General features: G+C 47.6%; 2 protein-coding genes across 2 annotated transcripts; one reads left to right on the top strand and one right to left on the bottom strand.

Annotated features, from left to right (window-relative positions):
* Nucleotides 1-13,818: 13,818 nt before the first annotated feature.
* On the bottom strand, nucleotides 13,819-34,809 carry LOC135822844 (uncharacterized). Its single transcript, XM_065335679.1, has 8 exons — nucleotides 34,604-34,809; nucleotides 29,955-30,238; nucleotides 29,147-29,276; nucleotides 28,546-28,663; nucleotides 25,591-25,603; nucleotides 24,130-24,177; nucleotides 18,658-19,047; nucleotides 13,819-14,636 (listed from the first exon to the last, which is right to left on the bottom strand). Exons 1-8 carry the CDS (start codon nucleotides 34,675-34,677, stop codon nucleotides 14,269-14,271), a joined length of 1,425 nt encoding a protein of 474 aa, XP_065191751.1. The 5' UTR covers nucleotides 34,678-34,809; the 3' UTR covers nucleotides 13,819-14,268.
* A 7,648-nt stretch (nucleotides 34,810-42,457) lies between these two features.
* Nucleotides 42,458-59,350, top strand: LOC135822845 (uncharacterized). Its single transcript, XM_065335680.1, has 8 exons — nucleotides 42,458-43,090; nucleotides 45,667-45,935; nucleotides 46,719-46,863; nucleotides 48,646-48,763; nucleotides 49,567-49,579; nucleotides 52,551-52,598; nucleotides 56,881-57,270; nucleotides 58,776-59,350. The coding sequence occupies exons 1-8, from the start codon at nucleotides 43,020-43,022 to the stop codon at nucleotides 59,135-59,137; spliced, it is 1,416 nt and encodes a 471-aa protein (XP_065191752.1). The 5' UTR covers nucleotides 42,458-43,019; the 3' UTR covers nucleotides 59,138-59,350.
* The last annotated feature ends 1,598 nt before the right edge of the window (nucleotides 59,351-60,948 follow it).

The raw sequence follows: 60,948 nt of genomic DNA on the forward strand, positions 1-60,948 counted from the left end.
TGTCCGCAGATTGTGTACATGTACATGTATCCGCCATTGTTTGTTTGCTTGTAATTTGTTTGGCACTCTAACAGCCTCTTTTGGCTATTGTACAGACATGTAACATTGCAGTCACACGTACACGCGGAGGGACTTGTGCCTAATACTTCTGGCGGCTCGTGACAGTGCTCAATGTCAACGCATCACGGAATAACATGTAGCCTTTGTACATGTACATGTAGGTGCAGAGCCTAACCCTGTAACACTGTAACACTGTAACACTGTAATACTGTAACACTGTAACACTGTAACACTGTAATACTGTAATACTGTAACACTGTAATACTGTAATACTGTAACACTGTAATACTGTAACACTGTAATACTGTAATACTGTAACACTGTAACACTGTAATACTGTAACACTGTAATACTGTAATACTGTAACACTGTAATACTGTAATACTGTAATACTGTAATACTGTAACACTGTAACACTGTAACACTGTAACACTGTAACACTGTAACACTGTAATACTGTAATACTGTAACACTGTAACACTGTAATACTGTAACACTGTAACACTGTAACACTGTAATACTGTAATGATTTATTTTTTGAAAAACGTAAAAATGTTTGGCACCTATGAAATCAGGGGATGGCCCACGCCTGGTAAAAAAAAAGAAAGAACAACAATACGGAGCATCAGCAAATCGAATTTTCGATTTGATTATTCGAATGGCAAAAAGAAAATCAGAGAGAAAATTCGAATGAAAAAGAGGTTCAGCATGTAGCGCAGTCCAGTATTTTCGAATCGAGTTTTTTTTAGCTTGAGGACTGGGATTTTGAGATGTGCAATGAACGGAGTTGCTGTTGTTTCTCATTGCCTTTGGGGATGACGCGAAGCGGCGGATGCTTCATCCGATTCAGGCTATTGGCGATAGGATCTCTCTTGGAGACCCCTTGAAAAGGCGGATCTCGGCCGAGCTCCTCCGCTATCCCTTGCATATCAGGAGACCCGCGGACGAATAGGTGAGGGTGGGCCCTACACTGCCTCAGCAGAATGAGATCCATGGTAAGGTCGACCCTCAAATATTTGGCACACTTTGATTGCCCTCTCCCTGCGGGGAACTCACCATAGACGCAGATGCCGAGACAACGCCAGCAGGGCTACTGCAGTACTGGGAGCAGGAGGCATACCGGGGCTGGTAGTTGGTGACAAAGCCATGATTCCAGGATACTTGAAATGAAACAAAATGCACACTTGATAAAACTTTTCACAGTTCGAGAGAGAGGAAAGCGTCAAGATTGACAAGAAGTCCGGACTAGTACTTTAGTAAGAACTAGTAGCTACATGCGCAAGAATGAGTACTCGTAGTGCGCCGTGTACTAGAGCACGCGCGGAGCATTCGAAAAGTATTCGAAAAGTATTTTCTGTTTGCGGGCATTTTTCAGTCGAACAAAGCCTAGTTTCGACTGATTGAGTGCTTTTCGTGACGATTCTCGAATTTCATTCGAATATTCGATTTGCTGATGCTCCGTATTGAGGAGCTTCAGTGAGAAAAAGACAGTGATAAAGGACCATCACTGGCATCAGTACAGTGAAAAGGTTAGACCAATCCCGAAAAGATTGTCTGGGTTCGTGAAAGGGGGCACGCGTGCAAGCCAGCACGTGTGAAGTGCATCGTTTTGTATTCAGTTTGTGTGTGTCAGCTCATGGCGGAGGAGAGAGAGACTTTTGCTCGCCGAGCTGAAGCAAAAGGATTTGATGGAGTCCTGCCAGCAGCTAGTCAAAGGACCTTCGGTACCTTAGGCAGACCCTGACGGAGTTTGGAGGCCAGCTAGCTCTCGGTGAGGAGAGAAACATTCGCGTGGCGATCGACTCTCCGTAAAAAATGCAAGCTACATAGCGCCGACATACTGCAACAGCTACTATTTCAGCTAACTTCTCGATCTGCTGCTTCACAAAGTTCAACTATTTACAAGTCCTGACTGTTGTAGTCTGACGCTGGAGTCTCATCGCCCACCTACAGGTAGCTTTTGGAGCTGATGGATTTCCCGACTTGGACTCTTTCCGCAAACTCTCGCAACATTACTACAGTGTATGCTGTGTTTCCGCACGCTCGTGTCGACATGTCACCTATACTGTACATGTACCGGGTCGCGGAGGAGCTTGACGACCTCCGCTGACTCCAGGTTTCCGAAATACTGCCGTCGTCGTCTTTGATGTCGCTGGTGACATTCTCCCCTTGCAGGACGTGCGCATAGTTGTCGTCCCGGGGGTAAAGACTATGACTGTTGTCTTCCGAAATAGTTCTTCATCACGCTCGCGCGAATGATGTTTCTCATCATGAACTCGTTCCGACGGTGTAACACAGCGATGGTCTTTGGCGGGGCACTGGCTTGGCGAAAACGATATCTTCTTGTGCAATATAACATTGATCGGCTGCAGATGAGTACAGTCACTTCGTGGTTGGTCCTATAGGAGGGCAGCTGCCAGGAAAGAGGCAGGACTCATCGAAGACGAAGCGCTCGCAACAAACAATAGTGCTCGAAATATCTCGTAAGATTTAGGGCCTATCGCTTTGAGCCACAGCGCTCACAGCCTTGCCTACTTCATCAAAGTGAGCTCTACATGTTCGTTGACCTTTTCATACTACACAGAAGCGCGAAACAAGGATTATGTCTTAGCATTTCAACTCCGACAGCAGACCATTACCAGTGCGAGAGAGAAAACTACAAAGGGCTTTGCTTTCTGTCGCATCGTCTCTCTTGCATGCAACTAACGAGAAAACCGTGTACTTACCCTCGCATTCACACGCGAACTATCAAACACGTCCTGTGCCGCATGCTGATCAGGTAGCGCCATGTATGTGTTGTACAGTGTACTCCCAGTTGACATGCCCCCTTTCAAACCCAGACAATCTTTTCGGGATTGGTCTTATAGTTAGAAAAACAGAACGAGAACATGACTCAGTGGCCGATTCCAACGCCGGCACCGTCATGTACGGAGAGTCCCATAAGACGGCGACGGGAGCCTCGCAGACGCATGTCCACGGCGCTGAAAATGGCGAACTGAGTGCGCACGCGTACCCAAGCCATCATGGCAGAGAATTAGAAGGGCTTCTCCCATTTCGCTGCTAAGCGGCTGGCGAGACGCTTCTGGTACGCACTGTACTCGCGGTGGAGGACAGCATCAGTAGTAGGGTGTTCGGACGATTTTGAAAGTTGCTGCGATCTCCTCGATTTTAGTCTCATTGGAAAGAGTAGGATAAACTAGCCGGGAAATATATAAGGTTTGTCTAAATCCGACCAGACGTTCAAGAGTTATGATCGTTTGAAGTGCGCTTGTTGGCACTTTTGCTGGAACAGTTTTGATGCAGGCCAGTGGCACAAAACCGGGAAATTCAAAACCAACTAGAACAAGGTGAAAATCAATTTCGTTCAGGGCCTTTCAAATTTTCACAGATAATAGCCAATAGAGAGCTTCCATCACTTGACCATTTTTTTGGTATTCCATCTAGCCAAATTCAAATCACGCCCATAGCAACCACCATAGCAACGCATACAAATTCGTGGAAATAGATGCGAAAGATGTAACCCTTCACAGGCTGAAGCTAATTGGAATACGGGTACTACAAAGACGCATCACCAGGAGGAGATTTCAGTTATCTACCCCATGTAGATGAAGCATCCAAGAAAATAACATACGCACTCCCTGCCACTCAGCCGAGACGGCACCCGCACCCGGGCATGTTGCGCCGCGGGACCGGATGCATGCAGCCAATTAACAGGTATGCTGCACCATTGCAACACGATGTAAGCTTCAGCCAGGCCAAGGCAGCAGCAGTCCTGCTAATCATCAGCTTTAGAAGGACAACTTGTTCCCAGTCATATACGGCGCGTGCAGCACTTCGGGGCAATTGGTGTCGCACGTCACATGTAATTCATTCGTACGATTTGCACAATCAACAGACAGTTCATTTATCGGATGATTGTGCAAGCGTAATTTGGATGTAGATTATAAAGTCGACAAATACACTGGCCCTACATTGCCCATGCTATGTGGATGACAATGTACTCCAGACACGGTGCATACGGCATTGCGTAGCTTCACTGCGTTAGCGCGCTGCAATTATGCAAATCCTCAGAGTGTCAATTCTGTGCAGATTTTCAGCTGCATATTGAACGCAGTATTGGCAGGAAATCTGTTCTTGACCAATTTGTCTGCACAATGGCTTTCTCCACTCTCCAGATACAGCGAACAGAGGTTTATCTGATGTGGTAGCTCAGCGGAACTACAAATAAACAGCACTACAGCCAAGTTCATCAACTCCATGTACATGTACATGTACATGTACATTGTACATGTACTCCGTACATTTGGTATCCTGGCGCAAATCGATCGCTCATAGAACAAGAAGACAGCATCGTACAGCCTCCAAATTTCACACACTGCGTAGTTTTTCGACGCTGAAGACGATGGAATGGTCGCCGGCGTTGCGACCGGCCCAGAACAGGCCGAAATCGATACCATGAAGTTGCGCAGGGCGTAACATTGCTAAAATTCGTCGTGTGGAAACGGGACTTACGGTCTCAACAGCAGAGACATCTCCTCTTTACAACAAAGAAACAAACTCGTCCTGAGCTGCTAAAATTTTACCTTGCCAAGGCAAGAAGCACAGTGATGTACGATTGTGCCACGGACCCCGTACAAAACTGTTTCCACTCAAAATGCGCCTGGGTTCGAGGCACCGAACACCCTATCAGTAGGGAGGTTCTGCTCTACGTTTTGGGAACGCGACGCAAAGAATCACGCGAACTTTCTTCGCGTTCCCGTAACGTAAAGAAATGCTGTTCTGCTCTACGTTTCACCTAGAGAAGTCACGTGGAATGTGTACTGGGAATTTCCCCTTCCATATTTGGCAGTTTTCTGCATCCAGTTGATCGATACCCAGCAAATCCGTACGCATTTTCTCTGCGTGTGCCACAACGTAGAGAACCTCATCTCCGCGTAGAAATCTGGAGCCAAAACACGCGAAGCCGTAGACTCTAACCCAGACACCTGCTCTCTACGTGATTTCTCTACGTTTCACGTATAGCAGAACCTCTCTAGTGGAACACACCAGAGGAGTGAAAGAGCCTCGTAGCTCTTCAGCGGCATGCTTGTACTTCCTCTTCTTCGCTGCAGCTGCTTTGTTGGCGGTGGCATTCCAGGACAGGTTGGCCTTGGCATAACTGGGTGCGTCAGCATCTACGATGCGGTTATCGAAAAACGCCACCCGGTTGCCTTCCCATACTCCGCGAGCGAGCCAGTCCGCTTGGAGCATAGGCCGACCATTCCTGTCCTGTTCCGGGATGAGGATCGGCTCGATGGTGACGCCGCCGAAGGCAATGTCGGCAAGCTTGGCATCACTGTCACGGAGGTCGTTGTGGCCTCTAATACTGTAATACTGTAACACTGTAACACTGTAACACTGTAACACTGTAATACTGTAATACTGTAATACTGTAATACTGTAACACTGTAACACTGTAATACTGTAACACTGTAATACTGTAACACTGTAATACTGTAACACTGTAATACTGTAATACTGTAATACTGTAACACTGTAACACTGTAATACTGTAACACTGTAATACTGTAACACTGTAATACTGTAATACTGTAACACTGTAACACTGTAATACTGTAACACTGTAATACTGTAACACTGTAACACTGTAACACTGTAATACTGTAACACTGTAATACTGTAACACTGTAATACTGTAACACTGTAATACTGTAATACTGTAACACTGTAACACTGTAACACTGTAATACTGTAACACTGTAACTTTTTTTCTTTTTTTTTACTTGAAAAATCCTCTTGTACGGGCAAAATAACACATTTCGTGAAGAATTTGAATTTTTTTTTTTGCTGGAAATCTTCCTTTTATTAAACTCTCAAAATAGAAATGAAAAACGTAAAATGTTTGGCACCTATGAAGTCAGGGGATGGCCCACGCCTGGTAAAAAAACAATGAGGAGTTAAATACAAAGAAAACGAACTGAAATTACAAAAGTAAATGAACCACCATTACCAAAGAAACTGTACTGTATCATGTACACCGTTTATGGCACCAGGGCACATTCAGCAGCCGCCAGCACAGCCGAACCAGACAGATGTCGAGGCGGGTTCCGACGGTGACCACGTAGACTGGCAACCATTGCCCGAACAAGGCAAAAGGAGATCTTCGCCCGTACAAAAGCCATCATAACCGGGAAAGGCTCACGGCGCTTTTCACACAGCTTGCTGGCAATCCTGGCGAAGAGGGCCGAAGCAGCTTTCCCCTGGCCGCCAGTGGTTGCAAAAACCACGGGAACAAACGAGGAATGCTCCACTTCCAGGACTCCCCGTTCATACTTACGCCTCTTCTCTTGCTCGTGCTTTCTGTAGACAGACGGGAGAGTAAGGTTTCGGTTGGAGGGGACAAAAGGGTTAAACACCCGAACATCAAACATTGTCCTCTCTAACCTACTCCCATACACTCCACGTGCTGCCACATCAAGACGAGCATGAGCCTCCGTGTTGGCCGACCGCAGAGGGAATGTTTCACCAGAGAAGGGTTCCAACTCTGGCTCCACGCTGACGTCATGCGCAACCTCACGCAACAGATTAGCGGTTAGATCCCGGAGCTCGTTGTGGCGCATCCCAGTGAATCCTCCGATGGCACATGATAGGGCATGGGTGGTGTCGAAGGGCTTTCCACAGGTGCAGTGAGACGGCAACCGGGGAGGGGTCCAGCCGTAGCGCAGACATAGGGCATCCCGGAAGTCAGCCTTGTGGATGGTAAACTGGAACCGGCGAGATGGCCGACTAGTGAGCCAACTGGAGGCACCTTTCTCTGCGGCTAGGTCCAGAGTCCGCCTGTGGTCGTCACTCAGGGTATCCCTGAGGGAGGAGAGGGCCATTGCCTGATCTTGGCGATTAGCTGTGCGTTGGGCCGCCTTGGCTGCCTTGGTGGCAGCAACAACTTCCTCGATGGATTCCTCCTGTCGAAGGAGCTGCTCGAATAGAGGTCTGGTGACAGCCGTAGACGTGTCGTACTGCTGGGAAAGGGTCCCTGGGTTTAGAATTCCCAAACCACCATGACGACACGGAAGCGCCAGGATGGCACGTTCTTCCTCGCCGGGGGCCTGGCGACCAGTCAGTGCAGGGAGGAAAACTTGGCTGATGGAGTTTTCCAGCGGTGTCAGGAGGTCCGCGATGGCTGGCATTGTCCTCGCAAGGAATGACCACTTATGGCGGAGACCATGGGTAAGGACAGCGTAAGCAGCCTGAGGTTGAGACGCCGCATGTTTGGCGAGGGTCTGCAGCTCTGTGCACCATGTGTCAGCCTTCTGCGACACGTAACCGTCGCAGAACAGGGCAGAGCCTAGGGCAGCACCAAGATGACGATAGCCGTCCGTCCGGATGTTAACCCCGGTTGTGGCAAACAATTCTGTTGCTAGCGCAAGATGTTGTGGCTTCACGAGGAGAACGGACTTTGACGGGTTGATGTCGTAACCATACCTGGTGCCTCGATCTACTAGGATGGACCACCAGGTGCGCATTCGTCGGAGAGCGCCGGCTGAAGTTGCGCCATCGGCATACCAGGACTGCATGGCCCCAGCTGCGGCGGCTTCCCGGATCAGTGGCACTGTGCCAAGCGCATACATTGGCATAGCCAATGGGTCTCCTTGAGTGGTGCCCTCAGAAGACAGGATCACCTCTCCTCCAACATACAGGTGAGCTGGGGAGCGGTAGGTGTTGATAACAGCTGGCGCGAGCTCAGGACATAGCCGCTGAACATTGCGCAGGCAAACAGCTCTATTGAGGCGATTGAATGCGTTCGTTGCATCCGCGAACAGGACTCCCTCCGTGTGGTCATCATCGAAGGTGGTCTTCACCGTATGAATGGCGGCTTCCACGCCGCACTCTTGCCCACCGCATAACTGCAGACAGCCAACAGCACTCTCTACTGCCGAGGCAACAATTTGAAGTATGGCTTTGCCCAGAATGCGGCGGACGACTTCCCCGATCCCGATAGGCCGAACACCTGGCTGCTTGTCCAAAGGCACTAGACGGCAAGCCACATAAGCTTCCAGTGAGATGGGGTCCACATACTTGGTAGCTATTCGCCTGGCACAGGTAACCAGAGCATCGCAGAGTGCATCCGAGGCTGAGCGGAAGGAGGTGCAAATCTTTCGCCAATTGGCTGCGTCCATGCCTGAAGGCCCGGCTGCACCATGCGTGCGCAGCGCAGCTTGGCGAATAACGTCCCTATTGAGTGCCGTGAAGATGACCGGATGTGGTTGGGGCAGAGGCTCTCCGTCCATAACTGCGTCTTCGTTTAGAGGTTATGCTGCTGGATGCTTCTCTCGAAGAATCTCTCGAACTGTGTGGTCACCTACGACATTGTCAAGGCGATGCAGGTCGCCCTTACTGTCGCCGTCAAGCATACGTGTGGCAGAGCCTATCTTTCCATCCATGACCAAGGCGGCAAACCTCCTTGCTTCACTGTCGTCTTTTGCACGCTCTTCCCTGCTGAATTTGTTTGTAGCCTCTCGTATCTGTTGTTGGATTGTACGAGCTTCAGTCATCAGCTCATCGATATCTCCACTATCCCAGCTCGACAGTCTGCGTTGGAGGCAATCAGCATGCTCTCGGCTGTCTACCATACGATATGGCTGTTGAAGCAGTACCTGTGTAGCCACCATCGCTACCTTGATGGACACGCCCTCGCCTGCCGCTGCATCACCAAAGCACTGGTATAGACGAGCTATGATGTTAACATACTTCTCACCAGTTGCGCCCGATGGGACACTAAACAGATTCGGGCGGAAGTGAACTGCTTCAGCATACGCTGCGTTGATCACCTGGCGGGATGAATCGAGATCAAAATTCCCTATACGTAGATCACACTCTGCGTTCTGGTAAGGTGGCAAAGGAAAGCGGGGTTCTTCCCTGGGCTCATCGTCCGCCAGTGTCGCTAGGAGAGCTACTTGGCTGTCCGTGACTGTGCCGTGGGTCACCTGATCCTGTACGTGAAGGAGCTCAGCCGAGTCAGCACTGGAGTTAACAGGGTCTTGTACGGGGGTGCTGTGCCCCGCTAAAGTAGATCTACTAGTACCTGAGAGGCTGGCTGTCGACGGTTGGAGAGCAGGCGACGGTGGGTTACTATCCTCTGCTGTCGGTCGAGTAGCTGGTTCGAAAACTGGTACGGTACGGGTCACTGACGCTGTGGGCGGTGGTTGTTGAGATGACGGTTGAGACGGTTGGGATGTCGGGCCGGGTGAGCTGTTGTTTCGGCATCGATTTTTCTTGGATGGGAGACAATTCCTGCATCCTCGACCCCCTTGTGGCATTCACACCGGACGCAGGTGCCGCTGCCATTGCACCGGCAGCAAGTGGCTCTCTGTATCAGCTGGTTTGCCGGCCTATGCCGGAGCCGCGCTGGAGCCGGAAAATCCACCGAAAAACTACAGCTACAGAAACGCGTGCCTACCCTGAAAACCAGAAAAAACGCCGTAACACTGTAACACTGTAACACTGTAATACTGTAATACTGTAACACTGTAACACCGTAACACTGTAACACTGTAATACTGTAATACTGTAACACTGTAACACTGTAACACTGTAACACTGTAATACTGTAATACTGTAATACTGTAATACTGTAATACTGTAACACTGTAACACTGTAATACTGTAACACTGTAACACTGTAACACTGTAATACTGTAATACTGTAACACTGTAACACTGTAACACTGTAACACTGTAATACTGTAACACTGTAACACTGTAACACTGTAATACTGTAACACTGTAACACTGTAACACTGTAATACTGTAATACTGTAATACTGTAACACTGTAATACTGTAATACTGTAACACTGTAATACTGTAATACTGTAACACTGTAATACTGTAATACTGTAACACTGTAATACTGTAATACTGTAACACTGTAACACTGTAACACTGTAACACTGTAATACTGTAACACTGTAACACTGTAACACTGTAATACTGTAACACTGTAATACTGTAACACTGTAACACTGTAATACTGTAACACTGTAACACTGTAATACTGTAACACTGTAATACTGTAATACTGTAACACTGTAATACTGTAATACTGTAATACTGTAACACTGTAATACTGTAACACTGTAATACTGTAACACTGTAACACTGTAACACTGTAATACTGTAACACTGTAATACTGTAACACTGTAACACTGTAACACTGTAATACTGTAATACTGTAACACTGTAACACTGTAATACTGTAACACTGTAATACTGTAATACATGTACATGTAGTAGTACTGTAGTACACACACTTGAGAGGAATCAAAAGCGTTTTTGCTTTAACTCTGAGTTTCACGGGTTTAATTGATCATCAGACAGCATTGATGATCGGTTGAAACCGTGAAGCTCAGAGCTACAGCAAAAACGCTTTTTGATTCCTCTCAAGTGTGTGTAAATATAATTATGTCATTGGCATGAAATTAAAAAAAGAGAGGACCATAAGTTTACAAGTTATCCGTTTTGTCCAACACTTACGATGGATACTGTTGCGTCAAAATGATAACTTGTAAACGTTTGGTCCTCTCTTTTTTTAATTTTAGTCGTTGTCTCTCCATCTGAGTAACATGTACATGTACATTGCCGGGCATGAGGTGAACAATCCGGTGAACAATGCGGGCAATGGTGATTGCACAGATCACTAAGTATTAATATTATACTCATTTGTTCTGAAGTACATGTACGCATACATGTATGCATGGTGTATGGGCATGCGCGTAACCTCTGCTTAGTGCTCATTCGAGTTTACATGATTGCACACGTACATGTACAATGTGTGTGTGTGTTTGTGTGTGTGTGTTTGTGTGTGTGTGTGTGTGTTTGTGTGTTTGTGTGTGTGTGTGTGTGTGTGTTTGTGTGTGTGTGTGTGTTTGTGTGGAGTGTGTGTGTGTGTGTGTGTGTGTGTGTGTGTGTGGAGTGTGTGTGTGTGTGTGTGTGTGTGTGTGTGTGTGTGTGTGTGTGTGTGTGTGTGTGTGTGTGTGTGTGTGTGTTGCCAACCTGTTGGAAGGCTACCTTCTTGCCGAAGCATAAAAGGAAGTTGGACTAGTTTCGGCTCCACAATCCAGTGTGTCGTTACTATAATAGCTTTCATGGCTTAGGGTATTGGTATGTCTGTTGGCTCTGGGTTCCCAGTACAGTACTCAGTAGCCGAGGCTGGTTGGTAAAGTAACTCCAATTTCACTTCAAGGTACCAGTGCATCTAGTGTCTGCTTCGATCAAAGCTGGTTACCCCAGCAAGTGTCAGGTGTGCATAGGTGACTGTCTTGGCCGGTTTGTGCCGACGTACTCCGTGTGGTGTAGACCAGGTGTGCATTGGTGGTCAATTCACATGGCTTCGCCAGTTGTGTGGATTAGACAGTTATCTGGCGCAAGTCTTGATCTGTCCCATTCAGATCTTGTTCTCTATCGTTGTTATAAGAGAAAATCCGTGGGTGCACATCCAGTGCATTTGTAGATTTGCGTGCTTCTCTTGCGACGGGCGTATACATTGTACATGGTACATGGTGTGTGTGTGTGTGTGTGTGTGTGTGTGTGTGTGTGTGTGTGCTGCTGGCTGGGGCACATTGCCCGTATGGAGGAACACCGCACTCCGCAGCAGATGGTATTTGGCGAGTTATATGCCACTCGCCCCCGCCACGGTCCGAAGAAGCGATGGCGTGACGTTGTTGTCACTGATCTAGCTGCGGCCCAGATCGGAGAGGGAGAATGGTTCCGTCAAGCCCAGGATCGCCCAACCTGGAGGCGGTTGTATCGTCAGCAGCCTCCTCCACCCGGACCGAAAGAGTTCCAATGCGCATGTGGCCGTCCCTTTGGCCGCATTGGGGACCTGAAGAGGCACGCCCCCCACTGCCGCGTCTGAGCCATCATCGCTATGCGATGGGCGTCCAAGGTCCAAGGTGTGTGTGTGTATGTGTGTGTGTGTGTGTGTGTGTGTGTGTGTATGTGTGTGTGTGTGTGTGTGTGTGTGTGTGTGTGTGTGTGTGTGTGTGTGTGTGTGTGTGGAGTGTGTGTGTGTGTGTGTGTATGGGGGGGGGGGATTGCATGACCATGAATCCATAGCATACATCAAGAGAAAAAAAAGAGGGCAGTGCAGCAGCCTTTGCAGCATCCGTGTTTCACGTCGGGGTATGCCGTAAAAGGTACAGTTAGGGGTATGCCGTAAAAGGTACAGTTAGGGGTGTGCCGTAAAAGGTACAGTCACGTGGGGTTATGCCGTAAAAGGTACAGTTGAATGAATGAATCACCGTGCAGTGACAGTACTAGTAGCTTTACTCGACTAGAAAACTTAGTAAAATACGACAAAGAGAGATTTAAAAAGTGAACACTGCCCCTGTTTCCTAGTTGATAGGCCCTAGTACTAAGGACACTCAGCTATGTGCCGCTCACTCCCCCCCCCCCCACCCCATCCCCTCCGCATTCCCTCGTTGGTAGGGCACTCGGGTTGCATGCCGCTCAATCCCCACCCCCCCCCCCCATCCCCTCCGCATTCCCTCGTTGGTAGGGCACTCGGGTCTGTGCCGCTCCCCCCCCCCCCCGATCCCTCGTTGATAGGGCACTCGGGTATGTGCGCCTCCCCTCGATCCCTCGTTGGTAGGGCACTTGGGTATGTGCTGCTCACCCCCCCCCCCCCCCCTCTCTCCCCCACCGTTCCCTAGTTGGTAGGGCACTTGGGCATGATACCTCTGAGTATGGCCTGGTACAATCAGAAAGAACTGCTCAAGAACAAAACTGATGCCCTTCCCGTACGTAACTCGTTATCCCTTTCCCAGTATGGCAGCGGTATCGAAGTAAAACAAGTATATTCACATGTTACAGTACATGTACAACCCGTGGAACAAGCATGTATAATAATAATATTCGCGGGATCCGCGTTAGCATCACTTGAATGTTCAGAAACACACAAGGTATAGCCTTTGCTTCCACAGGCCATCATGCCCACCACTATGCCTTTACACCTTAGTGGCGAATGCAGACCTCACAAGTGAGGCAGGGGAGAGGAGGTGAGTCTCTCAACCAGTCGGGCATGTGCTATGCTTATATAGTGTACATTGTACATGTGTGCATGATTGTATACCATGCAACAAGCATGCATGATGCTTGCACCGTGTACATACTATGCAACAAGCATGCACGATGCATGTACCGTGTACATACTATGCAACAAGCATGCACGATGCATGTACCGTGTATAGTGCATACCATGACTGTAACAAGCATGCATGATGCCTGTATCGTGTATACAAGTATGCAACAAGCATGCATGATGCCTGTATCATGTATACAAGTATGCAACAAGCATGCATGATGCCTGTATCGTGTATACAAGTATGCAACAAGCATGCATGATGCCTGTATCGTGTATACAAGTATGCAACAAGCATGCATGATGCCTGTATCGTGTATACAAGTATGCAACAAGCATGCATGATGCCTGTATCATGTATACAAGTATGCAACAAGCATGCATGATGCCTGTATCGTGTATACAAGTATGCAACAAGCATGCATGATGCCTGTATCGTGTATACAAGTATGCAACAAGCATGCATGATGCCTGTACCGTATTGTGTACCATGTACATGTATGCATGGTGCCAAGAGCCCTCCAGCCATGCAGTATGCAACTATTGCAGCAAAAAAAATACATGTACGAAGTACGACACTCCGTCCGGACTCCAAACGACATCACATGGCTTTACCAGCGTTGGGTGCAGGTCAGAAACAATCATTCCGCACGATACAGATATACAGTAATCACATCTGAATGTGGCATGTGTCTCATTTGCCAAGATGACCAATTGCAACACACAGCAGGCTATCTGAGAGTTAATCTCGAACAGACGCAGCCGGTAGCCGGGGAGCTACCGCAATAAAGGGGAATCGAAATTCTAACCATAGCTAGCAGAAACCATAGCAGCTATGGCTTTCTGGAGTAAGCGACGAAGAAGCAGAACGGTTGCACCAGTCCGGAACGCTGTCTGCTAAGTAATTGGCAATATGACCGGTCCAGATCATCGACTGATGACATCGCTTCAGTGGATATTCAAAGTAAGGAGTAACAATATCACATTGCTCGTGGTGAAAACGTGTAATCACTCAAATAAAAAATATCATGATCCCGTAGACGCATGAGGGTGTTTTTTTTATCACTAGCTTAACTACAAGCGTAAACAATCGTACCTGGTGGATCACCTACAAGCTTACAGCTCGGGGTCGGCCTCGCCGCTGGATCCCAAGAGAACGTAGTTGATGACACCCATACATTTGTATCGCCTCCCTGATTAGAAAAACCAAGAGTGGCCCTGAAGTTGGAACAACGGCCACCGTCGTAATCGGAGTACACGTTGCCGCAGAGCTGGGTATTGCCCAAGTAATGGACGCAGATGGAAATGTAATCTGACTTTGTCCACGAACCCAATGGATGATAGTCGTTACAACCTGCGGGTACTTTGTCGGCGTTCGTTGTGGTCAATGATGACATCAGACAGACACCCTTATATAGCCATTGTGGGAATGAGCACTCTGGTGAATATTAGAGACAGCAAAACAAACAAAAAACGCACAGAAACACAAACATGCAAACAGCACACACACACACACACACACACACACACACACACACACACACACACACACACACACACACACACACACATACACATACGTACACACACACACACACACACACACATACACACACACACACATACACACACAGAATACAGAAGTAAGTTTTTCAACAAATTCGAGGGAAAGCACAACTGCCCTCTACTCCGGTGCTTTGTCATTCTAATCTACCGTATTTTTCGGAGTATAGTGCGCACCTTTGTATAACGCGCACCCCCAATCTTCATTGGGGATGCGCACTTCAATCTTCATTGAAGTACATGCATTTCATATTCGGAGCATAGTGCGCACCTGCGATTTAGGGCTTAAAATAGCACATCTAAAGTGCGCACTATACTGCGGAAAATACGGTAGTGCTTTAGCGTCGCCGAACATGAAAATACGGTAGTGCTTTAGCGTCGCCGAACATGAAAATACGGTAGTGCTTTAGCGTCGCCGAACATGAAAAGTGTAATACAATCCTAATGTAGACCAAATTTGAAATACCATCAATGACTATTCTAAATACCATCAATGACTATTCTAAATACCATCAATGACTATTCTAAATACCATCAATGACTATTCTAAATACCATCAATGACTATTCTAAATACCATCAATGACTATTCTAAATACCATCAATGACTATTCTAAATACCATCAATGACTATTCTAAATACCATCAATGACTATTCTAAATCCCGCTTTTAGCTGAAAGAGCTAATCGGCTATATTAGGTACATGTACAGTACGTATCGCCTATAAGGTTGGCGGCTATAGTAATATACCGGATATAGTGATCAATTTCTCAAATTCATTTTCATTTGCCATAACTAAGTATACACAGTTATCGCGTATAGTAATAATCGTCTATAGTAATATATCGCCTATAGTGATCAAATTCATATTTCAAAAGACCTTTATTACACTATTTTTGCATCGGTTATAGTGATTGATGTAAAATCAAGCAATTTCAGAGGAGAACAGGGTGTCACTTCTTCTTGAAGAACTTGTCCAGTGAGTGTTGTTTGGTGAGTTTTGCTTGTACAAGTTGCCAAAATATGCCTCCATCATGAGGAAATCCTGATTTTGTGTGTCAGGAGCTACAGCCAGCTACATGTACATGTACATGTACATGTATGCAGTGCGTATGTGCACGGCGCGCTGAGTCGTTTGATACCCCACTCGCATACATTGCATGCAGTATCGGTCATAGTAATATATCGCTTATAGTGATAAAATGCTCAAAATCAAACACCAACGCTATAGGCGATACTGACTGTACATGTATATCCGAGTTCAATTGGCATCAGTCACGGACAAGGCCATGCACACAGTAATACCGTAAAAGCCCGTTTTTATCGCCCAACCAGGATAATGCCCACTAGCCGTGTACACACACAGGTGCCGGGTGTCAACCCTCTTGTCCCGTTTGCTAGCCCACCCCGGTGTTAACCGTGGCCAATGGGTGAAAGCACAGACCCAGTACACAGTGCAGTGCATGCACAGACCCAGTACACAGTGCAGTGCATGCACAGACCCAGTACACAGTGCAGTGCATGCACAGACCCAGTACACAGTGCAGTGCATGCACAGACCCAGTACACAGTGCAGTGCATGCACAGACCCAGTACACAGTGCAGTGCATGCACAGACCCAGTACACAGTGCAGTGCATGCACAGACCCAGTACACAGTGCAGTGCATGCACAGACCCAGTACACAGTGCAGTGCATGCACAGACCCAGTACACAGTGCAGTGCATGCACAGACCCAGTACACAGTGCAGTGCATGCACAGACCCAGTACACAGTGCAGTGCATGCACTGTACATGCACATGGAGCTGTGCATGCACTGCACATGCACAGCTCCATGTGTATGTACAGTACTGCAATGTAGTGTACAGTACACAGTACAGTGCATGCACAGCTCCACGTGTATGTACTGTAGTATGGTGTACAGTACACAGTGCAGTGCATGCACAGCTCCACATGTACAGTCAACTTCGCTAATAACGACTGCGGATATAACGACAATTCGCGAATAACGACCGAATTTCCATGCCCAGAGCAAAGTCCCATCTAACTGTATACATTTAACTTCGGATATAACGACTATCTGAATAACGACAATTCGCCTATAGCGACATGCTTTTAGTGCCCCGTGGTCATATTCACTGCTTGAATAACGACTTTCTGGGCTTTTGACAGCTATTTCAAGTACCTGTCAGTCAAGTACATGTACCTGTCATGCAGAAGTACCAGAACCTATGGTGATAAAAGGCACACATGCAAGAAAATGCAGCCAAGGGGGGGGGGGCTTTTTTTCCTTTTATAATGTTGGCTTCAAAATTGTTGGATTTACCAGCACACCTATATTATGTATACAATGTTCATGTAGTTGTACATGATTGTACAGTAATCATCATACATGTACATGTCCCTGGCCCTGTAGATGGCTCAAAAAGGCATATTTTTCAATTCATTTCCCTTGCATATTGAATTTTTAGTTCCTTGCAACTGCAATTGAAAATAAAGTACACATTGACATAGAGCAAGACAAGAGCTTGATTTTGATATGCATATCATACTACACAAAATATGGGTTCACATACATTCAAATGGGACTTCGGTTATAAGGACACTTCGCGAATAAGGACACTTTTCTGATGCCCCGCCGAATGTCGTTATTGGCGAAGTTGACTGTATGTACAGTACTGCAATGTACAGGCAACTTAGAATGTGGTGTATAGTACACTGTCCTAACCTTACCGGCATACGTACATGTACATGCGGGAGCATGGCATGATGTGAACATAGGTCTGATTTCACTTCTCCGAAATAACGCCCGGGCCCGCAATAGCACCCGGGCCCAAATTGACACCCACGTTTTGGACCTTCACTGATGTTTCTGCCCAGGTGAAGTGATGGATCTGTCATTGTAAGTGATTTACATCTTTGTGCACAAACCGATTTTTCTTTGTATCTGCTGTTCATCCTGGTAACTTATTTCCAGAAATCGGCTAGGTATTGAGGAGTGGAGAGAGGTTTGTTGAACGCTGTGTCCACTACCTTTCAGTGGTCCACGAGAATAAAAAAGTTTATCGTGCCCTCGACGGAACGAAAAATGCCAAGGTAGACCTTGAATTTAGGCCTGCTCCTGTTCGATAAATGCACAACCTCCTCTACTACTAATACTTTGAAGTACTTGAAATATAACCAAGTGGTTTTCAGTTGACTTTGATTGCCCTAACAACGTACGTTATTTTCTGAGAAACTCGGTGTTACCGGAATTGTTTCACTTATCTTTGTTTCTCTGCTCTTGTGTATTATATTTCTTTTTTATTATATTTTTCGCTAAATTTATCTGCCGTTTCGCAGTAAAACTGCTTTGATCCGGACGTCCCCAATACGGGCACTTTTCTGGCCCATCTGGAGTCACAAACAATGGCTTCTACTCACCTCCACTGCTTGGAATTTAGTTTGAGCACTCTGGCAAGGTATGTTCGGGCCTGGTTTAAATCTGGCTTTGGAAATTTATCTTTCATTGCTATCAGGTTTGGCCTCTCTTTCTCTGTGCTGCGATGATGAGTCCACAAAGGACGAAACAGTTCTGTCTGCAGATTGAGTAATTTGACGTGTATAAAATTAATCATTACGGGTACCAGGTTTTCTTTCTAGTTTTGATGCAAAGTATCCAAATTTCAACTGGAACTAAACGCTCCCAGGCAAGACGAAAACTAGGTACTTCTCGCTCCTCAATCTTCGTCTTTTTAAAAACTATCCTAAGACTCTTGCCTGCTCGATAACTAAGGGTGAAATAGGAACCACTGAAAAAACTGGTGGGGCACCGGGGGGGGGGGGGGGGGAGGATAATTCATTGTGTTCACCTAGGGAAAAAATGGAAACTTGTCAAACCATAGATAACAACTTACTTGATACGCATTTGCCAGCTGTACACAGATGATACTGTTCACAGTCATTGTCCTGTTGGCACACCTTTCCAGCAATACACTTGGTCGTGCACGAACCACCACAGTCAACGTCTGTCTCATCTCCATCTTTCACACCGTCCGAACAGCTGTTGATGATGAAGGTGGGCTTTGGCTTGGCTTGGAACGGCACTTTGGTGTACGTGGTGGTGACTATGTACAGGTCTACATTAGTGGATACAGATCTCTTTGTACTGGCCGTCCAGACTGGGATGGGACAAAGGACTTTTGAACTGGAAGATGCACTCAATGGAGACGTGTCGGCATACTGTGTGGTGATGAGGGCATCGCTAAACCGACACACATAGCTGAGACTTGTATCCAGTCCAGCCGCTATGCAGAACACACATACACACACACAGACACATTCACGCACACGCACACACACACACACACACACACACACACACACACACACACACACACATACACACACACACACATATGCAGACACACACACACACACATACACATACATACACACACACGCACACTTGTACTTGTACTTGTTGCACACTGCCAAAACTGGTCACGTGGGTCTCCCCGGGAGAGGGGAGAGAGACTCAAAAGGAATCTTGGAAAGATGACTCAATTGGCTATTGAACCGCCCAACGGCCGACACCCCCTGAAATCCCCAAAACTCTGGGTGGACTTGAAAATGATCCCACTTATGGGCTCACCACACCTCAGTAAGTGGGTGAGGACAAGGTGCAGAAAAAGGATTGACAGCATCAGGGTATCCGTCCAGGGATCCAACTGCAGTCACCCCTGCCCCCAGTGAAGGTAATACTTGCTACTAGTGTGGGCGGCTAAATCAGAGTGGATCTGATAATAAGCTTCACTAGCACCATTGATTACACAAGAGTTAATCTAGCCAGAAGCAGTCCATGGTTAACAGGTATGTATACTTCAAATAGAAAGTATATGAACCCTGAAGCCAACAAAGGTGGTAGGTACAACATTACACCTTCAAGTAGCCGAGCCCGTTGGCAACAGACCCAACACTATCCGGCATAAGTGTACCCACCACACGCACACACACACACACACAAACACACACACACAAACACACACAGACACACACAAACACACACAGACACACACACACAATGTACTGTAATGTACTATACTGTACTTGATGATTGTCATGACTGGCCACGCGAGTCTCCCCCGAAGAGGGGAGAGACTCAAAAGGAACCTTGGAAAGATGACTCCATTGGCTATTGAGCCGCCCAACGACCGACACCCCCTCAAATCCCCAAGCCCTGGGCGGACTTGGAAATGATCCCACTTATGGGTGTGGAGGCAAAGCAAACGCGGGCAACATTCTGCTGAAGCGAGCGAGGAGCTGAAGCTGGATTGGTTACTGACGTACCTGCTTACTCCACAACACCGGCGCATAATGATGTACATGTACAAGACTTCGTGCGCATTCAACTCAAATTCGTGTTCCGTCAGCGTCAGCAAGTACATGTAGTACAATTTGTGCCCACAATAACTTCGGGACAGTCTGTTCATGGTTTTCATTCGTATTGGACTCGTTCTCTACACTTGCGATAATTTAGCGGCAATTCTAACGTTGTAGCGTTGTTCTCTTGTAATTTAGTGGAACCTGTATTGAGTAACTGAGTTTTATGTTTCGTTACATTGTCGACAGATCTCCTGTGTACCGGTTTTGTGGCACAATGATTATAGCCATTTGTCGTCTCCATTCTTGCGCAATCATGCATATGTAGGTTGGTTCTCTTCGTGTTATTGTGACCTATTTCATACTATCATAGATGTTGGTTGCCTTGTTGCATTCTCTCCCCTCTCCTCTCACCCAAGCCATTCTGATTCTGCATGAGCAAAGGTGTGGACGCAGCATACTGCTCCTACACTTCAACGAGGGAATGCGTATAATAAATAATAATAACGAGAGAGCTTGGAAGCTCAGGGCCCTGCGCTATGCTTTGTTGCCTAGCTCATCGTGCATGTTGTTAGAACTGATGGAAATGCTTTTTCCTTTGATTAGCTACATCATTGTATTGCAAAAATGTTTCAATGAGATACTGAAGTAACGTCTTCTGCATAGCTATGGGACCGGCGCTGACTCTGCCGATCACGGGCGCTCTGGAGTCGACGGGATGTCTGTCCTGACGTTTCCTGGGACCGGCGCTGACTCTGCCGATCACGGGCGTTCTTCTTCTTCTCATTATTATTATACTGACGGCAACTAACATCCATTCTGATTGCATTTACTCGTCTCCCTACTTCGTATTTCTTTCCAGAAAATCTCCCCATACAGCAGGGAGTCGTTTACATAATATGACTCCCTGCTATACATCTTCATGACTGCATATATGCTATCGGCCTACATGCGATTCCCGGGCTGGTCGACAGGCGGCCCAGCCAGCCTGCTAGTGGGATCTCGGCCTCGCACACAAATCCACACAAAATGTTACTGCACTGAATGCATTCCCCCGATACACTTCGCATATTATACACATTATCTTGATGGTACCGTACTATTGATGGTACGGGACAGGTACGGGATAGCGCCAGGCATGTCGATGGCACAAACAAACAAAAATATTGTGGCCAGCTGTCTTTGCTGGTACGGTACAGTACGGGACAGATACGGGATAGCGCCAGGCGTGACACAAACAAACAAACAAATAAACACCAAATTAAAGCTGTGTGGACCCTGGCTAGCGCCAGACGTTACTGAAGTAACGTCTTCTGCATAGCTACGGGAATAAGTATCTAATATTGACTGAGTACGAGGTCAATATAGGAAATAAAAGCCGAGTAAAAGACCGAGGCGAAGCCGAGGTCTTTTACGAGGTTTTTATTTCCTATACTGACCAAGTACGAAGTCAATATTAGATTTATCACGACAAACAGTCCGTATTTCAAATTCCAGAACGATAACCTCATGAATCCCGGTTTTATGATGGCACAACCGTTGCACCACCACCTACTCATGCAGTGACAATGCTGCACTAGGCACCGTTCAACTGCGCAACCCCTAAGCAGTCAAATATAAGCAGTCAATATAGCCCTAAGGAGTGAAATATGCTGGAATATTTGACTGCTCAGGTATGGCAAAAGTCTATGTGAGTCAATACTAAGGTAGTGATAATTATGATGTATTCATGTAATGAATTCAGTTTAGCGTAGGCGCACATCTCGCAACTAGGTATCTGCTGCGCTACAGCGCCCTCTACGGTTCTGGCCGCGGCACTTGTTTAGCGCGCCTTGCCGCGACCGGCAAGACCGCCTGCTGTGCATCACATTAATTTATGCGTACGCCATCACAATAATTAATTCAGTTTTGATCGGGTCCGAGTCCGCAACGTGGCACATCTCCTTGCCATTCTCAGTTTTGAGTCTTCTCTGCTTTGGCTCATGCCCGACTTGCATCCTGCTGCCTTTGTCTTTTGCTGACCCACCATCCCACCACTAACCATTAATACTACATTGCATCATTCCTACTTCAAGTACAATAAACCTGGTGGCGAGTCACTCATAACTGGTCTGCCTTTCTATTGCGGCATTATGGCCTTATGGTCCTGCCTTTCCATTGCGGCAATCACAGCCTCCGGGCTTCTGCCTTCCTGCGGCAATCACAGCCTCCGGGCTTCTGCCTTTCTGCGGCACTCGCAGCCTCACGGGCTCGTGCCTACCTTGCGGCAAAGACCAACCAGTTCCTCGTCACCAGTACTTACCCAACACAACCTAGCCTTATTCGTGTGGTGTATGCCTGTCTGCATGCCGTCTGTGTGCGCGGAATGCTAATGATGTATGCCTGCCTGCATGCCGTCTGCGTGCGCGGAATGCTAATTATTATTATGAAGAAAGGAGAAGGAAAAAATGTTACGAGTTATGACTGAGCCTTCCAAGTTGGAAGGTTGTTGGTTTGCGCCTTGGAGAAGTGTTGGAGCTAGGTGTCAGGTCGCCCAATGTCTCAGTACTCCTTGTCAGTTTTGTGCCATTTTGTCACACTCGCTGACTGTACAAGATCTGGTTACGTTGGTGGACAGTTTGTCATAGCTCGTAACATTGTGTCCTTCTCCTTTCTTCATAATAATAATTTTTTAGGAAATTAGAGGCCACATGCCACGTACTGCTCTAAAATTCCTAAAAACTTTGAAATCCTCCGTGAAGTCCAAATTTGAAATTGAAATCATAATAATAATAATAATAATAATCTTCATTAGTTTGAGGGAAAGAGACATAATAATAATAATAATAAAAATAATAATAACATGGGCTCACCACACCTCAGTAAGTGGGTGAGGACAAGGTGCAGAAAAAGGATTGACGGCATCAGGGCATCCGTTCCTGGATTCAACTGCAGTTACCCCTGCCCCCAGTGAAGGTAATACTTGCTACTAGTGTGAGTCGCTAATCAGAGTGGATCTGATATATGCTTCACTAGCAGCACTGATTACACAAGAGCTAAAAAAGGAAGAAAAGGAAAACATTGATTGTTTCTGAATTTGACATCACATATATATATTTTATTTTATCAGTCCATCATGGTATTACATTGGCTTCATTTGTTTTAACCATTGCTTTGCGAAAACATTGATTCTCATATTTTTGCTGCCATGTCTATCAACAACCTAGTTGCACATGAGTGTCTTGTTAAGAAAACACATTATTATCAAATCTTTATTATCAAATCATTATTATAAAATCTCGATTCACCACAGTAGCCAGCATAGCAGAGTTACGAGGTGTCAGCGAAAAACCGAAAAATCATATTTGTTTCGACCCATGATTTGGGAAGAGAAGAATCACACTCACTCCCTGAGGTTCAACGTGCACCTTCCTAAATATTCCGAAAATGGGAGCAAGGGTTAGAGAGCCAGAGTTTAAGTCAATGACCTTCACTACATTTTGCCGGCAGACCACTTCACTTACTGACCCCTATATAGGCTAGTGTCTATATTTCTATGTTGAGTACAATTGCAGACTAGCTCTATAGTGGCTATGTTGGGTACAATTGCAGACTAGCTCTATAGTGGCTATGTTGGGTACAATTGCAGACTAGCTCTATAGTGGCTATGTTGGGTACAATTGCAGACTAGCCCTATAGTGGCTATGTTGGGTACAATTGCAGACTAGCTCTATAGTGGCTATGTTGGGTACAATTGCAGACTAGCTCTATAGTGGCTATGTTGGGTACAATTGCAGACTAGCTCCATAGTGGCTATGTTGGGTACAATTGCAGACTAGCTCTATAGTGGCTATGTTGGGTACAATTGCAGACTAGTTCTAGGCCCAGGTTCCGCATCAACAGAAATCAATATAACTGCAGCCCCATGCCCTGGGTCTGTATGTCTGCATTATCAACAATTGATGTCACTGTAGACACATGTCACCTAGGCCCTGCTCCGAATCCCACCAACAAAAGCCCAGACTCACCGGAGAGTTCCACACTTCCAACTTGCATAGAAGCACCCGTTACACCAGCTGTAGAATTGCACAAAAAAAGCAATGTTTACGAGCAAATATCACATTACTATTTCGAAGTACTTTGTAGACTCGCCAACGCCAGTACGTACCTGACCTATGGGTAACCATGGTAACACGTGTATATCATTGAACAACACACAGCATATACCTGACCTATGGGTAACACGTGTATATCATTGAACAACACACAGCATGTACCTGACCGATGGGTAACACGTGCATATCATTGAACACCACACAGCATGTACCTGACCTATGGGGTAACACGTGCATATCATTGAACAACACACAGCATGTACCTGACCTATGGGGTAACACGTGTATATCATTGAACAACACACAGCATGTACCTGACCGATGGGTAACACGTGTATATCATTGAACAACACACAGCATGTACCTGACCGATGGGTAACACGTGCATATCATTGAACAACACACAGCATGTACCTGACCGATGGGTAACACGTGTATATCATTGAACAACACACAGCATGTACCTGACCGATGGGTAACACGTGTATATCATTGAACAACACATAGCATGTACCTGACCTATGGGGTAACACGTGCATATCATTGAACAACACACAGCATGTACCTGACCTATGGAGTAACACGTGCATATCATTGAACAACACACAGCATGTACCTGACCTATGGGGTAACACGTGTATATCATTGAACAACACACAGCATGTACATGATCACTGTCTTCGGCTGCCTGAATATTGCCGTCATAGGGTCATGACACTTTTGAGAGGAAGCAGCAACAAATCCCGGGTGGCATGAGACAAGGTGTGTGTGCCAGGATGGGAACTCATAATCCTGTCAAAGAACCAGTGCCACGGTCACTTGCATGATCCGTACTTACACAACTCGGCAGGGACAAGGGAACTGCCGGTAGGGGCAGGGCAAGGGAACTACCCCATAGGGCAGGGGCAAGGGAAGTACCCCGTAGGGCAGGGACAAGGGAACTACCGGTAGGGGCAGGGGCAAGGAAAGTGCCCCGTAGGGCAGGGGCAAGGGAAGTACCCCGTAGGGCAGGGGCAAGGAAACTACCAGTAGGGGCAGGGGCAAGAGAACTACCCCGTAGGGCAGGGACAAGGGAAGTACTCCGTAGGGCAGGGGCAAGGGAACTACCGGTAGGGGCAAGGGAACTGCCGGTAGGGGCTGGGGCAAGGGAACTACCCAGTAGGGTGCAGGGGCAAGGGAACTACCCGGTCCTGTGCCCCTCAGGGCTGTGCCCCCCCCCCCGAGCTGTGTGGCGAAGCTGCTGCTTGTGAGGCATGTTGTCTGTGGAGCTATTAGTCCATGGGGGACTACAAAAATGCAATTCTCTCAGGAAACCTGTGCGTGAGAAAGTACTTGTTAAAAAATCCAAGTGCCACAGTGCATGTACATACTTACTGTACATAGTTGCCTGGGATGTGTGAAGGATTAGAGACACCAACACAGGACAGTAGACAAAAGACATGGCGACGGATGACCAGAGCGGCACACAAAGACAAACACAAGAACAAGAGGAAATACAGAGTGTGAGGGTGACAGTGAGGAAGTCCGGGCAAGGTACACACACCTCGCACTGGGCATGCAGACCGTTACACAGAACAGGATCACTAACACTTATCAGGGAATCTCCAGCAATACTGCTATGGTCTCCTTATCCCATCTATGCAGATCTTCCCTCAGAAAGTGAGTGAATAGCAACTGAATAGAGCGGTTGTCAGTTGACAAACCCCCTTTATCTATGCAGAACTTGTGTTGATTATTCATGCAATTTGTTTTCAAACCTCTTCATCGTTTTGTTAGAGTTTGACCTTGGTTCGTTGAGAAGGAATAATTGCCAGTTTATTTGGTAAAGTAAAAATTAATACTTCCTCCGCGTCATGAAAATTGTCGCCTCCCGAATCAAAACTTTTCGTGACTTACTTCGCTTTGTCGGGTTGTCGGAATCGCCTTTTCCCATGTTCCGTAGTTGGTCCGACTCTTCCTACGCAATGTCTACTAGTTATACGAGCCGTGGCAGTGTCGGAGCTTCCGTTCACAACAAACAAATGCATCCATTTCCGCACGATTCCGTCCCAGAACGCCGAATCTTATTCTGCGGTTCATGCCGATCCACATCGTTCGCCTGGGCATCTGTCATGACTTCAAGCTTGGGCATAAGAATCCTGGTGTCTCTCCTGAATTTCAAACTGCTGAAGGTGACGATGGCAAGAACAAAGCATCAACAAACTCCTAGAAAACCGCCACGTGTGGCGCGTGTTGCTGCGAAGGCGGCAGGCCTGCAAACACCCACAAAATCTGTAAAGCGCTTGACGAGGAAAGAAGGTGGGGACTTGCTCACCCCATCTCGCTGGAAAGTCGCTACGGCGTACTTCAAAATGCTAGGTGGCCGTGATCGCCTGCCACCTGGAGGCATGGATCACTTCAGAAAGAAGTTTCGGGAGCTGAATATGAACCCGCGTCTTGTTCAGCGTCTTGTCAAGAGCTATCGTGAACAGACTGAGTCGGCCTCAAACTCTGACAAAAATGTCGACCTCAGCCGCAAGCGCAGTGAAGTGGGAGGCCACAAACTCAAGCTCACAGTCGACGTAGCGAAATTTCAACGACAAGTACTGGGGCAAGTTGTCAACAAAGAAACTCAGCGGCAAACTCAATGCAGCTGGCCATGAGTGCACCACCACATCAGTGCGTAGGTGGTGCAAAGCGCTGGGAGCGACTCGCCGCCGCAGATATGTGAAGCCGAAGCTGACAGCTCAACATCGATGCAACAGGATCCGCTGTGTAATTGACGAGTACGACAAGGACACAGGAATGTTTGGCAACAATGAGAACACGTGCCGCTGTGATGAGAAGTGGTTCTATATAATGCGTGACGGTACCGTGGCACGTGTTTTCCCTCGCTTCACAGAGACCAACGGCGAGGTTGAGCGAGTCGTAACAATGCCCGCAGATCTGAAGATCTACCACAAGGCCAGAATGCCCAAGATCATGTTCCTGGCAGTCACGGCGAAGCCGCGTCCTGACCATGAGTTTAATGGTAAAATTGGCATTTGGCCTTTCACCATCACTCGAAAGGCGAAACGAAGAAACGCAAGGACTGGGACGGTGGCTGGAGAGACTAATGTTCTTGAACTTGTGACTGTCACAGCTGAAGAATATCGCAAGGTGATGCTCAGGAAAGACGGTGTGTTCGACAGCATGCGAGAGAAAATGTGCTGGTTCAAAAGGAACTCAGGTGAGAAGGAAGCAGGCACGACACTCTGGTATCAACATGATGGTGCGAGACCTCACACTGCAAAAGCCAACCAAAAGCACTGGGCTACACATGGTGCCAAGAAGTGCTTTGATATCCGTGTGATAACGCAGCCAGCCCAGTCGCCCGATCTGAATGCCAATGACTTGGCATTTTTCTCCAGCCTGCAAAGTCACACGGAACTCGCGGCCAAGGACAATGTTTTCAATTTATCAGACGCAGTGATCACGTGCTGGGAACAGTACCCTGCAGAGCGCATGACTGGTGTTTGGCGATGTTTTTACGCTTCGTTCAAAGGGATTTTGAGCGACGACGGAGGCAACAACTACAGCCATCACACAGCCATCACACAGGCAGCAGAACGGCAAACCGAAGATCGTCCTCCGAAGGCGACGCACACAGTCCCGCTGAGCATCGTTGAGGACGCGGAAAAGTACGTGGACGAACTGGAAGAAAGCTTGCTCGGTGGAAATGTTGGTGAAAGTTGCAGCGACTCTCCCGCTTCAGATGCTGAAGAATAGTTATGGAACTGTCGTTTCACACTTGTAACATGTAATTTATGCCCTGTACTATGCTCTGCCTGGATTTCGAGCTGTTTAGTTTGCTTTAAGCGGATAAAAATTAATTTGAAAACATCGCTCCGGGATGCAACAATTTCAATGACGCGGAGGAAGTAGAAGATAGCAACAGACCCCCCACCCCCACCCTCTCCCCTGCCCGGATTTTCAAATGTGATATTCTATCCTGCTATCCAAGTTTGGCTCAGTCCATAATTACACAAAGGCAGAACAACAGAGACCAAAAATCTTTCTCGTTACTCGGAGTTTCGTGTTCATAAGTCGTCTGATGAGTGTTTATGAACACGAAACTCTGAGTTACGAGAACGATTTTTGGTCTCTGTTGTCCTGCCTTGTGAAGTACGCTCTGCACTTGTTAGAGTATTGAGTACCATTTGCAGAAAGGACCTCAGACACTTTTTCAATCCATAATTATATACTTTCCCATGTCTATATCATTTCAACAGCACATCACAAGTGATTGCTGATACCTTTACAAAACCAACACATTTCACCTGATAAGAAATATTTCCAATGACCACATACCGTCTGCCACTGTGGAAGTCCAACAAATGGAATCTCGACTTGTCCAAGAAACCATAGAGATATTGTGACTGGCTCGCTGAAAGTTTTGGAGTCGGCGAATGTCCATTCCGGCACTGTGCTGTATTTGGAAAGGACATGTACAATTGGCAGACTGAGCATACTACACGTGGCCTGATTCATAACTACTGTACTTTAATATTCCTGATCTACATTATTTCTTCCTTTTTCCGTGCATATGAAGGGATCACAGATTCTGCAGGAGAAACTCTCTCCTCAACCATGAGCAACCGTTGGCGGCTGAGGATACTGCCCACTCAAATAGGCCAGCAGAGTGGGATTAAGTTGCAAATGCATAACGTAAAACTAACAAACTATGCAAACTCAGTGTACACAGTCAAACATCAAGTGTTTTAATAGTCTGGTCAACAAGACAGTACAAGCTTGAGTACACAAACCCAGTGATTCATGACAGGGTTCGAGTACACAAACCCAGTGATTCATGACAGGTCTATTTCAAAAACGCTGATGAATAGATGAACTTCTAAGTTAGTTTGTGTTGATGAAAAGACATGGCAAATACTTGGCAGCAGCAGCAGCTTACCAAACAATAACGTAGTATGGTCCGTAGGCCATAGTAATCCTGGTGTATTCTGATATGAGAGTTTGCCGACTAGATGAAATCTGGCAGGCATACGATGGGGGACTTTGCGTGTTATATAGGTCACCAAAACCTGTGCACAAAAACAGGGCAAAACGTATCCTAGAAATAAAGCCGGTCCCGATTGGAAGGTCTTAACAGCGGACACATGGTGGGGGGGACTGAGTAGGGGGGGGGGGAGCTGAGTAGGGGGGGGGGGAGGGCTGAGTAGGGGGGAGGGCTGAGTAGGGGGGGGGGGGCTGAGCAGGGGGGGATAGTATGAGTGTTAGGGTTGGTTCACATATCGCCGGTACGCACCGAGAGTCCCCGCGGTGGACGTCTTGCAACCACTCCTGGCACATCGTGATTATGTGAACCAGTGCAGTCGTAGCAAAATCATACGGTAAAGACACGCAAGGGACCGCCGGCAAAGTTGAGCTGTGCTCAACTCTTGTGATCTGTCCCGGCACCGATCCCGTACAATTTTGACCAAAAGTGGTTTGTGAACCGTTCGCGCCGGTGATCGCCGGTGCCGGGAGCCAGACGTCAAAATTTCAAACCAAGACTCGACCTAAATTTTCCTAAATTGAAGCTTAAGATGAGGTCTGTTCGCCCTTCTTGTAGTCGTCTCAAGGTAGCAAATTCAGTCAGCATACCAACCCGTCCTTCTCGGATGATCTGCTTGACTGTTATGCAACTTCTGAGAGAAATAAGTTACTATTGAAACAAATTGAGTTACAAATTTTACTGTATCTAAAGGTGCAACGCTTACCGAACGTAATGAACTCCAGACGGGTGTAACCTCTCGCAGGTACCATGGTGGTGTTAAAGCTCACCCAGTATGGACACTTTGGAAGCACATCGGTAAGACATTGACCAGACGACACTAGTCCACTTCCACCACTGCTACTGCCACTGCTACCTGTTCCCGGTGATGCCGTAGCCATGACGACATCACTCAAGTACACTTTTCCTCCTGGTCCAGGCTTTATGTTGATGTTCTTGTTTGCATCTGTTGCTATGGTGATGTGTCCATTCTTTGTACTGACTTGCGGACTGGGTCAGGAATAACACAACCAGGACACACACACACACAGAGAGAGAGAGAGAGAGAGAGAGAGAGAGAGAGAGAGGAGAGAGGAGAGAGAGAGAGAGAGAGGAGAGAGAGAGAGAGAGAGAGAGAGAGAGAGAGAGAGAGAGAGAGAGAGAGAGAGAGAGAGAGAGAGAGAGAGAGAGAGAGAGAGAGAGAGAGAGACAGAGACAGAGAGAGAGAGAGAGACAGAGAGAGAGAGAGAGAGAGAGAGAGAGAGAGAGAGAGAGAGAGAGAGAGAGAGAGAGAGAGAGAGAGAGAGAGAGAGAGAGAGAGAGAGAGAGAGCGAGAGAGAGAGAGAGAGAGAGAGAGAGAGAGGAGAGAGAGAGAGAAGAAAGAGAGAGAGAAGAGAGAGAGAGAGAGAGAGAGAGAGGTGAGGGAGAAGCTGGGAAAGGTGGTGTTTGCACACTCATGCATGCTTTCGTTATAGCACAATACGTGAAGGCGGACAGAGCTTGACTAGAGAGCTTGACTAGAGAGCTTGACTAGAGGACTCCACGCATGCCTACATGTACATAGGTGTACATACACGCACGCGCATACGCCCCCACACTTACACTAACACATATATTTACCGTATCATCTCTATTACAAGCTCAGTCTCTTGTTGAAGCCCAGTCTCTATTATAAGCTCAGTCTCTTGTTGAAGCCCAGTCTCTATTATAAGCGCACTCCCACAGGGCTTCGAAGATATCCAGACCCAGTCTCCAATATAAGCGCCGGTCTTGTAATGGAGAACTGCAGTAAAACCTGCAACTAAAGACCATCGTGACTAGCGACCAGCCTGGCACTAAAGACCACATCTCAAGACACGGACGGTCTGACATTCATATACGGTTGTGCGGTGCAAACCTCTAACTAAGGACCACTTGCCACTAAAGACCGCTTTCTCTGGCCCCAAGGGGTGGTCGTTAGTCACAAGTTTCACTGTATACGGATCATGTAAATACACATAACAAAGCATCACATACACACATTGTAGTGCAAGTCTGTGATCAGACCCGTGTACAGACTCAGTATACTAGGACAGTACAAGACTGCCATCCACGGTATCTGCTGGGAAACTTTGTTCTACTGGCATAAATTATAATAACCAACATACATGCACCAGATGGATAAAAAACCATAACGGCATAAGCCCAGTCTCTAGTAGAAGCCAAATCTCTAATAATTATAAGCCCAGAGTCCAGACTGGTTCGAAAAATATAAGCTCGGAGCTTATAACAGGGGTGTCGGAAGATATTTTAGTGTGGTACGGTCAGCCATCTGAAGTACACTTTACTCGTGGGGGAGAGGTGGCTGGTGCGAAGATTTTGGGAATTTAGAGCCCAAATCAGAGCATTTTATTGATTCACAGGGTATTTGCGGCAAAAAGTGGTACGATCAATACCGTAGTGACCGTACCGTGTTTGACGCCCCTGTATACTGGAGATAATACAGTATCATTATCGTACACACACACACACACACACACACACACACACACACACACACATACACACACACACACACACACACACACACACACACACACACACACACAACACGGCTGACATGCTGTCCCAGCAGAGTATGCCTATAGTTATGGCCATAGTTATGCTGCTCATTGATTGCTGTACATACACCTACACATACACCTACACCTACACCTACACATACACCTACACATACACCTACACATACACCTACACATACACCTACACATACACCTACACATACACCTACACATACACCTACACCTACACCTACACATACACCTACACATACACCTACACATACACCTACACATACACCTACACATACACCTACACATACACCTACACCTACACCTACACCTACACCTACACCTACACATACACATACACCTACACCTACACCTACACATACACATACACCTACACATACACCTACACATACACCTACACATACACCTACACATACACCTACACATACACCTACACATACACCTACACATACACCTACACCTACACCTACACCTACACATACACATACACCTACACCTACACATACAGTGTACAAGACTTGAACTCACAGTCGAAAACCTGGACTGTAGACTGTAGAACTAAAGTTCATCTTTTATCTCATGATGTACATGATGTACTCGATGTACATGATGTACTCGATGTACATGATGTACTCGATGTACTCGATGTACATGATGTACTTGATGTACATGCATGCACTATTCTGGCATGTCTTCATACATCATGTGTTGCCTGATGAAAGATTGAGAGAAAAGAGTGAGAGTATGTGGAGGGGGGGGGGAGATGTGTGTGTGGGTGAGGGGGGGGGGGGGGTGTGTGGGTGAGGGGGGGGGGGGGGGTGTGGGTGAGGGGGGGGGGTGTGTGTGTGTGGGTGAGGGGGGGTGTGTGTGTGTGGGTGAGGGGGGGGGGGGGTGTGAAGTGTAACGGTCACCAGGGCAGGTGCAACGGTTCGGGGTGATTCGGGGTGATTCGGGGTGATTCGGGGTGATTCGGGGTGATTCGGGGTGGTTCGGGGTGATTCGGGGTGGTTCGGGGTGATTCGGGGTGACCGACAAGTCGAGTCAGACTACAGTACTGACAGTTGCGACTAGATTGTGAGATGATGACGTCAGAATGACAGGTTGTTATGTGTATAATACAAAAAAGACGAGGTGGTGAAGGCAGGCATGTTTGTCTTTATTCCACTGTGTAGATGGTGAAGGAAGGCATGTTTGTCTTTATTCCACTGTGTAGGTAGTGAAGGAAGGCATGTTTGTCTTTATTCCACTATGTAGGTGGACTACACCACTAGCCACTAGTAAGTGTTGTAGAGGTCGAGAGGAGAGTAGGTGTGTGGATGGAGTGGGGCATTCGAGAGGAGAGTAGGTGTGTGGATGGAGTGGGGCATTCGAGAGGAGAGTAGGTGTGTGGATGGAGTGAGGAATTCGAGAGGAGAGTAGGTGTGTGGATGGAGTGGGGAATTCGAGAGGAGAGTAGGTGTGTGGATGGAGTGTGGCATTCTAGAGGATAGTAGGTGTGTGGACGGAGTGGGGAATTCGAGAGAAGAGTAGGTGTGTGGATGGAGTGGGGAATTCGAGAGAAGAGTAGGTGTGTGGATGGAGTGGGGCATTCGAGAGGAGAGTAGGTGTGTGGATGGAGTGGGGAATTCGAGAGGAGAGTAGGTGTGTGGATGGAGTGGGGAATTCGAGAGGAGAGTAGGTGTGTGGATGGAGTGTGGCATTCTAGAGGAGAGTAGGTGTGTGGACGGAGTGGGGAATTCGAGAGAAGCGTAGGTGTGTGGATGGAGTGGGGAATTGGAGAGAAGAGTAGGTGTGTGGATGGAGTGGGGAATTCGAGAGGAGAGTAGGTGTGTGGATGGAGTGGGGAATTCGAGAGGAGAGTAGGTGTGTGGATGGAGTGGGGAATTGGAGAGGAGAGTAGGTGTGTGGATGGAGTGGGGAATTCGAGAGGAGAGTAGGTGTGTGGATGGAGTGTGGCATTCTAGAGGAGAGTAGGTGTGTGGACGGAGTGGGGAATTCGAGAGAAGAGTAGGTGTGTGGATGGAGTGGGGAATTGGAGAGAAGAGTAGGTGTGGGGAGTTCCAGAGGAGAGTAGGTGTGTGGATGGAGTGGGATATTCGAGAGGTGAGTAGGTGTGTGGATGGAGTGGGGCATTTGAGAGAAGAGTAGGTGTGTGGATGGAGTGGGATATTCGAGAGGAGAGTAGGTGTGTGGATGTAGTGGGGCATTCGAGAGGAAAGTAGGTGTGTGGGGAGAGTGGGGCATTCGAGAGGAGAGTAGGTGTGTGGATGGAGTGGGGCATTCGAGAGAAGAGTAGGTGTGTGGATGGAGTGGGACATTCGAGAGGAGAGTAGGTGTGTGGATGGAATGGGGCATTGGAGAGGAGAGTAGGTGTGTGGATGGAGTGGGGCATTCGAGAGGAGAGTAGGTGTGTGGATGGAGTGGGGCATTCGAGAGGAGAGTAGGTGTGTGGATGGAGTAGGGCATTTATTTATTTATTTATTTATTTATTTATTCAACATCTCCTGGCCCGTCCGAAGACTGCCAATAAACATGAGAGGTCAGGTGATAGCCAACCACGGCAAGCTGAAAGGGAAAAAAAAGAAAGATGCTGTCAGAGAGGGAAAGGAGATAGCATTGCTAGAACAGCGGCAACCGCATTAGTCACATTAGTCGCATCGGTCGCATTAGTCGCATCAGTCCGCATTAGTCCGCATCAGTCGCATTAGTCACGGCTCAGCGCTGCTCGCCATCACACTGAATAGAAGTTCTGTGGGATATCCCGGTTTTGGACATGGTGGTCACAACGAACGCATTTGTGTCTCACCTTGCGAGGGTGATGTCTGCATTCCAATAGGCTGCTACTACCGTGAATACAAGTAGCAGGTGGGTGCGCTCCATTGCCTTCACTCTCGCTGCGCGTAAACTCAGTCTACCAGGAATACTACTACACTGCTAATCTTTACCATCCCTTGCAGATCTAGATCAACCCGGTTGTGGTAACGTGGAAGAAGAATGTTCTAAAATTTATTCCGTGTTCATTGGCATCATTGTGTATCGACTGCATGCACGTGGGTACAGAAATGATCCAGACCAAGCTTGCAAGAACTATCGGCCGATCAGGTGACGTATGTATGGACTGCAGATAATGATTCAGTGAGTCAGTTTTTAGCTAACGGAGCTAGCTAGCTAGCTACAACTACCATGACTACAGACAGTCTAGACTAAACCCAGGCCAGCCTACTCCATGATCCACACAGTCACTACTCTTGACATACCGACCGGTTATTGCCCAGCCAATCCTGCGGTCAGCGCCGAGAAAACGTCGTTCGCGACATGTTGACGTCAATGTACAGTGAAATTGATGTCACGGATGGATGCAGTCACATCGACTCACATGCAATGGACGTCAGTAATTTTACTTCGACTCGAGGATCACGGCTGCCAGGACTCATCTAGACTGAGAGAGTGCCGAAGTGCCGAAGTGCCGCTGTCCAGAAGTAAGTTTGTCCAGACGCCATGACTGTGGTCATGTCTGTGTCGTTCAGTGTCGTTCAATGATTATCTTATCGCATGAGCTGATTGTCCAGTAACTGGTGGTGTTAGTGGACATTATAGCGTAACTTGTAGTTTCTTGGTCCTTCTTCTTTCCTTGAAACAAATTGTATTCCGGAACGTTTTCTCGTAAGTTTCGTCACTGGTCTCCTTCACATGGTATGTAATAACTAAAACAAACAGCTAACATGTAGATGGCTTCACAGGTAGAGTACGGATACATTTAGAGCAGCCGCCAGCAAGTACAAATTAGTGAAGTTCACACCTTTCCTGTGTGTGAATATAGTGTATGTGAGAAAGGTAGTGGCAGATGAATATAGTGTATGTGAGAAAGGTAGTGGCAGTCTGGCAGATGAATATAGTGTATGTGAGAAAGGTAGTGGCAGTCTGGCAGATGAATATAGTGTATGTGAGAAAGGTAGTGGCAGATGAATATAGTGTATGTGAGAAAGGTAGTGGCAGATGAATATAGTGTATGTGAGAAAGGTAGTGGCAGATGAATAATAATATTGTAATACCTGTGTGTATGGACATGATGGCATGATGGCATGAAGAGTGTGACTGTGTGAGTGAAACAATGATTTCTTCGACGCTACATTGACACTTGGTCGTGCTCAATTCGCTACTATCATTCCAGCCGTGGGGCGTGGGAGCTCTGTGCTAAACAATCCTGGAGATACCATATTTCCAGGAGTGGGAGCTCTTTACTAAAAAATCCTGGAGATACCATACATGTATATCCATGTACACTGTATCACTGTGTGTGCACTGAGTCTGTACTGCCAACTCAACTCTCTGTACGTGCCATCTTCTTAGAACTGTCTGTACTTGCCATCTTCTTAGATTTGTGTTGGGTTTCAGTTCCCGTTATGGCAACACAGGATTGAGTCTTTTCTTCAGATTGCAGGCGTTCTGATCATTTTTTTTGTATTGAGATTTTGTGTCATACATTCATGATTGACTGATTGTACATGTATGTAAGCACATTTACTTTGCCCGTACCGCGACCAAGACCATCATACCTGCCAAGTATCCAGATTTTTCGGGGTTATCCCGTAATTTTGGATGAACTCCCGCGATCCCGAAATTCCTGTCGAATATCCCGAAATTCACTGTACACACGAAACAAGCTTGATTAGAGAGGTTTTGCATTCCGAATTTCGGAATTATTTTCGGAATGTGGCGGCAGCAGTCGAAAAAGTAGTCGAACATTCGGAAGTGTGGTGGCGAAAGTGCATGGTTTTCTGAAAATGGATTTTCGGCTCTTTCATGTTTGGGAGTGCATATTTGAATACAAAAAAGTGTATTTTTCATGTTTGTATTTTTGCTTTCTGCTGCTCTCGATTATTTGAAAAAATTTCCACGTATGTAGTTTTGATTTTTGCTGGTTTTGCTGCTCTCGCTGATCTCGCCATGTTGACTAATCTTCTCACACTTCATCACACTCTATCTTCCTTTGCCCTGGAGCCTACTAACAGTACAAGACAGTAGTTCGCCAACCTCGTCTTCAGCTGTTGGATCACTTGGTCCACCATCAGTCCGTCCTCGTCTTCGAACCGCACCCAAATAATTCAGTTTGACCTGCGCACATAGATTTGATCCTGCTCAACCACTTCGACGCTCTCCATTTTGTTTTGCATGGCAACCCTTGGAAACGAAGTCGAATCAGATTTTCGGAATGCAAAACACTGAAAATACCGTTTTTCGGAACGCGCTTTTTTCGGAAAAGCACAGTCGAAAATCATTCCGAAATTCGGAATGCAAAACCTCTCTATTGTACCTGTCCCGGAGGACTTCAAATGACCTGTCACAGGCGAGTAGTTGTCCTTATTGATTCCGGACCACCATAGCCTCCAGTTAATGTACCAGTGGATCTCCTACAGTACTAGTGCTCCTTCCATGAACAGTCCTTGTAAAACCTCCGTTTTGACTTTTGAGTCTCGAGCATGCGTAAGTGTGACTCGATGATCACCATCAGTCATCTATTTTCGATATGTTGGTGCCATCAAAAGTTTAAAAAAAGGATTCTTTTGGAAAAAAATAGGACATCCCGAACAACCAAGGAAAATCCTGGATTTTGCCATGGCGATCCAGAAAAAGCATTCTCAGTACTTGGCAGGTATGCACCATGATCATGAAGATGACGACCGCCGTAACCGGCGCTGACAGACAGACACCATACCAGGACACTGGCGCATGGCGCTAGACTTTTAGGACTTTTACTGCCATACTGCCTGGCTCATTTTCCTTTTACGCACTTTTCGAGCCCCAACGGCACAGGAAGTAAGTCCTGTTGCACGTGCACATACATGTACCTCATGTACCTCATGATAATCGTGTGCAGCATAGCTCTACACTGCGACTACAGAATCTACTTACACAGTACAAGACTACCCGCGGGCCATTGTTTGGGCCATTCAGTATATATATTAAAGGGCCTAGCGCCTACACGCCCTGCCATGCCCCAGCCCTCGCCTCGATCAAGCGTGGTCAGATTTCTATTTTCAGAGCAGCAGGGAGTCGGTATAACGACTCCCTGGTTCAAAGCAGGCTACAGCTTACAGGGACAGGAGCGAAAACCTGGAGAAAAAAGAGCCTCCGCTTTGATGCTATGCGTGGCTCATGGGTACTGCAAGTCTGCAGAGAAAACGGATTTTGTTCAAACGAAAAAAGCTAACGAATACTCGTAAACCATGAGCTTAGCTGAGGTTGTGCACAACAATCAACAATGTGAACGTTTTCGTAGTAGACCTACCGGGTAGGTCGACGCGGCGCGCGCGGGTGACGAAGAGTCAAGACAATGAGTTGTAAAATATCAGTATTTTAGGGAAACCTTTCTCCGCAAACTCCAACGCAGCCATTTACATATTCAGGAAACTAACAAATTACAGTGTACTTCACTTCTCAACTCCACATTCCAAAAACGCTCTCTTCTCTGCGATTCAAAATCAAATTTACATTACACCTTCGCGGGCCAGGCCCATCATCACTACCCTGGCTGATGATCATGATGATGGGCCAGGCCCATCATCACTACCCTGGCTGATGATCATGATGATGGGCCAGGCCCATCATCACTACCCTGGCTGATGATCATGATGGTGGGCCAGGCCCATCATCACTACCCTGGCTGATGATCATGATGATGGGCCAGGCCCATCATCACTACCCTGGCTGATTTTTTTTTGTTTTTTTTTTTTTTTTGATCCCACCTTCCAACCCGGCAAATATTTTGATTTTGATAAAAACGATTCAAAGCCTCTCTAGTACTACTTGATGTATATATAAGAATAATAACATTAGTTACACTTTCACACCAAACTAGCTCGGCGCAGCACCAATCACTGCAGGGGAACCCGACCCTCCACCATCGCCAACTCACGAAGCATGTGAACTGGACGATGACGGGCCGACCGAGCACCCCTGACACACAACACAGCGGAACGTAGCAGCGCGAAAGACACCCGACAACGATAATATAATAACTCATCAACGACGAATAGCTACCTCCCGAAGATTGAGCTGTAAGGAGGCAAAGGCGCCTGAGGAAGGCCGTGGATGCCGGCGCAGCAGCCCCATTCACGGAAAACACAAGAGGTGCAAAGGCACCACGCTCAACATTGACTACTCTCTCCTGATAATGCAGTCTCTTAGCGCCCTCATGTTGCCGGAAGAGCGCGTCCAGGCTTCTGGACGCGTAGGAAGAAGCGTCAGGATTAAACACCCTTACATCAAAAAATGCATCTTGCCCACGCGTCCAGAAGCCTCGAGCGCTCACATCAAGGCGAGCCTCGACAGAGGTGTTCGCCGACCTGGCCTGAAAAACCTCACCCTCGACAGGGGCGAGAGGTGGCTCCACAGACAAACTGGAGCAAACCTCGGTCAAGGCACCCTACCCTGGCTGATGATCATGATGATGGGCCAGGCCCATGATCACTACCCTGGCTGATGATCATGATGATGGGCCAGGCCCGAAAATTTGGTGTACAGGACTGTAGACTAGAATCATGCACTGATTATTGGAATTTGAATGGCAGTGAAGACTGAAGTCGAAGAGTCAGATTTTGCAGTGTGGAGTTGAGAAGTGAAGTAATTAGTTTCCTAAAAGTATTTTAGGGGCCGTCCGGGGTTATAACGTTACCCATTGAGGCATTGGGAAACGAAGAGTGCTACTACTACTAATAGGCTTACAGAGGCTTACAGAGGCTTTGGTTGTGCAAGAGTGCTCAATGCCTGATTCAGGCAGAGCGGCGTACACAAAGGCACACAATGAAAACCTTGGCAAATTAATTCCGTTGTGACTCAGAGTTTCATCGCTGAACCAATCATCAGACAACGATAATGGAATAGGAGGCAGCGCTGGTATATCTAAGTGGAGAGAGGTGTGATAATACGATAGCGAGAGGAGTAATCGCGTGAATGTATACAGGGACAGGCTATTTCAGAGGCAGATGCAGTAGGCGCAGGTCTAGCACTAACAAGCACGCGCTTAATCTCGCTCACACACCACACACACACATACCAACACGCACACACATAGTAACACCCACACACATACACACATACACGCACACACTAACACACCCACACACATACACACACCCACAACACCCTAACTTGCACACGGACGCACGCACACACAGACACCCACCCACCCACAACACCCTAACTCGCACACGCACAAACACACGCACACACACATAATACACATATGCACACACACATACACACACACACATGTCCACACGCATACACAGGCATCTGCGTTCGTATGACAAATCTAAGCGCACACAAACTCCTGCAATCACGCGTCATGAAAAGTACGCCGCATCGACTAAGTTGTCCAAGCACATCTGGGATCTGAAAAACGAGAACCGCGGATTCGACATCAGATGGGAGATCAAGGATAGAGCACCTTCATACAGTAACATCAGCAAGAAGTGTGGCCTATGCTTACCCGAAAAGTTCCACATCCTGAAAGCTTCAAAAGCTACCTCCCTAAACAAGAGAAGTGAGCCGGTATCTAAATGCCCTCACCAGCGCAAGTTTCTGCTGGCCACCCCTATAACATAGACAGCTATGACCGCTGCGGGTTTTTTGACGCGTGATTGCAGGAGTTTGTGTGCGCTTAGATTTGTCATACGAACGCAGATGCCTGTGTATGCGTGTGGACATGTGTGTGTGTGTGTGTATGTGTGTGTGCTTATATCTATAGGTGTGTGTATATGCGTGAGTGCGTGTGTTTGTGCGGGTACGAGTTAGGGTGTTGTGGGTGGGTGGGTGTCTGTGTGTGCGTGCGCCCGTGTGCACGTTAGGGTGTTGTGGGTGGGTGTATGTGTGTGTGTGTGTTAGTGTGTGCGTGTATGTGTGTATGTGCGTGGGTGTTACTATGTGTGTGTAGTGTGTGAGCGAGATTAAGCGCGTGCTTGTTAGTGCTAGACCTGCGCCTACTGCATCTGCCTCTGAAATAGCCTGTCCCTGTATACATTCACGCGATTACTCCTCTCGCTATCGTATTATCACACCTCTCTCCACTTAGATATACCAGCGCTGCCTCCTATTCCATTATCGTTGTCTGATGATTGGTTCAGCCATGAAACTCTGAGTCACAACGGAATTAATTTGCCAAGGTTTTCATTGTGTGCCTTTGTCACAGTTTGTGTAATACTAATAGTAGTATTTTTCAACCTCCACCCATGGCCCATGGCCCACCCTCCACCCATGGCCCATGGCCCACCCTCCACCCATGGCCCATGGCCCACCCTCCACCCATGGCCCATGGCCCACCCTCCACCCATGGCCCATGGCCCACCCTCCACCCATGGCCCATGGCCCACCCTCCACCCATGGCCCATGGCCCACCCTCCACCCATGGCCCATGGCCCACCCTCCACCCATGGCCCATGGCCCACCCTCCACCCATGGCCCATGGCCCACCCTCCACCCATGGCCCATGGCCCACCCTCCACCCATGGCCCATGGCCCACCCTCCACCCATGGCCCATGGCCCACCCTGCACCCATGGCCCATGGCCCACCCTGCACCCGTGGCCCATGGCCCACCCTGCACCCGTGGCCCATGGCCCACCCTGCACCCATGGCCCATGGCCCACCCTGCACCCATGGCCCATGGCCCACCCTGCACCCATGACCCACCCTTTCTGCAGGTAAAAAATCGGAGTCTGACAAAATAATTATTAATATTAGGCCACACTGAAGAAGGTCTGTGGTTCGACTCACCCGACCGACCGTACATTTTTCAGCCCGACCGTAACTTTTTTTCGGCGGGCTGTCGTGTGACTGACGTAGATCTACGTGGACTGAACACGTCCACGTCTACGTGCTGTGCAGCTTGATGATTTGGACAGTCAGAGTCACCATGGTCACCGCTTGAAGTTATTCTCTTCTCGTTCCAGAGCTACACAATGTTTCAAAGTATTACTATTAGCCAGTGATCCCTTTATACAACATGTATGGCATAACACTGCGTAATAATGCCGATGTACTGGGTGTCTAAAGGCAGTACAGTGTATTTACATGTACTAAAAAATATATTAAAAAAAAAAAAATCCGCCCGCCCGCCCGTAAAAAAAATGTCCATGTTAGTCGAACCACACACCTTCTTTAGTTTGGCCTTATTGATTTCAATCTTGATCTTAGGCACCCAGAAATAACTGGGCATTATGCATTCTCTATGTACATGTACATTCATTGATTATTTTCAAAATGAAACTCCTAAAACCCACCCACCCCGTGGCCTGCATCATACTTTCATAGTGCATGTACATCATGTACCTGGCCTGGACGGCCCCGTTACGAAAACTATTTTCGTAGTTCTGCTCTGTTTCGGTCGCGTTTGGCGAATCTTCGCAGCTAGCTAGCATGCTAGTTACGTCCGTTGCTCGAACCCGGACGGTCCAAATCTTACGAATTTTCGTTGTGCGCAAAATTAATAGTTACTGTTAGTTACTATGGTTACTCGATCGACACTGTGCTAATGCTAGTAATGGCCGCTTGGTTTGCGGACTGTACTACTAGCGCTAGCGCTAGCATAGACCACCTATTTCACCTATTTCAGGTGAATTTGAAGGAAGGAATAATATTTCTGTAGAATATTATTTTATTATTCTTAGCTGCCTGTGCGTAATGCAGTGTGAGTGTCGCGAGCAGCTCTTGCGTGTTCTAGAGCAATGGCGATGTAATAGTTTCTTGTCAACGTTCAGCCACCACAGAGTCGGCAGACCTGCAGTTCTGCGTGTGTGGCCGTGCATGCACCGTGACTGCTTTGCAAACGGATAGTGCCGCCCCAGGTTTCGCTGTGACTGGCAGCTTTCAGCGCCACCACGCCAGCTCATGATGAAGCTCAGAACAGCAATGGACCGCTAGTACATGATTGTAGGTCTATCACAGACCCTGACGTTGTCGAATGGTGTCAGAGCCAGTTTCAAGCTAAAATGGCAAGAACCACAGTCACGTGCAGTACTGAAGTGGATGTATCGTCGATGATTTACGGACGCGGCAGCTGTACTTTCCAGACTACGCAGATGCAGGCACCACTGTTGGGCGTGGAACACCGCATTCTAGAGGAGTGCCTAAGCCCTGAGTATAACTGAGGCTCATTCGTGCTGCAGTTGAAGGAGTTCTGCGTTGGCTGCCATCGTCCATTGAGCCAGGAGGTTGTGTGCAGTCATGGAGGGTCCCTATGTCCTCTGTCTTACTGTTGTGGTAGTGGTCTGCTACTCGACTATTGCAACAGCTAGGTAAGGTTCGGTTTGGGGTGCGTAGGACATGATAGAAATATCACAAATAGCCGCTATGCACTAATTTATGGCAGGGCCGTCGGAAGGTATTTTAGTGTGGTACAGTCAGCTATCTGAAGTACAATTTACTTGTGTGGGAGTGGTGGCTGAGCCGAAAAATTTGGAAATTTAGATCCCAGATCAGTGTATTTTGTTGATTCACGGGGTACCTGGGGCAAAAAGTGGTACGGTCAATGCCGCAGTGACCATACCGTGTCCGACGCCCCTGTGTGGTGATAAAATACAAGGCAGGCGGCATTATTCACATTGACGATCATTGTCTACGTGTTTGTAAGAAATGCTAGTGATAATAGGTCGTGATGCATGGGCGGCAGAATCGGTCTGGTGGGTCAGGCCATGGCCCAACCAACTCTGTGGCCACGAATGGGTGTTAAAGGAGAACTATGGTCTAGAATCAAAATTTCACTGCTCGTAGTCTGCAGAGTGCCGAGTCGAATGGTCTTGGTCCGAGGAAGCTAAGAAAGCTCCCTTCTGTATTCCTAATCGAACTCGTCACTTCCACCGAAACTGGGTGACTGTGCTCTACTATGGGGATTTATATGCAAAATATCACTAAAAGCGCCTTTTCGATTTTATAAACTCACGGATTAACAAGATTGGTCCATGATGTTGTAGTCTTTTGGATGCTGAGCCAACTGGTTTTGGTCCAAGAACGCCCTTATTCCCAATCGAACACGGTTGAGTAAGCGGTCACGTGCTGATGTGCCCGTCAGTCACCTGGTCACCGTGCCTGCGAGCTACAACTTACACACCCAGGCTGAACTCGAGTGACAGGAATGCGCGCTAACGTGTTGTAAATTGTAGCTTGCAGTTCGATTGGGAATGAAGGAGGAAGGGAGCGTCTCAGCTTCGTCGGACCAAGACCATTCGACTCAGCACCCTGAAGACTACGAGCAGTGACATGTTGAATAGACAATACTTCCCCTTTACGCTGCAATGCTTCAAAGTAGCAGTGTACAATTACCTCCTCGAGCAAACTTGTGGGACTGCTATCGACGTGTACACCACAGACTAGCATACTACCTGATCGCCTAACTCTTTCTTCTTTCTTTCTTTTTACCCCCCCCCCCCCCCTCTGGTGCACGTTGTGGGCAAGGATACCGAGACCTCTGGTCGGAGGAGTCCACAACGTCCCACCTACACAGCTGCGCTAGTGGATACTAGTAGTCCATCCCTACTCAATAGTTGTTTCTTCTGTCAACCCTCAACTTCTGTGTTCTAGTCGTTTCTTCGTTCTCCCTTCATGCAACTCTGTTATCTTTCTTGTTCTTATTTTTTTGTCTCGAGCTGGGTTTGTGTTCTTTGTAAAAAAATAATATATAAAAAAACTTGGGTCATGTGTAGCTGCCATAGCGTACACAAACTGTATGAACTGACTGTACTCAAGATGTGTAGCTGCCATAGCGTACAACAACTGTATGAACTGACTGTAATCAAGATGTGTAGCTGCCATAGCGTACACAAACTGTATGAACTGACTGTACTCAAGATGTGTAGCTGCCATAGCGTACACAAACTGTATGAACTGACTGTACTCAAGTACTTGAGTGCAGCTGATGTTTTTTAAACTTTTTTTACCCACACTTCAACTTTTACTCTGCCGCCCTCATAGTATTGGGCGTCAATTCTCGATCATTTTGCGATGTAAGAGAAACCTTCAAAATGGCTGTGATATGGCCGGAACAATAAAAAACTACTTCCACGGGTCCTGTGGTGCGTTGCAAGTTTGCGCACCATGGTATCCATTATCACACAGCTTTACGCACCGCTGTATCCAGTATTGACGTGAAGCTTGACGCATTTCCGTAGCCTCTTTTTTGTAAGTCCACCTTTTCATGGTACGATGTGGGCAGCAGCCTGATTATGTAATGCATCCAGTATGTACACAGACTTCACTGAATCGGCTTTAGATATATTTGAGGCACTTGAGAATCAACAGAACCTGAATATATTTATCATACTGCGTTCACTGTCTCCCTCTGTCCCTCTCTGTCTCTCTCTCTCTTTCTCTCTCTCTCTCTCTTTCTCTCTGTCTCTCTCTTTCTCTCTGTCTCTCTCTTTCTCTCTGTCTCTCTCTCTGTCTCTCTGTCTCTCTCTCTCTCTCTCTCTCTCTCTCTCTCTCTCTCTCTCTCTCTCTCTCTCTCTCTCTCTCTCTCTCTCTCTCTCTCTCTCTCTGTCTCTCTCTCTGTCTCTCTCTCTGTCTCTCTCTCTGTCTCTCTCTGTCTCCCTGTCTCTGTCTCTCTCTGTCTCTCTGTCTCTCTGTCTCTCTGTCTCTCTGTCTCTCTCTCTCTCTCTCTGTCTCTCTCTCTCTCTATCTCTCTCTCTCTCTATCTCTCTCTCTTCTCTCTCTCTCTCTCTCTCTCTCTCTCTCTCTCTCTCTCTCTCTCTCTCTCTCTCTCTCTCTCTCTCTCTCTCTCTCTCTCTCTCTCTCTCTCTCTCTCTCTCTCTCTCTCTCTCTCTCTCTCTCTCTCTCTCTCTCTCTCTCTCTCTCTCTCTCTCTCTCTCTCTGCCTGCAGTCCGGAAGTGAGTACAAAGAATGGGCACATCACCATAACAACGGATGCAAACAAAGACATCACCATCCAACCGGGAACAGGTGGAAAGTTGTACTTGAAGAACGTCGTTTCGGACGCCTCATCCGGTGGAACGGGTAGTACTGGCGGTACTACTGGAGGTACTTCCACTCCGCAGTGTGGTCTAGTGCCCACGTGTCCGTACTGGATGAACGTCAATGTTACAATGATACCATCACGAGGTGGTGCACGTCTGGAGTTTGCTACATCCGGTAAGCTTACATCCCACCATGCTGGTAGGTTAGATATACCAATAAGCATGGAAGCACTGGGTTTAAGAGTCCATCTAAGTACCGGACTACAACTTGTATTATGATACCAGCCCGCTTCTGAAAATTGTTTTGAATAATGCTACAGTTGAATATCGATTATCCGCACATCGACTATCCGACCATTCGATTATCCGTAACAGTTTTTTTGGGCGCACGTGCCGTAGAGTACGCACTGTGCATGTAGTGAGCCATTCAAAAATACGAAAAATTTTAAAAGTAAAAAGTAAAAAGGTCGTGCGGCTAGTAATCACCACTGAAAGTGTGTGAGTGACAGTTTTTTCTTATCCGGAACATTTGCCTTATCTGAACACCGCCTGACAGTTGTCTGCCCAGAGGTGGTCGGATAATCGATGTTCAACTGTACGTGCATTTTCACAGTATTATATGCACAGACTTTGTTCCAAGCACTCTTTGTTCTATAGAAAAGAAAAGGACCAAGGAACTACAAGTTACGCTATAATGTCCACTAACACCGCCGGTTACTAAACAATCAGGTCATGTGATAACATTGCACAATCAGGTCATGTGATAACATTGCATGACACTGACATACAGTACTGACGGTCTACAGCTACTGGGTACGAGGTCTAGCACATCTTGGATGCACACTCCAACAGCCTATTATAGCATAACTTGTAGGCCCTTGGTCCTTTTCGTTTCTATAAATTTATCCTTGGCTCTCCATCCGAGTCCACTCTTTGTGTTCTGTGTGTGTTATGCCAGGTTTGTCCAACCTCTTTCACCCATCGTTCAATCCCTCGTTTACCTGCAAGTTCACATCCAGCCGTCAAACAGCGACGTCGGTGCCTACAAATGTAACGATCAAGACGGATACGAAAGAACCAGGATTGTTTTACGTCGTTGTATGGTGAGGGTTAGGATTGTTTTACGTCGTTGGATGGGGAGGGTTAGGGTTATGGATACGGCTAGGGGTTAGGGTTAGGGATTGGAGGTAGGGTTAGGGTTACGGCTAGGGGTTAGGGTTATGGATACGGCTAGGGGTTAGGGTTACGGCTAGGGTTACGGCTAGGGGTTAGGGTTAGGGTCAGGATTAGAGTTACAGTCAATCAAGACGGACACAAAAGAACCAGGCTTGTTCTAGGTCATGGTATGGGGAGTCACCACTCCACGATGAAGTCCCTCCTCTCGTGAAATACCAACTATTAGTGCCAGTTACTTCCTCCGCGTCGTTTTTTAAAATTGTCGCTTCCCAGAGCGATTCTTCGAATTTATTTTTTCCACTCTAAGGGCAAAGAAATCAGCTAGAAATTGAGGCAGAGCATTGTCGACGGACCAAGCTTTAGTTTGTGGCCTCCCGCTTCGCTTCACTTGCAGCTAAGGTCGTCGTCTTCATCAGAGTTTGAGGCAGACCCTTCAGCACTAAACACGCTGAACAAGACGCGTGTTCAAATTCAGGTCAAGAAACTTCGTTTTCAAGCAATCCATGCCTCCAGGTGGCAGGCGATGAAGGCAAGCTAGCATTTTTCAAGTACACTGTAACGACCTTCCAGCGGGATAGGGTAAGCAGTTCCGCACCTTCTTTCCTTGGCAAGAGCTTCGCTGATTTTGTTGGTGTTTTCAGACCTGCTACCTTCGCAGCAATATGCGCCACAAGTATCGCATTTTAGGAATTTGAGAACACTTTGTTCTTGTCACCGTCAAGTTCAGCATTTCGTATTCAGGAGAGATAGCAGGATTCTTATACCCGAGCTTGCAGTCTTGATAAATGCCCAAGGAGCGATGCGGGACCGCACGAACTCCCGAAAAACGATATGCACTCTGGGGCGGAATAGTGCGGAGTGCGATGAATTTTCTTGGTGCGGAAGGGAGCTCCGACAACGTCCGAGACCACCACGGCTTCAGTAACAAGTAAACATTGCGCAGGAAAGGTCGCACCAATGTTCGAACACAGAAAACAGCGATTACGACAGTCTAACTAAGACGAGCCAAGTCACAAACATTGCGATGTGCGAATCGACAATTGTAATGATGCAGAGCAAGTACTAGCACAGTGCTGCCAACCTATTGGGTCTATTTTGCGTACTGCGTCTCCTGATTTTCCGTATTTTGCAGTGTTTTTCCGTACTACCAATGTACTGCCGTGTGCATTGCTTGTATTGTGCTTTTTTGACACTCACATGCTTGTTGCTGGCTGAATTTGCTGATGCAAAACATGTGTGACTGTACCACAACATGCTATTTTGTGCTACATATACATGTAGTCGAAGCATGACATGCACTCTCTTTGGCATAGGGATATTCATCGCTCAGCTTGCGCTTGCAATGCTTCTACATACAAGTACATATCTGTAGCTGATAAGTACTCTTCAATTTTCCGTACCATTATGCTCAAATTCCGTACTGCGGACGAAGGAGTGATTTTCCGTACAAATACGGAAAAATATGGAATGCTGGCAGCACTGCTAGTATATCATGCCAGTGCAGACAGTTCTCCAGCTTAGCATGGTGTAGCAAGCTACTCGTGTAATGACAGTGTAGCTGTCTGGTTTTGCCAGGTCTACACTGGTAGTTCTTAGACATGTCTTCTGCACCACTGTTCTTTACGTACTGTACTCTGATGTTCTTGGCTTGTGTGAATCATGCATGTTTGTTTTTCTGTCATTCTTGTCATGTCCATGACTGTGTGCAGCACCGTACCAGACTGGGGCTTTGTCAGTTTGGCGACTTTCAGCGAGTCGGTCAAGGTCACGCTCTGGTTTCAAGGAAATACAGAAATTCCGTTCGCCGGCATTGCCAGTTGGCAAATGGTGAGTGGGAGGGGAGGGGTTGGAACTGAGAGATTTCATAATCCGGAGAAAGTGTGTGTGTAAGGGATAAGGGAGAATGATGACACGTACTGGTGTTTGCAGCTCCTGGCTTTGAACCATACATTGAAAAAAAACATCAGTTTTGTGGCTCGAGGAACGACTGAATACCCTTTCGCTCATTGTGAGCAAGCCTTTCTACAATCGGAATATTTTCATAACAAAAACTACTGTATCCAGGTCCTGAGTTTTGCTCTTGTCGACCCTTTGTTGCAGGGTTAATCAATGCATGTTTGCATATGTCACTTCTGACACGGACCGTATGTATGGTCATGAGGTCAAGGTTGTGATCGGGATTGCCAGTTGCAGAGATCACAAAACATTTAGAACTTCCCTAAGTCCCTAAATCCGCGGTCCAAGGCACATTGGTTCAGGTACTGTGCTCTCGCATCGTCTCCTTGGATACTACAACTCATTCGATTGTCTCCTTGGATACTACAACTCATTCGATTGTCTCCTTGGATACTACAACTCATTCGATTGTCTCCTTGGATACTACAACTCATTCGATTGTCTCCTTGGATACTACAACTCATTCGATTGTCTCCTTGGATACTACAACTCATTCGATTGTCTCCTTGGATACTACAACTCATTCGATTGTCTCCTTGGATACTACTCATTCGATGGTGGTGTGGTGCAGTGAGCTGTGGTGGTGGTGGTAATGTCTAATCATTACCGATTTAACTCAATTGTAATTTACTGTGTTCTGCTTTGCTTACATGCTCACTGGAATACACCTCAAGGCTACCATGTTCAGTAAGTTTTTTTCCAATATAAATACTGTACATGTACACTAGTAGTTCATCCAGGCGATGTAATACCAGGGATAGCCAGGCGATGTCATGCCAGTGCCAGCCAGGCAATGTAATGCCAGGGTTAGCCAGGCGATGTCATGCCAGTGCCAGCCAGGCAATGTAATGCCAGGGTTAGCCAGGCGATGTCATGCCAGTGCCAGCCAGGCAATGTAATGCCAGGGTTAGCCAGGCGATGTAATGCCAGTGCCAGCCAGGCAATGTAATGCCAGGGTTAGCCAGGCGATGTCATGCCAGTGCCAGCCAGGCAGTGTAATACCAGGGTTAGCCAGGCGATGTCATGCCAGTGCCAGCCAGGCAATGTAATACCAGGGTTAGTCAGGCGATGTCATGCCAGTGCCAGCCAGGCAATGTAATACCAGGGACAGCCAGGCGATGTAATGCCAGGGCTAGCCAGGCCATGTAATGCCAGGGCTAACCAGATGATGTAGTGCCAGGGCTAGCCCGGCCATGTAATGCCAGGGCTATCCAGGCAATGTAATATAATAAATTAAATTGAGCCAGCGCAAGCGAAAAGGGACGTTATTCTGCGGCACGTGATTTTTGAGATAATCGCACTTGAAGTGAATCTGCTGATATCCGGCTGTCACGTTAACTTGAAACCGTGGTTTTTTTGGTGATACGTGATTTCTTTAGAGCAAAACCGCTCTCAGCCTCTGTGCATAGGAGAACCAGAATCCTACAGGCTACTGATACTGTAGAAGAAAACCCTGTCTAAATCCACCCACATACCACACATACCACGCATTGCCAATCGACCCACATACCACGCATTGGCGATCAAAAATCGATCGATCGACAGCGCGACCTCCGCTGCACGCGCAGCATGCGCGAGCGGAAAAGACAAAGGAACTTACTTTCAAGGCAGCTGCCTGGCTGCCTTCGCTTCCCTCTGAGTCCTTGGGTTGGCTGCCTTTGCTTCCCTCTGAGTCCTTGGGTTGGCGTGTATACACACCATGAGCTACCGTAAATGTTTCATCATCAACGAAGCGCTGAAATCTCTCCTAGCCTGGGTAAATGGCTCACCATCAACGAAGCGCTGAAATCTCTTCTAGCCTGGGAGAACATGAGGCTGAATTTTTGGGTGAGGAAGAGAACGCCATTGAAAATTCAAATCAATCTGACGACGAGAACGATGACTCGCGATGACTAAAGTGAACATTATCTTGGACAGCGAGTGAATGTGGACGCAGCAGCAGAACTGTAGGTCGTCACGACCGCACCCGAACCTTCCCAGGCTACTGAGTACCTCCGAAGGTGCACAGCATGAAGATTGTCTATGAAAACGTGCGATGTTTTTAGGAAAATAGTGTAGAACAAAAGCCCGTGACTTTGCTATCCGTGTATCGATTTTCAATCGTTTTTTTCCATTTGATTCGTACATCTTCTGGCTGCAAGAATCTGTTGATAACTCAAAATGCACAAAAATCGGGATAACATCCCTTTTCACTTGCTCCAGCTCTAATGCCATGGCTAGCCAGGCGATGTAATGCCAGACCTAGCCAGGCTGTGTTATACCTGGCTTAATTAGGCTGTGTAATGCCGGTTTTGTGGCACAATGATTATAGCCATTATATGTTGTCGTCTCCATTCTTGTGCAATCATGCATATGTAGGTTGGTTCTCTTCATGTTATTGTGACCAATTTCATAGATGTTGGTTGCTTTGTTGCTTTCTCTCCCCTCTCCTCTCACCCAAGCCATTCTGCATAAGCGAAGCTGTGGACGCAACATACTGCTGCTACACTTCAACGCGGGAATGCGTATAATAATAATAATGATAATAATGCCAGGGCTAGCCAGGCTTTGTTATGCCTGGCTTAATTAGGCTGTGTAATGCCAGGGCTAGCCAGCCTTTGTTATACCTGGCTTAATTAGGCTGTGTAATGCCAGGGCTAGCCAGCCTTTGTTATACCTGGCTTAATTAGGCTGTGTAATTCCAGGGCTAGCAAGCTATGTTATACCTGGCTTAATTAGGCTGTGTACTGCCAGGGCTAGCCAGGTCGTGTACTGCCAAGGCTAGCCAGGCTCTTTGATACCTGGGTTAGCCAGGAAATGTAATGTCAGGGCTATCCAGGTTGTCAAATGCCGGAGTCAACTAGGCATGCGAGTGCGAGTATTTTTCACATGCGGGTTTTAGCTGTCGTCTAGGTCAGGTGGTTGCCATTTCGGAGTGATCGCCTTGACAGGTTATTCTGCCATATCGGAGTGATCGCCTTGACAAGGTGTGCTGCCTTTTCGGAGTGATCGCCTTGACAAGGTGTGCTGCCATTTCGGAGTGATCGCCTTGACAAGGTGTGCTGCCATTTCGGAGTGATCGCCTTGACAAGGTGTGCTGCCATTTCGGAGTGATCGCCTTGACAAGGTGTGCTGCCATTTCGGAGTGATCGCCTTGACAAGGCGTGCTGCCATTTCGGAGTGATCGCCTTGACAAGGTGTGCTGCCATTTCGGAGTGATCGCCTTGACAAGGTGTGCTGCCATTTCGGAGTGATCGCCTTGACAAGGTGTGCTGCCATTTCGGAGTGATCGCCTTGACAAGGTGTGCTGCCATTTCGGAGTGATCGCCTTGACAAGGTGTGCTGCCTTTTCGGAGTGATCGCCTTGACAAGGTGTGCTGCCTTTTCGGAGTGATCGCCTTGACAAGGTGTGCTGCCTTTTCGGAGTGATCGCCTTGACAGGTTATTCTGCCATTTCGGAGTGATCGCCTTGACAGGGTGCGCTGCATTGTTTGCAGGAGGTTTGAACAGTCCTGAGGTACAAACTTGAAGTAATTATTTGAATTTCCTTACTGAGCTTGCATGCTGGTTTTCTGCCCATGTTTGTGTGTGTGTGTGTGTGTGTGTCTGTGTGTGTGTGTGTGTGTGTGTGTGTGTCTGTGTGTCTGTCCGTGTCTGTGTGTGTGTATGTGTCCTTTAGCTGCTGTCCTTGCTGCATCCCAGAAACCAGGAAGCATTACGCTGAACAGTGAGTAACGTCTGCTTGTCTCATCACTGATGATCACTGATGATCACTGATGATCACTGATGATCACTGATGATCACTGATGATCACTGATGATCACTGATGATCACTGATGTACAAGAAATGAACTTTGAGTACTTTACCTTCATCATTAGTGTATCTGTGGTAGTGGGTAACTTAATGTCACGTACAAAAGCAGCACACACACTGGTACACGCACTGGTACACACACTGGTACACACATTGGTACACACATTGGTACACACACTGGTACACACATTGGTACACACATTGGTACACACACTAGTACACACACTGGTACACACACTGGTACACACACTGGTACACACACTGGTACACACACTGGTACACACACTGGTACACACACTGGTACACACACTGGTACACACACTGGTACACACACTGGTACACACACTGGTACACACACTGGTACACACACTGGTACGAACATGCACTGACTCAGGGCTCACCACGACTATACAAAGCGTCAATAACGGTCATTTGGATTTGACCAATCAGCGCACGGCAAAACGGGCTGTTTCTTGCAATTGTGGGGTGTTTTCTGAGTGGAGCTTGGCTGTATTCGTTGGTTTTAGACATTAGGCCATTGTGGATTCGTGTTCAGAAGGTGTGTCTTTGGAGGGTTACCGTCTCGAATTTTTCGATTTGGCCTTCGTTTGGCTGAGATCGGATGGTGAAATCACTCAAACGCGAAGGCGTGCGAACAAGTGAATGAAGAGAAAATTAAAAATCGGGGACGGTAAACCGATAGAGAATTCCAAGACCTTGAAAATGAGCTATCGATGGTGAGAATCAGCCAAGGAGAACCGCTGTTCTACTTTTTTGAAGGCATCAAGGTCGGCCGTGCGTCGCCGCGCGCACCAACAAAAACTGGCAGCCGTGCGCATATCTGCAAGTGCAACAAGAAAGGACGGAGGAGACAACAAGCGTTCCAAGTGAAGAGTTTACCTTCGTGTTGACTCAAGCTAAGGACTCATGCCAGTCAGGGATCATACCAGTCACCTCTCATCATGGTCATGACTAAGGGATTCATTTCTGGCCAGGAAACTCCCCACTCGCAGCGTGAAAGCTGCGAGGCCAAACAGAAAAGAGTGTGCCGAGTCGCGATCAGGAAACGCTGAGTTCTACTGGCAACATTGGTTAGCTAGGCGCGGCAAATTCTTGTAGATGCCAGGACTCAAGTTCACCAGTACCTCACGGACATATCTTGGTCGACACCCCAAGGGCGTCGGAACCGCACCGGCCGGGGCGGCCATGGCCGCCCCACTTTTTCGGCCGTTTTTTTTATTTTTTATTTTATTTTTATTTTTAGCACACTGCAACAAAGCGCGATGATCTCAGCGCAAACGTGGCAAATCCTTGTCCCCGATCGTGGTTTGTTGCAGAATCAAAAGTCCATGTACACTGAAATGGCACCAAATGCCTGGGAATGCTTGCAATTGGCTTCAATTTTTGAATTTTTTTCCCGGGGGAGGGTAATGTTTGTCCCCGATCGTAGCATCTTCTTGGTTTTTTGCAGAATCAAAAAGTCTTTCATTGTAGTTACCATACACTGAAATGGCACCAAATGCCCGGAAATGCTTGCAATTGGCTTTAATTTTTGAAATTTTTTCCCGGGGGAGGACCCCCGCACCCCCCTTCCATGGCCGCCCCACTTCCAAAGTCGTTCCGACGCGCCTGCACCCACCAGCGGATTGAGAAAAATGACCAAGATGGCTTGGAGAAAGGACGTCTTCTCCGCGTGTCTTTCCCGACATCAAACAACAAGATTCGCTTCGGCACTGGCCCTTCGCTGTACAGAGTAGACCAGGGAGTCGTAAAATACCGGTATTTCACGACTAGACTGTACATCGCTGTACATCGATGAGCATGAACTCGGGTGCGTAGCCGCTATGACTGCACAAACTCTGGCATTGGCGGCATCGCCATGTTTTCAAAATGGTGGTCGACGCTTTTTGAATTTTGTATGGTCGTGGTGAGCCCTGAGTCTTTAGTTCACGTACACAGTGTAAAAACTGGACCGACAGCGCTCGTGGCTGTAAGGCCAGTGTCCTGTGACCGCTTGACTTCTCAACGGATTTCAATATCCTCACCAGTAGTTGCACAATAGTACTTGCATGGCAAATATCTGCACAAGGTTCAGGTAAGGGAGCATCTCATAAGTTCGCATTTTGTTTCTAAACGTAACGCATTTCGAAACGGGGGTAGGGGGGTAGCGGCCATTTCGAATAGAAAAATGACTGTTCGCACATTTTCTGGAACTGTACAATCTACTGTACTACTAGTGCTAGATCCCTGCAGCAAATGAGTGTGTTTAGGTGGAGATCTACCTGTGTTTGCAGATCAGCTACATGCATGCAGGCTACTCAGAGGTGTCAAATGTCACACCAGCCTGATCAAACTGTGTACCTGGCCAGCGTTTACAGCAGTACAGTTGTTGTGGAGGAACTATGCTTATTTGCGTGTACATGTCATTGATTGTACTTTGTACTCAGTATTAAAATGCGGTACTACTGTATGCCATTCACGACCGCTCTAGCAAAACATTCGTGTACATGTACATGACTGATTGTACAATCATGTACATACGCGCATACCATAGCATGGGACCGCATGGATGTGTACAGTAGATAAACACAGAAAATGTGCGATAAGACTTTCGAATAGAGGGGGGAGGTAGGGGGTAAAGTCTATTCGAAATGCGTTACGTTTGCAAAATAAATGCGAACTTATGAGATGCTCCCTAAGTATTTGTATGCACCATTGCAGTCAAACATCAACCACACAACCACATTGTCCTTGCGGTCAGCACAGAAGATGCAGTTAAGCATTTGCGGCAAGCGAAGAAGACTTGCATTTTCCCTTGCTGTCAGCAAAGAAGATGTGTTTGGTGCAAGGATGGTGTGCATGGCCCACTTTATCTCCTGATGTTGTAGGCCTGTCTATACGCCATTTGTGTGCCCAGCACGTTCGATTCCTGTAAGAGAGGTCAGCCTGTATTATTAGGTTCCCACTGGTGGGTCACATGACATGGCTTATCGATTTTATGATGTGTGTGTGTGTGTGTGTGTGTGTGTGTGCCGCTGAAGCAGGACCTTCGTCGCATGTCTGTTTTCCACATGCGATGCGTGCGGTCGACATTGGGTATCACACGCCATCATTGCTGGGATGACCACATATCAAACAACCAGCTGCTTGAGTGGTAGTTTGACTCTGAAACCATCGTCACCAAGGTTCAGCATCGGCGCCTCGAGTGGCTAGGCTATGTCGCCCGCATGGACGACGTGCGATTGCCCAAACAGTTGCTGTTTGGCACCCTGCCATCTCGTCGCCCGGCACATGGCCCACGTCGGCGGTGGAAAGACTGCGCTGTAAAGGACCTCCGCTCACCAGACCTTGAAGCGGACTGGTACAGAGTGGCCTGTGACTTTCGCCCAGACTGGAGGTTGGCTTACACCTCGGATGCCCCGGATCCCCTCGTACCGGCACCGGTGACTTGTTTCACATGCGCCCGGCACTTCGCACGTCTGGGCGACCTCGCTAGGCACAAGTGCACGGCTGAACGGCAGAAGCCGGTTTCGGAGCAGAGAGGTGCATGTCAGTGCCCTCAGTGTCATCGTTGGTTCCGGAGCCGCGGAGGCTTGGCTGTGCGTCGTTGCTCTGCTTCTACCTCGTGCCCAGTACCGACCGAACCAGCTGCTGTTGTCACCGGTGACACTACCGCTCGGAGTTGCTGCAATTCTCACTGTGATACCTGCAATCGTTGTTTCCGCTCAACCCAGGGACGCAACCGCCATCGCTGTTCAACGCACTGCCACCGTCCAACGGCCAGAGAACGGGACAAGTTCCCGCATATGTGTATCTGCTCTCGCCGGTTCCGACTAGTCTCGCATCTGGAGCGCCATCGGGTGGCGTGCTCTTTCTCTCTCTTTGCTGCCCCTCGGGGGCCCACGTGACCCTAGTGGTAGTGGCTCTACAGGACAGGACAGGTGTGTGTGTGTGTGTGTGTGTGAAAATGTAAAAATGTAAAATAGGGATTCATTGGCCAGAAAGAAGCCACTTCAATCAGCTGTGTGGTGTAGACCAGGCCAAAATCAGTGGCGGACAATTCATCAGCCTTGCAAGCTGTTGAGTGGCGTAATCCCAGCACAAGTTGCTATGTCTAATGTAGCTTGCTCGCAATTATCGCTTCAGTGACGGACAAGAGTATGAGTGTGGTTGTATGTTTGTGTGTTTTCCTCAGCTGCTGGTTTGGATACAAGTCTCAGCTATTTGTGTCGCTTCAGTGACTCTCTCATCACCTCACAGTACGCAAACACGGCGATTGTGAGTACAATGAATTCATCACAGATCGTGTGTCCCATCCCGGCATGGACTGCAAGTACCAAGAGATCTGTATCTGCTACCGTGGATCTCTACATAGTCACGTCGTCACAGATCAGAGTGCCGTTCCAAGGCAAGAAAAATCCCGCTTTCATCATTAACAGCTGTTTTGATGGTGCAAAGAATGGAGATGAGACGGACATTGACTGCGGTGGTTCGTGTACTAAGAAGTGTACAGGCACCAAGTCATGCAGGGCGACCTCTGACTGCATCGCCACATTTGCATGTATCAGCAGTGTTTGCACAGCAAGTAAGTCAAGTTCCCTGTAATTGGTTGCACGAACTGCTCTGCTGCTTGTCTCTATAGTCTATGCTGAATAATGCACCAGGAATGCATCCAGTCCCTGGCATCCTTGTAGGCTAGTGGTGTGTGCTGGAATCAGATGAGGAGGATGAGGGGGGTCGCTCTCACGACTCACATGATCAGTTAGTGCCGGCATTGCAGGGGAATCCTCTATTACTTGACGGGCTGACTGTCTGATCAGTGCAAGCCGCTTTTTACAAAGTGTTCTTCACATGGTTGTATACTATGATCTGTCATGAAAAATTCAATGATGGCGGATATAATGATCCTTGCCTAGCTCATATTCGACGTAATACAACATCAATAAAATAAATTTCAATTCGGAGCAGATTGTGAATAGCGGCTGGATAGAGCGGTTGTCAGCTGACAAACCTCCTTTTCTTTCTATGTTCCAAATAAACCATACTCGAGTGGATATAGCCTGGCCAATCTAGTCTTGTCTTGCTATTGTCTGGTGCCCTATATGTTTGTGTATTTGCTCCATCATGCTCTGGTCATGCTATGGTTGCCTGCGGGAGACAATCATGCTCTGGTTGCCTGCTTGAGACAATCTGGTGCAGCTAGTGTGATTTGTGCTCCCTGTCACAATCCGCGTGTGCGTGTGTGTGCGTGTGTGTGTGTGTGTGCGTGTGTTTGTGTGTGTGTGTGTGCGTGCGTGTGTGTGTGCGTGCGTGCGTGCGTGTATGTGTGTGTGTGTGTGTGTGTGTGTGTGTGTGTCTTGCAGCGTCGCCCAGCACATGGCCCACGCCGCAGATGGAAGGACTGTGCTGTCCGAGATCTACGTGCCCGTGGCGTGGAGGCATCATGGTATGATGTTGCATGTGAGTCTCGCGCGGAGTGGCGCAGCACCTACCAAGAGCCTGACAATGTGCCTGAGCCTCCGCCCCGAGTGGTATGTACGGTATGCGGACGGGATTTTGCACGGAAAGGAGACATGGCTCGGCATAAGTGTCTGGAGGAGCGTGCGCGGCCTGTGTCTGAGCAGCGGGGCGCCAGTCAGTGCGGGCGGTGTGGGCGGTGGCTGAGAAGCCGCGGTGGCTTGGTCCGGCATGTGTGTGCCTCAACGGTGGATGCCGCAGTGCCACCTGGAACTACCGGAGCGTCGGCACCGGCGGAGGGATGTTGTGCCGCGCATTGTGACAGGTGTGGTCGCTGCTTTCGCGGTGTCCGGGGACGGGGAAGGCATCGCTGTTCAAGGGTGGCTCATAGACCAACAGCAGCGGAGCGCTCAGCCTTCCAGCACGTGTGCATATGCGGCAAGCGGATGCGACTACCCGTGCACCTGGAGCGTCATCGAGCGTCGTGTCCTCTCTCTCTCTCTTCTCAAGTTTCCCAGTGATGGGATCACGTGACCCTTTTGCGGCAGTGACTCTACAGGACAGGACAGGACAGGTGTGTGTGTGTGTGTGTGTGTGTGTGTGCGTGCGTGTGTGTGTTTTCATTTACTCCAGCATGCACCGGCTCTGGCTGGGTGTACAAGGGAATCTGTCTAAGGAAATCCGTCGTTTCAGGAAGCTTCGACCAGGTACCGACATCGTGCACAGCGTATCAGCCTTCAGTGGCATGGACCAAGGGAGATTACACGGCTATCTGCACGAAGTTTGGTGGTCCCAGTAGCTGTACAAATGTCGATACAGATGCCAATGGAGGCAGGTGCAGTAACTACAAAGCAATTCTTGGTTACGAGAATACAGGTGTGCCCGATGTCTGGGTTCACATCAACACTTTCGCCTGGAACCCAACAATTTCAGCGACACCCGACTGCCAGATAAATCCTAATCCACCGGCCACACTTGTGTATGCTTGCCAGTGAGGTATGAGTGCTCCCCCCCCCCCCCTCCTTCCCTCAGCAAACTGCACTAAACATGCCAGTAAGGTGTACGTGCTGCTTCCCCCCCCCCCCCCCCCCTCCCCAGCACACTGCATTAGATTTGCCAGTGAGGTGTGAGTGCTGTCACCCCCCACCCCTCCCCAGCACACTGCATTAGATTTGCCAGTGAGGTGTGAGTGCTGTCACCCCCCCCCCCCCCCCCGGCACACTGCACTAAACTTTCCTGTAAGGTGTGAGTGCTGCCCCCCCCCCCCCCCTCCTCAGCACACACCCGTAACGCTGCACTAAACTCAAATAACTGGCCAGGGCTCAGTAAATGTTTTATTGAAGAACAGTGACGGTATCCCATGCCTAAATCCGATCATTCGTATCATTATGATTGTCTGGATCGTGGTCTTCGACTCCCCCCCCCCCCCCCCCCTCCACTATCCCCAGCCAAATATATACCAGTTTAGAGTATAGATTAAAGTGACTGAATTTTCTTACTCTCACTTTACCTTTTCTAGCTTATAACTATAACAAGAAACTAAAACGGTAGATCAACCATGGATACTTAATAATAATAATAATTCGCATGGATGCTTAATAATAATACTAATAATTCGCATGGATGCTTGTGTTGTCAATTTCTGTGAACCGTTCTACACACTGTATTAAAAGCGTGATATTTTCGCGGCGTTTTTAGTTCGCGTTTTCAGAACAGGTTTGCGAGGTTTTAATTTTGCGATTGCAGAATGGCATTCTTGCTAAACCTGTGGCATTCTTACTAAACCTTTCATGGATCTCCTTTTCGCGCTGTCTAAATTTCGCGATTTCCACGCGGTCGCGAATTTCGCAGAAATTAGACCATCGCAATAATTTCCCGATTTACAGTACTAGCTAGAGGATAGGTTTATTTTACACTGTAGATCTCCATGATGGTATAGAACAAGTAATTGCTGCTGATCACTACAGCTTCATACATACTTTAGTACACTGTATACTCAACATTGTCGGGTGCCTAGTGCCAGAGAACTTGTTACTGCTCTCCAAGAGTCAAGTGCAGTTTGTGAATGCACTGGTAAAGTCCAGTTTGTGAATGCACTGGTAAAGTCCAGTTTGTGCATGCACTGGTAAAGTCCAGTTTGTGCATGCACTGGTAAAGTCCAGTTTGTGCATGCACTGGTAAAGTCCAGTTTGTGCATGCACTGGTAAAGTCCAGTTTGTGCATGCACTGGTAAAGTCCAGTTTGTGCATGCACTGGTAAAGTCCAGTTTGTGCATGCACTGGTTAAGTCCAGTTTGTGCATGCACTGGTAAAGTCCAGTTTGTGAATGCACTGGTAAAGTCCAGTTTGTGCATGCACTGGTAAAGTCCAGTTTGTGAATGCACTGGTTAAGTCCAGTTTGTGCATGCACTGGTAAAGTCCAGTTTGTGAATGCACTGGTAAAGTCCAGTTTGTGCATGCACTGGTAAAGTCCAGTTTGTGAATGCACTGGTAAAGTCCAGTTTGTGCATGCACTGGTAAAGTCCAGTTTGTGAATGCACTGGTTAAGTCCAGTTTGTGCATGCACTGGTAAAGTCCAGTTTGTGCATGCACTGGTAAAGTCCAGTTTGTGCATGCACTGGTTAAGTCCAGTTTGTGCATGCACTGGTTAAGTCCAGTTTGTGCGTGCACTGGTAAAGTCCAGTTTGTGCATGCACTGGTAAAGTCCAGTTTGTGCATGCACTGGTAAAGTCCAGTTTGTGAATGCACTGGTAAAGTCCAGTTTTTGAATGCACTGGTAAAGTCCAGTTTTTGAATGCACTGGTAAA

Source organism: Sycon ciliatum, chromosome 8, assembly GCF_964019385.1.
Source record: "Sycon ciliatum chromosome 8, ocSycCili1.1, whole genome shotgun sequence".
Lineage (NCBI taxonomy): Eukaryota > Metazoa > Porifera > Calcarea > Leucosolenida > Sycettidae > Sycon > Sycon ciliatum.

Excerpts from the sequence above, each read along its gene's own strand:
- LOC135822844 (XM_065335679.1), bottom strand. The coding sequence starts at position 34,677 with ATGGAGCGCACCCACCTGCTACTTGTATTCACGGTAGTAGCAGCCTAT. Across the intron at positions 29,277-29,954 it reads TCTGGAGTTCATTACGTTCG|GTTTTGGTGACCTATATAAC; the intron begins GTAAGCGTTGCA and ends TTTTGTGCACAG. Across the intron at positions 19,048-24,129 it reads TGGAAGTGTGGAACTCTCCG|CGGCTGGACTGGATACAAGT; the intron begins GTGAGTCTGGGC and ends TGTTCTGCATAG.
- LOC135822845 (XM_065335680.1), top strand. The coding sequence starts at position 43,020 with ATGGAGGGTCCCTATGTCCTCTGTCTTACTGTTGTGGTAGTGGTCTGC. Across the intron at positions 45,936-46,718 it reads TCTGGAGTTTGCTACATCCG|GTTTGTCCAACCTCTTTCAC; the intron begins GTAAGCTTACAT and ends GTGTTATGCCAG. Across the intron at positions 57,271-58,775 it reads CAGCAGTGTTTGCACAGCAA|CATGCACCGGCTCTGGCTGG; the intron begins GTAAGTCAAGTT and ends CATTTACTCCAG.